This window comes from Carcharodon carcharias, chromosome 4 (genome assembly GCF_017639515.1).
Source record: "Carcharodon carcharias isolate sCarCar2 chromosome 4, sCarCar2.pri, whole genome shotgun sequence".
In the NCBI taxonomy this organism is placed as follows: domain Eukaryota; kingdom Metazoa; phylum Chordata; class Chondrichthyes; order Lamniformes; family Lamnidae; genus Carcharodon; species Carcharodon carcharias.
The window spans coordinates 198,231,796-198,290,161 of NC_054470.1; the positions used below are offsets into that span (position 1 = coordinate 198,231,796).

Below are 58,366 nucleotides of genomic sequence, written 5' to 3' on the forward strand. Positions count from 1 at the left end.
CCCAATGCCCATTCCTCAGACCGACTGCTCCCTTATCTCACTCTCCCTTTGTGGAGTCTTGCTGTGTGAAAAATGGCTGCTGTGTTTAGCCAGAAAACAATAGAGACTGCAAAAGTGCTTCACTGGCTGTTCTGAGGATGTGAAAGGTGCTATATAAATACAAGTCCTTTCCACAGTCCATTTTCATGTGGTCTGTACTCACTGATGCCCAAGAAAGAGGCTTTTGTAACATCAGGTCAGCCTAGCCCAGGGTCGGGTCAGTCTCAGGCCGGGGTCAGGGTCGGGTCAGTCTCAGGCCGGGGTCAGTCTCAGGCCAGGGTCAGGGTCGGGTCAGTCTCAGGCCGGGGTCAGGGTCGGGTCAGTCTCAGGCCGGGGTCGGGGTCAGGTCAGTCTCAGGCCGGGGTCGGGGTCGGGTCAGTCTCAGGCCGGGGTCGGGGTCGGGTCAGTCTCAGGCCGGGGTCGGGGTCAGGTCAGTCTCAGGCCGGGGTCGGGGTCGAGTCAGTCTCAGGCCGCGATCAGGGTCCGGTCAGTCTCGGGCCGGGGTCGGGGTCGGGTCAGTCTCAGGCCGGGATTGGGGTCAGGTCAGTCTCAGGCCAGGGTCAGGGTCAGGTCAGTCCCGGGTCAGGGTTGAGGGTCAGGTCACTGAGGCAACCCCTCTCCTCGCCCGCACAGGGAGTGCTCAGCGCTTCCGGGCGGGCGACACACTGGACGGGCCTTTATGGGCCCAGGGCCCACCCATCCAGCCAATCACGGGCACTGACCAGCAGCACACACACACACACACACACACACACACACACACAGACACACACACACACACAGACACTCATACAGACACACACACACACATACAGACACACACATAAAGACACACACATACAGACACAGGCACGCACAGACACAGACATAGACACATACAGACACAGACACATACAGAGACACACACAGATACACACACACATACAGACACACACACAAACACACATACAGACACACATACAGACACACACATAAAGACACACACATACAGACACAGGCACACACAGACATGCACACACAGACACAGACATAGACACATAAAGACACAGACACATACAGACACACACACAGATACACACACACATACAGACACAGACACAAACACACATACAGACACACATACAGACACACATAAAGACACACACATACAGACACAGGCACACACAGACATGCACACACAGACACAGACATAGACACATACAGACACAGACACATACAGAGACACACACAGATACACACACACATACAGACACAGACACAAACACACGTACAGACACAGACACACACACACAAGCACAGACACACACACATAGAGAAACACACACACACACACACACACACACACACATACAGACACATGCACACACAGACGCAGACACATACAGACACACACACACACACACACACACACATACAGACACACACAGGCACAGACACACACACATACAGAAACACATACAGACACACATACAGACACACACACAGACACATACAGACACACGCACACACAGACACAGATACACACACACATACAGACACACACACACAGACACAGATACACACACACACATACAGACACACACACAGATACACACACACACATACAGACACACACATACACATACAGACACACACACAGACATACACACACACATACAGATACACACACAGATACACACACACACATACAGACACACACACATACACACACACACACACATACAGACACACACACATACACACACACACACACATACAGACACACACATACAGATACACACACACAGATACACACACATATACAGACACACACACACACACATACAGACACACACACATACAGACACACACACAGACACACACACAGACACACACACATACAGACACACATACAGACACACACACATACAGATACACACACACAGACACATACAGACACACACAGATACACATATACAGACACACACACATACAGACACACACACTCATACAGACACACACACTCATACAGACACACATACAGACACTCATACAGACACTCACACAGACACACATACAGACACACACACATACAGATACACACACATACAGATACACACACATAGACACAGGCACATACAGACACACACACAGATACACACACACTCACACCTACAGACACACATACAGACACACACACATACAGATACACACACACAGATACACACACATATACAGACACACACACATACAGATACACACACATAGACACAGACACATACAGACACACACACACAGATACACACACACACACACCTACAGACACACACACACACATACAGACACACACACATACAGACACACACACACAGATACACACACACATGCAGACACACACACATAGATACATACAGACACACACACACAGATACACACACACAGACACAGACACACACACACACACATACAGATACACACACATACAGATACACACACATAGACACACACAGACACGCACATACAGACACACACATACAGACACAAACACACACACACATACAGACACACACACATACACATACACACAGACACACACACATACACACACATACAGACACAAACACACACACACAGACACACAAACACATACACATACATACAGACACATACATACAGACACACACATATACAGACACAAACACAAACATACAGACACAAACACACACATACACATACAGACACAAACACACACACACATACAGACACACACACACACATACACACACAGATACACACACACATAGATGCCACTATTTTACAATAAATTCTAATAACATTATGAGAATTGTTCAACCTTCCTGACAACACACCCACACAGACACAGACTCACACAGATGCACACTCACACAAACACATCTACTTTCACACACACAAACACACACATTCACACAGACACATACGCTCTTTCACACACACTCTCTTACATACACACACTCACACACAGACACATCACACACACAACACTGTCACATATACACACACTCACAGAGACGCATAGAACCACAGACACTTTCAAACACACACACATTCACACAGACACAGACACACACTTACACATACACACACACTCACAAACACACACAGTCACACACATTTACACATGCTCACACACACATGCATGCAACACACACACACAGGCTCACAGACACACACACATTCACACACACACACATACACACATACTCAGAGATGCATAGAAACACACACACACTTTCACACACATACATTCATACAAACACACACACTCACACATACACACACTCTCACATGCACACACACATACACACAGACACATGCACACAACACACACAGACATCCCCACGTACACTCTCACACACAAACACACACATAAACACATGCATGCAATGCACACACAATCACACACACACACACACACACAGACACACTCACACACACCCTCACATACACACACACTCACAGAGATGCATAGAAGCACGTACACTTTCAGACACACACACATTCTCACAGACACATACACATATCCACAAACACTCTCACAAACACACACACAAACATACACACACTCACACATACACATGCACTCACAAATGCACCCAATCACACACACACTTACACACGCACACACACATACATGCAACACACACGCACAAAACACACACACTCAGAGATACATAGAAACACACACACTTTCACATACACACAAACGCACATTCACACACTCTCACAAATGCACACACTCACAGACACATACTCTCACAAACAAACACACATACACACAAACACAGACACACAGACACACACACACACACGCACACACAAGCTCAAACACATATTCTGTTTGGGACAGGAATCGAGTGGTCGGGGGCAGGAACCAATCTTCACTGTTGTGTAATCTGGTGCTGGAATGTGTGAATTGTATCCAAGTATTGACCAACAACACAAACGCTGCAGCCAGTAAGTCTCTTGACACAGTTAGCATGAGATCAGCCGACTCTGCGCAGCGATGAAGGTACAACATTCACTCTTTATAAGAGCATGGTAGTTATTCAGTGAGGAGGGGGCGGTGAGTGTGGGGGGAGGGCGGAGGTGAGGGGGTGGGGGGTGAGCCCTCGGCTCCATGGTGGTAAACACACTGGCTAGAAACAACCTGACAGGTTCTGAGAGCTCCTTGTGGAGATGTTGACTTGCTGCAGTGATTGGGTAGGAGGAGATGGTAATTCATTGATGGGAAGGTGGATGATGCATCACAGGGAGTGAAGGATGCTTCTCCTAATCATCGGGAGAAACAGGCATTGGGAGGTGGGAGGCTGGAACCTGGCTGGTGAACCAGGGGAGGCAGGGACATTCTCACCGGCGTGACATCCATGTCCGTGTGAATGCAGCAAGGAATAGCAGAATCTATGACAAATATACCACCCCATTACACATCAAGGGTAGCAGGGTGATGGCAAGAGTGTGACAGGGGGAGAATGGCTAATGGTACCAATCAAGCGGGGCTGCTTTGTCCTGGATGGTGTCCAGCTTCTTGAGTGTTGTGGGAGCTGCACTCATCCATGCAAGTGGAGAGTATTCCATCACACTCCTGACTTGTGCCTTGTAGATGGTGGACAGGCTTTGGGGAGCCAGGAGGGGAGTCACTCTCCGCAGGATTCCCAGCCTCTGACCTGCTCTTGTAGCCACAGTATTTATATGGCTAGTCCAGTTCAGTTTCTGGTCACTCCCAGAGTGTTGATAGTGGGGAATTCAGTGATAGTAATGCCATTGAACATCAAGGGGTGATGGTTGGATTCTCTCTTGTTGGAGATGGTCATTGCCCGGCACTTGTGTGGTGCGAATGTTACTTGTCACTTGTCAGTCCAAGCCTGGATATTGTCCAGGTCTTGCTGCATTTTGACATGGGCTGCTTCAGTATCTGAGGAGTCGCGAATGGTGCTGAACATTGTGCAATCATCAGCGAACATCCCCACTTCTGACCTTATGATGGAAGGAAGGTCATTGATGAAGCAGCTGAAGATGGTTGGGCCGAGGACACTACCCTGAGGAACTCCTGCAGTGATGTACTGGAGCTGAGATGACTGACCTCCAACAACCACAACCATCCTCCTTTGCGCTAGGTATGATTCCAACCAGCGGAGAGTTTTCCCCCTGATTCCCATTGATTCCAGTTTTGCTGGGGCTCCTTGATGCCACACACGGTCAAATGCTGCCTTGATGTCAAGGGCAGTCACTCTCACCTCACATCTGGAGTTCAGCTCTTTTGTCCATGTTTGAACCAAGGCTGTAATGAGGTCAGGAGCTGAGTGACCCTGGCAGACTCCAACTGGGCATCAGTGAGCAGGTTATGGCTAAGCAAGTGCTGCTTGATAGCACTGTTGATGACCCCTTCCATTACTTTACTGATGATGGAGAGTAGACTGATGGGGCGGTAATTGGCCAGGTTGAGTTTGTCCTGCTTTGTGTGCACAAGAAACACCTGGGCAATTTTCCACATAGCCGAGTAGATGCCAGCGTTGCAGCTGTGGGTTTGTGGGCAGGGAATGGGCTGAATAGTCTCCTTCAGTGGGCCAGGACAGAGAAATCAAGGTGTGAAATTCCAGAGAGCTGGAGAGGGTAAAGAAGCTGCGACTGTTTGATGCTCACTTTCTGCTCCTTTAGCTCCTGCTCCTGGTTTCCATGGTGATGGCCAAGGCCCATGGACAATATTCGTAAGTGAACAACTTCCTGTCCTGCCCTGTGAAGCACTCGGACTTCAGCAGGTCCAGCGAGGGGATTGAGGGATGAGGGAGAGGGAATGAGGGAGGAAGGGAGAGGGATGGAGGGATGAGGGAGGAGGGATGAGGGAGGAAGGGAGAGGGATGGATGGAGGAGGGGAGAAAATGGAGGGATGCTGGGAAAGGGATTGGGTGGGAAGGGGAGACAGATGGAGGGATGAGGGAAGAGGGATGAGGGGAGAGGGGTTGAGGGACAAAGATAGAGGGAAGGAGGTTTGCAGGGACTGGGCTGGAGGGACGACAGAAAAAGGATGGAGGTATGAGGGGAGAGGAATGGAGGGATGAGGGGAGGAGACAGAAAGATGATGGAGGAGGGATGGAGGGAGGGGATGGATGCTGAGGGAGGACAGATGGACTGCTGAGGGAAGATGAATGGAGGAATGAGGGAGAAGGGTGGGAAGGATGAGTGGAGGGGGATGGATGAATGAAGGAGGAAAATTGGAGGAATGAGTGGAGGGAGATGAAGGCCTTGTGGAGAGAGGAATGGAGGAATGAGAGAGGAGGGATTGAGGGAGGAAGGGAGAGGGGTGGAGGGATGAGGGAGAAGTGATGGAGGGGAGAGGGGAGAGGGGCTGAGGAACAAGGGGAAATGGATGGAGGGATGAGTGAGGAGGAAGAATGGATGGATGAGGGAGGGGGGATGGAGGGCCATGGAGAGAGGGGTGGAGAGAGGAGGGGACAGGGATTGAGGGAGGAGGGAAGAAGGCTGGAGGGGTAAGGGGACAGTGATGGAGGGACGAGGGAAAAGGGATGGGAGCCCAAGGAGAGAGGAATGGGGTGTTGAGGGTGAGTGATGGAGGGATAAGGGGGGAGCAATTCAGGGACAAGGGGAGTGAGATGCAGGTAGAAGTAGAGGGGGATGGAGGGAGGAGAGAGGGATTGAGGGATATTGAGGTTGTGGGATATGGGGAGAAAGGCTGAGAGGCTCAAACACCCCCCTACCCCCACCCCCACCCTACCCCCCCATCCCCACCGCCCCCCCCTACCCCCACACCCACCTCCTACCCCCACCAGCCCCACCCACCTACCCCCACCCCCCCCTACCACTACCCCCTCACCCCCCATACCCCTAACCCCCCACCCCCCACCCCCTGTCACCCCCACCCCCACCCCCTGTGAGAGGGAGGGGTTAAAGAGATCAGGGGAATCATCCAATGGTTAGCACCAAATGATCTAATGAGTTAAATTGGCCGGTGTAATAAGATCTCTGAATGAACTGTTAGAACCTCCACAAGTATCAGGATGTGTTTAAAAGCAAAAAAACTGCGGATGCTGGAAATCCAAAACAAATACAAAAATACCTGGAAAAACTCAGCAGATCTGACAGCATCTGCGGAGAGGAACACAGTTAACGTTTCGAGTCCGAATGACCCTTCAACAGAACTAAGGAAAAATAGAAGAGAGGTGAAATATAAGCTGGTTTAAAGGGGGGTGAGACAAGTAGAGCTGGATAGAGGGCCAGTGATAGGTGGAGATAACCAAAAGATGTCACAGACAAAAGGACAAAGAGCTGTTGAAGGTGGTGATATTATCTAAGGAATGTGCTAATTAAGGGTAGAAAGCAGGACAAGCAAGGGACAGATAGCCCTAGTGGGGGTGGGGTGGGGGGAAGGGATTGAAAAAGGCTAAAAGTTAGAGATAAAACAATGGATGGAAATACATTTAAAAATAATGGAAATAGGTGGGAAAAGAAAAATCTATTTAAATTATTGGAAAAAAAAGGGGATCGGAAAGGGGGTGGGGATGGAGGAGAGAGTCATGATCTAAAATTGTTGAACTCAATACTCAGTCCGGAAGGCTGTAAAATGCCTAGTCGGAAGATGAGGTGCTGTTCCTCCAGTTTGCGTTGAGATTCACTGGAACAATGCAGCAAGCCAAGGACGGACATGTGGGCATGAGAGCAGGGTGGAGTGTTGAAATGGCAAGCGACAAGGAGGTCTGGGTCATGCTTGCGGACAGACTGAAGGTGTTCTGCAAAGCGGTCGCCCAGTCTGCGTTTGGTCTCTCCAATGTAGAGGAGACCACATTGGGAGCAACAAATGCAGTAGGATGTGTTTGAAAGCCTTGTTCTGTATTTTGTTTGAAGTGAATACATTGGTGGGATGATCATAGTCAGAGTGGGACTGCGCTAACTACATTTTGCACCTGGTCTAACTCCTGCCTTCTCTGCCAACAGTGCGGTCAACTGCCAGTGGGGACAGTTCAGCCCCTGGAGTGAGTGTGAGGGCTGTAACAACACTCAGGTTAGTTAACAATTACTATTGGCCACGTAGCTCGAGGTCCCGAGGGGGTGAGCAGACGACCAAACAGCCACAGTGCAAGAGCCAAAAGGAACATTTGTTAAAGTTTCTGAATAGTGGTGGTCGATACAGTTAGACCCGACAGGTAAACGGAAAGTGTCAGAGTCCCTCAGCATTGATGCCGAACATTTCCTCAGACTTGAAGTTTGGTCATGGCATTGCTCATGAGGTGACATCAAGCTACAAGCTCTCTGTCGCTGTTTACCTGTAAACCCTGTGTCGCTGTTTACCTGTTAACCCCGAGTCGCTGTTTACCTGTAAACGCTGTGTCGCTGTTTACCTGTAAACCCTGTGTCGCTGTTTACCTGTAAACCCTGTGTCGCTGTTTACTTGTTAACCCCGAGTCGCTGTTTACCTGTAAACCCTGTGTCGCTGTTTACCTGTTAACCCCGAGTCGCTGTTTACCTGTAAACCCTGTGTCGCTGTTTACCTGTAAACCCTGAGTCGCTGTTTACCTGTAAACCCTGAGTCGCTGTTTACCTGTAAACCCTGAGTCGCTGTTTACCTGTAAACCCTGTGTCGCTGTTTACCTGTAAACCCCGAGTCGCTGTTTACCTGTAAACCCCGTGTCGCTGTTTACCTGTTAACCCTGTGTCGCTGTTTACCTGTAAACCCTGTGTCGCTGTTTACCTGTAAACCCTGTGTCACTGTTTACCTGTAAACCCCAAGTCGCTGTTTACCTGTTAACCCTGTGTCGCTGTTTACCTGTAAACCCTGTGTCGCTGTTTACCTGTAAACCCTCTGTCGCTGTTTACCTGTAAACCCTGTGTCGCTGTTTACCTGTAAACCCTGTGTCGCTGTTTACCTGTAAACCCTCTGTCGCTGTTTACCTGTAAACCCTGTGTCGCTGTTTACCTGTTAACCCTGAGTCGCTGTTTACCTGTAAACCCTGTGTCGCTGTTTACCTGTAAACCCTCTGTCGCTGTTTACCTGTTAACCCCGTGTCGCTGTTTACCTGTAAACCCTGTGTCGCTGTTTACCTGTTAACCCCGAGTCGCTGTTTAACTGTAAACCCTGTGTTGCTGTTTATCTGTAAACCGTGTCGCTGTTTACCTGTTAACCCCGTGACGCTGTTTACCTGTTAACCCCGAGTCGCTGTTTACCTGTTAACCCCGTGTCCCTGTTTACCTGTTAACCCCGAGTCGCTGTTTACCTGTAAGCCCTGTGTCGCTGTTTATCTGTAAACCTTGTCGCTGTTTACCTGTAAACCCTGTGTCGCTATTTACCTGTAAACCCTGTGTCGCTGTTTACCTGTTAACCCCGAGTCGCTGTTTGCCTGTAAACCTTGTGTCGCTGTTTACCTGTTAACCCCGAGTCCCTGTTTGCCTGTAAACCGTGTCGCTGTTTATCTGTAAACCTTGTCGCTGTTTACCTGTTAACCCCATGTCACTGCTTACCTGTTAAACCCGAGTCGCTGTTTACCTGTTAACCCCGAGTCGCTGTTTACCTGTAAACCCTGTGTCGCTGTTTACCTGTTAACCCCGAGTCGCTGTTTACCTGTTAACCCTGTGTCGCTGTTTACCTGTTAACCCCGAGTCGCTGTTTGCCTGTAAACCCTGTGTCGCTGTTTATCTGTAAACTTTGTCGCTGTTTACCTGTTAACCCTGTGTCGCTGTTTACCTGTTAACCCCGAGTCGCTGTTTACCTGTTAACCCTGTGTCGCTGTTTACCTGTAAACCCTGTGTCGCTGTTTACCTGTTAACCCCTGTCGCTGTTTATCTGTAAACCCTGTGTCGCTGTTTACCTGTTAACCCCGTGTCGCTGTTTATTGTAAACCCTGTGTCGCTGTTTACCTGTTAACCCCGAGTCGCTGTTTACCTGTAAACCGTGTCGCTGTTTACCTGTTAACCCCGTGTCGCTGTTTACCTGTAAACCCTGTGTCGCTGTTTACCTGTTAACACCGTGTCGCTGTTTACCTGTAAACCCTGTGTCGCTGTTTACCTGTTAACCCCGTGTTGCTGTTTATCTGTAAACCCTGTGTCGCTGTTTACCTGTTAACCCCGTGTCGCTGTTTATCTGTAAACCCTGTGTCGCTGTTTACCTGTTAACCCCGAGTCGCTGTTTACCTGTAAACCGTGTCGCTGTTTACCTGTTAACCCCGAGTCGCTGTTTAACTGTAAACCATGTGTCGCTGTTTAACTGTAAAATCTGTGTCGCTGTTTAACTGTAAAATCTGTGTCGCTGTTTAACTGTAAAACCTGTGTCGCTGTTTAACTGTAAAATCAGTGTCGCTGTTTACCTGAAAACCCTGTGTCATGATTTATCTGTAAACCCTGTGTCGCTGTTTAACTGCAGCCACCCTTATGTAGCAGCAACCACGATATGATTGAATATTATATTATGTTTGAGGGAAAGAATGCTGTGTCCGAGACTATGTTTTAAAACGTAAATAAGGGCACTTATGAGGACAAGAAAGCTGAACTGACTAAGGTGAACTGGCAAATTAGGTTAAGGGATAGGTCAATAAAGATGCAGTGGCAAATATTTAAGGGGATATAGGGTAGATGCAGAGTAAAGCTCCATCTACACTGTCCCCATCAAACACTCCCAGGACAGGGACAGCACGGGGTTAGATACAGAGTAAAGCTCCCTCTACACTGTCCCCATCAAACACTCCCAGGACAGGTACAGCACGGGGTTAGATACAGAGTAATGCTCCCTCTACACTGTCCCCATCAAACACTCCCAGGACAAGTACAGCACGGGGTTAGATACAGAGTAAATCTCCCTCTACACTGTCCCCATCAAACACTCCCAGGACAAGTACAGCACGGGGTTAGATACAGAGTAAATCTCCCTCTACACTGTCCCCATCAAACACTCCCAGGACAGGTACAGCACGGGGTTAGATACAGAGTAAATCTCCCTCTACACTGTCCCCATCAAACACTCCCAGGACAAGTACAGCACGGGGTTAGATACAGAGTAAATCTCCCTCTACACTGTCCCCATCAAACACTCCCAGCATAGATACAGCTCAGGGATAGATACAGAGTAAAGCTCCCTCTACACTGTCTCCATTAAATACTCCCAGGACAGGTACAGCACAGAGTTAGATACAGAATAAATCTACACTGATGCATGTGGTTAGATACAGTCGAAATCTCCCCCTACACTGTCCCCATCAAACACTCCCAGGACAGGTACAGCACGGGGTTAGATACAGAGTAAATCTCCCTCTACACTGTCCCCATCAAACACTCCCAGGACAGGTACAACACAGGTTTAGATACAGAGTAAAGCTCCCTCTACACTGTCCCCATCAAACACTCCCAGGACAGGTACAGCTCGGGGTTAGATACAGAGTAAACCTCCCTCTACACTGTCCCCATCAGACACTCCCAGGACAGGTACAGCACGGGGTTACATACAGAGTAAAGCTCCCTCTACACTGTCCCCATCAAACACTCCCAGGACAGGTACAACACAGGTTTAGATACAGAGTAAAGCTCCCTCTACACTGTCCCCATCAAACACTCCCAGGACAGGTACAGCTCGGGGTTAGATACAGAGTAAACCTCCCTCTACACTGTCCCCATCAAACACTCCCAGGACAGGTACAACACAGGTTTAGATAGAGAATAAAGTTCCCTCTACACTGTCCCCATCAGACACTCCCAGGACAGGTACAGCACAGGGTTAGTTACAGAGTAAATCTCCCTCTACACTGACCGCATCAAACACACCCAGGACAGGTACAGCACAGGGTTAGTTACAGAGTAAATCTCCCTCTACACTGACCGCATCAAACACACCCAGGACAGGTACAGCACAGGGTTAGTTACAGAGTAAATCTCCCTCTACACTGACCGCATCAAACACACCCAGGACAGGTACATCGACGGGTTAAGTGCAGTCTCAGGATAAGGTTCTTGGCACAATTGCAAAATGAGATGAGAATCAATTTCTTCACTCAGTGAATTGTGAATCATTAAAATTCTCTAATGCCGAGACTATTGAATGCACAGTCATGGACTGTATTCTGTACAGATGTTAGTAGACTTTTGGATTCTAAGGGAATCAAGGTTACGGGGAAAGTGCAGGGAGGTTTGATTGGGGTAGAAGATCAACTGTGATCTTACTGAATGGTGGAGCAGCTCAAGAGGCAGAATGACCTGCTCCTGCTCCTATTTCTCATTTTGTTTTTTACCTGTAACACCAACACCCATGGCATATTCACCTGGAGGTTCAAGCTCTTAAATCGGCATCATTGGCCCTGGATTGAGGAGGATTGGAAGAGCTGCTGGGGTTCCCACTTTGGGTTATTCTGGAAGGGGATTTGAGGGTGTGAGTGGACATCAGGATTGCTCAGTTGATAATTATTATTGACACTCCCAGTTCTGAGGGCCGCATTCACAGAATCAGCCTCTGGAGTGTTTGGTGAGCTCAGGAGCTGTTGTGTTTAATTGTTCTGAGTTTGATTATGTGAATCTGTTTACAATTGATTCTCACTGTGCTTGATTTGTTAAGCTTGAATATGCATGAAAAGAAACATAAACAAATTGTCCAAGTTGCAGGAAGCTAGAGTAGTAAGCATGGAGCAGACATTTTAAAACACTGTGATTAAAACCCATTACACAGATAGAATCTAGTATCATCTCTACATAGATCTGAGATATGACAGAGACAAAGTTAACAGTTGGTTGTGAGATAATCTCTCTCAGAGTAATGCCTCTGTGTGAGAGATGGGGGTGTGTGAGATCAGTATAGATTGGAGCTGGCTTGTTCTCTTACACTATCCCTCTGTTTTATTACAGACTCGCTGGAGATCAGTGGTGGAATACGCTCAGTTCGGAGGTCGCCAGTGCAGTGGTTCCAGATTTGAAATTCGAGCGTGTGCCTCTGCCAGAGGTTGCCCTGTGGATGAGGGCTGTGCAGATCGCTTTCGATGTGCTTCAGGTTGTGAATCATTCTCCTACCAGGTTTTTGATGGCTCAGTGGGTCAGTAGGTACAGCTCTCATTCCAGTACCAAGAGAAGGAGTGGAAATGCCATTAAGTGGTTAAAGCATCAGCATGCAAATATATAGGGGTGTCCTCATTAGTGGGTCCTGCTGGATAGGGTCCTGGAACACGGAGCGATCTCATTCTGAGAGGTCACAGGGTGAGCAGTAGGAGAAAACAGAAGATAAAATCGAGTGCAAAGGAGATGCTCCTGGGTTTGAAGTAAACCACACAGCTAGGACAGTGGGAGCTTTACTCTGTATCTAACCCCGTGCTGTTCCTGTCCTGGGAGTGTTTGATGGGGACAGTGTAGAGGGAGCATTACTCTGTATCTAACCCCGTGCTGTACCTGTCCTGGGAGTGTTTGATGGGGACAGTGTAGAGGGAGCATTACACTGTATCTAACCCCATGCTGTACCTGTCCTGGGAGTGTTTGATGGGGACAGTGTAGAGGGAGATTTACTCTGTATCTAACCCCGTGCTGTACCTGTCCTGGGAGTGTTTGATGGGGACAGTGTAGAGGGAGATTTACTCTGTATCTAACCCCGTGCTGTACCTGTCCTGGGAGTGTTTGATGGGGACAGTGTAGAGGGAGATTTACTCTGTATCTAACCCCGTGCTGTACCTGTCCTGGGAGTGTTTGATGGGGACAGTGTAGAGGGAGATTTACTCTGTATCTAACCCCGTGCTGTACCTGTCCTGGGAGTGTTTGATGGGGACAGTGTACAGGGAGGTTTACTCAATATCTAACACCGTTGTGTGCCTGTCGTGGGAGTGTTAGAAAGGGATGGTATAGAGGCAGCATTTTTCTGAATCTAACCCCGACCTGTACCTGTCCTGGGAGTGTTTGATGGGGATAGTGTGGAGGGAGATTTACTCAGTATCTAACATGGTGCTGTACCTGTCCTGAAAATGTTTGATGGGGACAGTGTAGAGGGAGCTTTACTCTGTATCTAACCCCGTACTGTACCTGTCCTGGGAGTGTTTGATGGGGACAGTGTAGAGGGAGATTTACTCTGTATCTAACCCCGTGCTGTACCTGTCCTGGGAGTGTTTGATGGGTCAGTGTAGAGGGAGATTTACTCTGTATCTAACCCCGTGCTGTACCTGTCCTGGGAGTGTTTGATGGGTCAGTGTAGAGGGAGGTTTACTCTGTATCTAACCCCGTGCAGTACCTGTCCTGGGAGGGTTTGATGGGGACAGTGTAGAGGGATCTTTACTCTGTATCTAACCCCGTGCTGTACCTGTCCTGGGAGTGTTTGATGGGGACAGTGTAGAGGGAGGTTTACTCTGTATCTAACCCCATACTGTACCTGTCCTGGGAGTGTTTGATGGGGACAGTGTAGAGGGAGCTTTACTCTGTATCTAACCCCGTGCAGTACCTGTCCTGAGAGTGTTTGATGGGGACAGTGTAGAGGGAGGTTTACTCTGTATCTAACCCCGTGCAGTACCTGACCTGGGAGTGTTTGATGGGGACAGTGTAGAGTGAGCTTTACTCTGTATCTAACCCCGTGCAGTACCTGTCCTGGGAGTGTTTGATGGGGACAGTGTACAGGGAGGTTTACTCAATATCTAACACCGTTGTGTGCCTGTCGTGGGAGTGTTAGAAAGGGATGGTATAGAGGCAGCATTTTTCTGAATCTAACCCCGACCTGTACCTGTCCTGGGAGTGTTTGATGGGGATAGTGTGGAGGGAGATTTACTCAGTATCTAACATGGTGCTGTACCTGTCCTGGGAGTGTTTGATGGGGATAGTGTAGAGGGAGGTTTACTCTGTATCTAACCCCGTGCTGTACCTGTCCTGGGAGTGTTTGATGGGGACAGTATAGAGGGAGTTTTACTCTGTATCTAACCCCGTGCTGTACCTGTCCTGGGAGTGTTTGATGGGGACAGTGTAGAGGGAGCTTTACTCTGTATCTAACCCCGTGCTGTACCTGTCCTGGGAGTGTTTGATGGGGACAGTATAGAGGGAGTTTTACTCTGTATCTAACCCCGTGCTGTACCTGTCCTGGGAGTGTTTGATCGGGACAGTGTGGAGGGAGCTTTACTTTGTATCTAACCCCGTGCTGTACCTGTCCTGGGAGTGTTTGATGGAGACAGTGTAGAGGGATATTTACTCTGTATCTAACCCCGTGCTGTACCTGTCCTGGGAGTGTTTGATGGGGACACTGTAGAGGGAGGTTTACTCTGTATCTAACCCCGTGCTGTACCTGTCCTGGGAGTGTTTGATGGGGACAGTGTAGAGGGAGGTTTACTCTGTATCTAACCCCGTGCTGTACCTGTCCTGGGAGTGTTTGATGGGGACAGTGTAGAGGGAGCTTTACTCTGTATCTAACCCCGTGCTGTACCTGTCCTGGGAGTGTTTGATGGGGACAGTGTAGAGGGAGCTTTACTCTGTATCTAACCCCGTGCTGTACCTGTCCTGGGAGTGTTTGATGGGGACAGTGTAGAGGGAGCTTTACTCTGTATCTAACCCCGTGCTGTACCTGTCCTGGGAGTGTTTGATGGGGACAGTGTAGACAGAGATTTACTCTGTATCTAACCCCGTGCTGTACCTGTCCTGGGAGTGTTTGATGGGGACAGTGTAGACAGAGATTTACTCTGTATCTAACCCCGTACTGTCCTGCCCTGGGAGTGTTTGATGGGGACAGTGTAGATGGAGATTTACTCTGTATCTAACACCGTGCTGTCCTATCCTGGGAGTGTTTGATGGGGACAGTGTAGAGGGAACTTTACTCTGTATCTAACCCCGTGCTGTACCTGTCCTGGGAGTGTTTGATGGGGACGGTGTAGAGGGAGTTTTACTCTGTATCTAACCCCGTGCTGTACCTGTCCTGGGAGTGTTTGATGGGGACGGTGTAGAGGGAGATTTACTCTGTATCTAACCCCGTGCTGTACCTGTCCTGGGTGTGTTTGATGGGGACAGTGTAGAGGGAGATTTACTCTGTATCTAACCCCGTGCTGTACCTGTCCTGGGAGTGTTTGATGGGGACAGTGTAGAGGGAGTTTTACTCTGTATCTAACCCCGTGCTGTACCTGTCCTGGGAGTGTTTGATGGGGACAGTGTAGAGGGAGCTTTACTCTGTATCAAACCCCGTGCTGTACCTGTCCTGGGAGTGTTTGATGGGGACAGAGTAGAGGGAGATTTACTCTGTATCTAACCCCATACTGTACCTGTCCTGGGAGTGTTTGATGGGGACAGTGTAGAGGGAGATTTACTCTGTATCTAACCCCGTGCTGTACCTGTCCTGGGAGTGTTTGATGGGGACAGTGTAGAGGGATATTTACTCTGTATCTAACCCCGTGCTGTACCTGTCCTGGGAGTGTTTGATGGGGACGGTGTAGAGGGAGATTTACTCTGTATCTAACCCCGTGCTGTACCTGTCCTGGGAGTGTTTGATGGGGACAGTGTAGAGGGAGATTTACTCTGTATCAAACCCCGTGCTGTACCTGTCCTGGGAGTGTTTGATGGGGACAGAGTAGAGGGAGATTTACTCTGTATCTAACCCCATACTGTACCTGTCCTGGGAGTGTTTGATGGGGACAGTGTAGAGGGAGATTTACTCTGTATCTAACCCCGTGCTGTACCTGTCCTGGGAGTGTTTGATGGGGACAGTGTACAAGGAGCTTTACTCTGTATGTAACCCTGTGCTGTACCTGTCCTGGGAGTGTTTGATGGGGACAGTGTAGAGGGAGCTTTACTCTGTATGTAACCCCGTGCTGTACCTGTCCTGGGAGTGTTTGATGGGGACAGTGTAGAGGGAGATTTACTCTGTATCTAACCCCGTGCTGTACCTGTCCTGGGAGTGTTTGATGGGGACAGTGTAGAGGGACCTTTACTCTGTATCTAACCCCGTGCTGTACCTGTCCTGGGAGTGTTTGATGGGGACGGTGTAGAGCGAGCTTTACTCTGTATCTAACCCCGTGCTGTACCTGTCCTGGGAGTGTTTGATGGGGACAGTGTAGAGGGAGCTTTACTCTGTATCTGACCCTGTGCTGTACCTGTCCTGGGAGTGTTTGATGGGGACAGCGTAGAGGGAGATTTACTCTGTATCTAACCCCGTGCTCTACCTGTCCTGGGAGTGTTTGATGGGGACGGTGTAGAGGGAGCATTACTCTGTATCTAACCCCGTGCTGTACCTGTCCTGGGAGTGTTTGATGGGGACAGTGTAGAGGGAGATTTACTCTGTATCTAACCCCGTGCTGTACCTGTCCTGGGAGTGTTTGATGGGGACAGTGTAGAGGGAGCCTAACTCTGCATCTAACACCGTGCTATACATGTCCTGGGAGTGTTTGATGGGGACAGTGTAGAGGGAGCTTTACTCTGTATCTAACCCCGTGCTGTACCTGTCCTGGGAGGGTCTGATCGGGACGGTGTAGAGGGAGATTTACTCTGTATCTAACCCCGTGCTGTACCTGTCCTGGGAGTGTTTGATGGGGACAGTGTAGAGGGAGATTTACTCTGTATCTAACCCCGTGCTGTACCTGTCCTGGGAGTGTTTGATGGGGACGGTGTAGAGGGAGATTTACTCTGTATCTAACCCCGTGCTGTACCTGTCCTGGGAGTGTTTGATGGGGACGGTGTAGAGGGAGATTTACTCTGTATCTAACCCCGTGCTGTACCTGTCCTGGGAGTGTTTGATGGGGACGGTGTAGAGAGAGCTTTACTCTGTATCTAACACCGTGCTGTCCTATCCTGGGAGTGTTTGATGGGGACAGTGTAGAGGGAGATTTACTCTGTATCTAACCCCGTGCTGTACCTGTCCTGGGAGTGTTTGATGGGGACAGTGTAGAGGGAGATTTACTCTGTATCTAACCCCGTGCTGTACCTGTAGCGGGAGGATTATTTGGTGTAGTCGTGTATATCTCCTGAGTACCAATATCTCTCACTGTCATGAGCATCTCTCTCGTGAACATGTCTTACCCTGGAATCTGACCTTTGCTGACCTTTGAAGCTCGATATCAGCTACATGGTTTCCTGGCGTCTCTGGTTCTGAGTTTCACTATGGGATAAGTGTTATGGTTGCCTGTAATGTGTGGCTTCTATCTTTTCACAGGGCAGTGTGTCAGTGAGGCCCTGGTGTGTAATGGAGATGAGGACTGTGAGGGAGATGGAGCTGATGAAGCAAACTGTGGGGATCGCAAGATGGCGTGTGACATCGATAAAATCCCACCCCAGGCAGAACTAACGGGGAATGGGTAAGGCGGTCAGACACTGCGGGTTGGTCTGAACAATGAGAAGGTGCTGAGGCCCGCTGTTCCATGGCACTGGAATAGGATCAGAGTGTAGGAAAGCATGAGGCTGTGTTTCTTAGTGTCTGGGTCTACGTATGTGGGAGTGTCTGTGAGTGAATGACGATTGCTCTGAGTGTGGATGTGTGTTTGTGAGAGTTCAGTTATCTGTCTGTGTTTTTTAATTCATTCATGGGATGTGGGCGTCGCTGGCTGGGCCAGCATTTATTGCCCATCCCTAATTGCCCTTGAGAAGGTGGTGGTGAGCTGCCTTGAACCACTGCAGTCCATGTGGTGTAGGTACACCCACAGCGCTGTTAGGGAGGGAGTTCCAGGATTTTGACCCAGCAACAGTGAAGGAACGGAAATATATTTCCAAGTCAGGATGGTGAGTGGTTTGGAGGGGAACTTCCAGGTGGTGGTTTTCCCATCTATCTGCTGCCCTTGTCCTTCTAGATTGTGATGGTTGTGGGTTTGGAAGGTGCTGTCGAAGGAGCTGTGGTGAATTCCTGCAGTGCATCTTGTAGATAGTACACACTGCTGCTACTGTGTGTCGGTGGTGGAGGAAGTGAATGTTTATGGATGTGGTGCCAATCAATTGAGCTGCTTTGTCCTGAATGGTGTCAAGCTTCTTGAGTGTTGTGGGAGCTGCACTCATCCAGGCAAGTGGGGAGTATTCCATCACACTCCTGACTTGAGCCTTGTAGATGGTGGACAGGCTTTGGGGAGTCAGGAGGTGAGTTACTCGTTACACAATTCCTAGCCTCTGAACTGTTCTTGTAGCCACAGTATTTTATGGCTAGTCCAGTTCAGTTTCTGGTCAATGGTATCCTCGAAGATGTTGATACTGAGGGATTCAGTGATGGTAATGCCATCGAATATGATGGGGCAATGGTTGGATTCTCTCTTGTTGGAGATGGTCATTGCCTGACACTTGTGTGGCGTGAATGTTACTTGCCACTTGTCAGCCCAAGCCTGGATATTGTCCAGGTCTTGCTGCATTTGGACATGGACTGATTCAGTATCTGAGGAGTCGTGAATGGTGCTGAACATTGTGCAATCATCAGCGATCATCCCCACTTCTGACCTTATGATGGAAGGAAGGTCATTGATGAAGCAGCTGAAGATGGTTGGGCCGAGGACATTACCCTGAGGAACTCCTGCAGTGATGTCCTGGAACTGAGATGACTGACAACCAACAACCACAACCATCTTCCTTTGTGCTAGGTATGACTCCAACCAGCGGAGAGTTTTCCCCCAATTCGCATTGACTCCAGTTTTGCTGGGGCTCCTTGATGCCACACTCAGTCAAATGCTCCTTTGATGTCAAGGGCAGTCACTCACATCTCATCTTGGGAGTTCAGCTCTTTTGTCCATGTTTGAACCAAGGCTGTAATGAGGTCAGGAGCTGAGTGACCCTGGCGGAACCCAAACTGGGCATCAGTGAGCAGGTTATTGCTAAGCAAGTGCTGCTTGATAAGCACTGTTGATGACCCCTTCCATCACTTTACTGATGATCGAGAGTAGACTGATGGGGCAGTAATTGTCCAGGTTGGATTTGTGCTGCTTTTTGTGTACAGGACATACCTTGGTTATTTTCCACATAGCTGGGTAGATGCCAGTGTTGTAGCTGTACTGGAACAGCTTGGCTAGGGGTGCAGCAAGTTCTGGAGCACAAATCTTCAGTACTATTGCTGGAATATTGTCAGCGCCCATTGCAGTATTCAGTGCCTTCAGATGTTTCTTGATATCATGTAGAGTGAATCGAATTGGCTGAAGGCTGGCATCTGTGATGCTGGGGACCTCTAGAGGAGGCCGAGATGGATCATCCATTCGGCACTTCTGGCTGAAGATTGTAGCAAATGCTTCAGCCTTATCTTTTGCACTGATGTGCTGGGCTCTCCCATCATTGAGGATGGGGAGATTTGTGGAACCTCCTCCTCCAGTGCTATGTCTTTTAGGACTTGGCCAGCTCGGTCAGTAGTGGTGCCACCAAGCCATTCTTAGTAATGGAGATTAAAGTCCCCCACCCAGAGTACATTCTGCACCCTCGCCACCCTCAGTGCTTCCTCCAAGTTGTGTTCAATATGGAAGTGCACTGATTCATCAGCTGAGGGAGGGCGGTACGTGGTAATCAGCAGGAGGTTTCCTTGTCCATGTTTGACCTGATGCCATGAGACTTCATGGGGTCTGGAGTTGATATTGAGGACTCCCAGGGCAACTCCCTCCTGACTGTATACCACTGTGCCACCACCTCTGCTGGGCCTGCCCTGCCGGTGGGATAGGACATACCCAGGGATGGTGATGGTGGTGTCTGGGACATTATCTGTAAGGTATGATTCTGAGGGGATGACTCCGTCAGGCTGTTGCTTGACTAGTCTGTGAGACAGCTCTCCCAATTTTGGCACTAGCTCCCAGATGTTAGTAAGGAGGACTTTGCGGGGTCGAGTTTGATGTTGTTTACGGAACCTCGGTCAAAGCCGGGTGGTCCGTTCTCATAGACCTTGTAGCTGTTTTATAGGGCTGAGTGGCTTGCTAGGTCATTTAAGAGTCAACCACATTGCTGTGGGTCTGGAGTCACATGTAGGCCAGACCAGGTAAGGACAGCAGATTTCCTTCCATAAAGGGTATTAGTGACCCAGATGGGGTTTTTCCAGACAACAATGGCTTCATGGTGATCAATAGGTTTTAATTTCAGATTTTTACTGAATTCAAATTCTACCACCTGCCAAGGTGGGATTCGAACTCAGGTCCCCAGTACATTATCCGGGGATCTCTGGATTACAAGCCCAGTGACAATAGCACTACGCCATCACCTCCCATGGAAGGAGAAACTGGTGGGGAAAGGCATTGGGGGCTGGGGGAGGGGGAGCACACCTCCAAGTGGTGAGAAAATGGGTCAATCAGCTGCCTAATGGGAGGCCAAGGAAAGGCCACTTCGTGACTCCGAGGTCCATTTATTTGGCATCGAGAACCCTCAGCTGAGTGGAGAGGCCATGAGTAAAAAGCTATGGTGGCTTTGTTATGGTCACTCCATCATGTACGATAGGGTCTCCTGGCAGGGATGACCGCCATTGTGGCAAGAGCACAGATCGATCACAGGGAATTCCGCCCTACCACCTGACCTCACCTCAACACATTCACCTGTCTTTGAGTGTGCCTGACCATTGAGGGTGCTCTCACCCCAGAGCTGCAATATCAATAATGGCCACTGCTAGTGGTGGGGCTACTGAGCTAGTGAGTGTGCATGGGGCTGTGGGAGGGGATTAAATGGGTGGGTAGAGTCAGTGATAGGGGAGAGTGTACGTGGGGATGTGGGAGGGGATTAAATGGGTGGGTAGAGTCAGTGATAGGGGAGAGTGTACATGGGGACGTGGGAGGGGATTAAATGGGTGGGTAGAGTCAGTGATAGGGGAGAGTGTACATGGGGATGTGGGAGGGGATTAAATGGGTGAGTAGAGTCAGTGATAGGGGAGAGTGTACATGGGGCTGTGGGAGGGGATTAAATGGGTGAGTAGAGTCAGTGATAGGGGCGAGTGTACATGGGGCTGTGGGAGGGGATTAAATGGGTGGGTAGAGTCAGTGATAGGGGCGAGTGTACGTGGGGCTGTGGGAGGGGATTAAATGGGTGGGTAGAGTCAGTGATAGGGGAGAGTGTACATGGGGCTGTGGGAGGGGATTAAATGGGTGGGTAGAGTCAGTGATAGGGGAGAGTGTACATGGGGATGTGGGAGGGGATTAAATGGGTGGGTAGAGTCAGTGATAGGGGAGAGTGTACATGGGGATGTGGGAGGGGATTAAATGGGTGGGTAGAGTCAGTGATAGGGGAGAGTGTACATGGGGCTGTGGGAGGGGATTAAATGGGTGGGTAGAGTCAGTGATAGGGAGAGTGTGTTTAGTGAGCTGAGTGATCTGTTTTCAATCCCTGGTCTCTCATCAATGTGTTTTTTTCTTTAAGCTTTGATATTATTAGGGGAGAATTTCGGGGACCTGTAATCAATACCAAATTTTTTGGTGGAACTTGCCGGAAGATTTTCAGTGGAGATAACCGGGAATACTACCGTCTCCCAGAGAGTATTCTACAGTACACCTTCCAGGTAATGTGTGAGGCCCCGGGATTGAGTCCTGATGGACAATGCTTTGAATGATGAACGCTCTGGTTGTGAATGTCACGACTGAAATTACCTCAGGCTGTTGGGGCTGCATTTTCCTGTGAGCACTGGGACCCAGGCCTTGGGGGCAAGTTAAGTCCCTGACCTGTGCTTCCTTGCATTGAGCGCCTCCCCCTCCTCTTCACCTAACTCACAGCAATTCTACTCTGTAATCGTGCACTCCATAACACGGCACTTCACCCTCTCTTACTTACACTGCAGAGTTTGAAGTGAGTTTCCTGCCTGGCAGATACAGAACCAAATTAGGCCCGCTCCTTAATCTTCCGGGAGGAGCTTCCTCACTGGAGCCTTTGCGGTCCTGTTACTGATGGTATCCCGGCTCCCAGTGATGCTAGTCCAGGCCGGAGAGGCGGGTTGGAGACTGTGAGGGCTCCCCAACACGGAGAGGCCCCGGAACTGCAGCAGAGATTGAAACCAGGCCGAGGCCAGCAAGCCCACCGGGACTGAGGGGGAACAACTCTACTGGATCAGCTTCAGCTGAGAGTGTGGGCTTTGCTGCTTGTAGCCCCTTTACTGGGTCATGGGCCCTCCACTGGCCCTCTGGTCTGGCACAGGGAGGCTGCCGACCTCCGCATTCACTGGGGGTGAGCGGCACTCTCGCTGTCTGTGACATGTCGGAGATGCGGCTGGATTGCCAGCCCCTTTACTCAGTGTGATTATATATGCGCAGCCCCATCCAGGGGAGGTTCCTGGGCCCCTCTGATTTTCCCACCCTCCACCTCCAAACCCATCGCCACAGGGCTGGAGAATTTCCAATAATGTGAGGGGAGGCCAGGCAGTATAACTGCTGTCCTGTGCTGAGTCCAATCGGTAAACCACCCCAGTGCCTTTCGCCATTCACACCAGACAATATAGTTCCCCAGCAAATCCACCACATCACCCTCTCTCTCCCTCTCCCTCTACCTTTAGATTATTGCTGCCAATATCAGCGTTCCTCTGAAAGTTCCTCTCTCCCTACCCTCTAACACACTCCATCCCCTCCCCTCACCCCTCCTGTGAAGTCCAGAATCATCAGGCTGGGCTCGGCCATTTCCAATGGTCAGTCTAACTGTTTCCGGTCTGAGAGGCAGATGCTGACTGACCACCAGGTGGGGAGGGCATTGCCCCTCCAGCCACTCCTGTGCCCCCTTGTTGCCCATGGTCTGCCTGGGAAAATGGTCAAGATGCTGTGGGCCAATCAGGCTGAAGAAGCTGCTTTGGAAACTGGGGTTTAACAAAGTGATCCCACAAATCCTGGAGCGTCTCTCCAAATACTGTGGATTCAGGGAATGGATGGGCAGTGTGGGTGGACAGTGTGGGTGGACAGTGTGGGTGGACAGTGTGGGTGGACAGTGTGGGTGGACAGTGTGGATGGACAGTGTGGGTGGGCAGTGTGAGTGGGCAGTGTGGGTGGACAGTGTGGGTGGGCAGTGTGAGTGGGCAGTGTGGGTGGACAGTGTGGGTGGACAGTGTGGGTGGACAGTGTGGATGGACAGTGTGGGTGGACAGTGTGGGTGGACAGTGTGGGTGGACAGTGGGAATAGACAGTGTGAGTGGACAGTGTGAGTGGACAGTGGGAATAGACAGTGTGAGTGGACAGTGTGACTGGACAGTGGGAATAGACAGTGTGAGTGGACAGTGTGAATGGACAGTGTGGATGGACAGTGTGGGTGGGCAGTGTGAGTGGGCAGTGTGGGTGGACAGTGTGGGTGGGCAGTGTGAGTGGGCAGTGTGGGTGGACAGTGTGGGTGGACAGTGTGGGTGGACAGTGTGGATGGACAGTGTGGGTGGACAGTGTGGGTGGACAGTGTGGGTGGACAGTGGGAATAGACAGTGTGAGTGGACAGTGTGAGTGGACAGTGGGAATAGACAGTGTGAGTGGACAGTGTGACTGGACAGTGGGAATAGACAGTGTGAGTGGACAGTGTGAATGGACAGTGTGGGTGGACAGTGTGAATGGACAGTGTGAGTGGACAGTGTGGGTGGACAGTGTGAATGGACAGTGTGAGTGGACAGTGTGAGTGGACAGTGTGAGTGGACAGTGTGGGTGGACAGTGTGGGTGGACAGTGTGGGTGGACAGTGTGGGTGGACAGTGTGGATGGACAGTGTGGGTGGACAGTGTGGGTGGACAGTGTGGGTGGACAGTGGGAATAGACAGTGTGAGTGGACAGTGTGAGTGGACAGTGGGAATAGACAGTGTGAGTGGACAGTGTGACTGGACAGTGGGAATAGACAGTGTGAGTGGACAGTGTGAATGGACAGTGTGGGTGGACAGTGTGAATGGACAGTGTGAGTGGACAGTGTGGGTGGACAGTGTGAATGGACAGTGTGAGTGGACAGTGTGAGTGGACAGTGTGAGTGGACAGTGTGAATGGACAGTGTGAGTGGACAGTGTGAGTGGACAGTGTGAATGGACAGTGTGAGTGGACAGTGTGAGTGGACAGTGTGAATGGACAGTGTGAGTGGACAGTGTGAATGGACAGTGTGGGTGGACAGTGTGAATGGACAGTGTGGGTGGACAGTGTGAATGGACAGTGTGAGTGGACAGTGTGAGTGGACAGTTTGTTGGAGAGTGTGAGTGGAGAGTGTGGGTGGAGGGCGTGGGTGGGGGGCATAGGTGGTGGGTGGGGGGTCTTGGGTGGTGGGTGGGGGGCGTGGTTGGAGGGGCATGGGTGGAGGGGTCGTGGGTGAGGGGGCGTGAGTGGGGGATGTGGGTAGGGGGTCGTGGGGTAAGGGTCGTGGGTGGGGGGGCGTGAGTGGGGGGCGTGGGTAGGGGGTCGTGGGTAAGGGTTGTGGGTGGGGGGGTATGAGTGGGGGGGCGTGGGTAGGGGGTTTTGGGGGGGTGTGGCTAGGGGGTCATGGGGGGAGCGTGGGTAGGGGGTTTTGGGGGGGGTGTGGGTAGGGGGTCGTGGGGGGGGCGTGGGTAGGGGGTCGTCGGTAAGGGTCGTGGGAGGGGGGGCATGAGTGGGGGCGTGGGTAGGGGGTTTTGGGGGGGGTGTGGGTAGGGGGTCGTGGGGGGACATGGGTAGGGGGTCGTGGGGGGGGCGTGGGTAGGGGGTCGTGGGGGGGGCGTGGGTAGGGGGTCGTGGGGGGGGCGTAGGTAGGGGTTCGTGAGTGGGCAGTGCAATTCTCAAGAGCTTTGACCCTTCTCATTGGGTAGAATTTTCTGCCTGTCGGGTGGGTGGTCCTGACCTAATCTCTGGTGGGTGGGGAGCTGATCCCCGCCAGAGAAGGGGCACCAGCCGCCATTTTATGTGGGCGGGTTAATTAAGACACGCCCAGCGTGATGTCCAGCGGGAAGCGCTATGCACTCTGTGTGCGGGCAGAGGGGACGGTCTCCCTGTAACTCCCTCCCAATCCCTGTTACTCTCCCTGTAACTCCCTCCTAGTCCCTGTTACTCTCCCTGTAACTCCATCCCAATCCCTGTCATTCTCCCTGTAACTCCCTCACAATCCCTGTTACTCTCCCTGTAATTCGCTCTGAATCCCTGTTACTCCCTATGTAACTCCCCCCCAATCCATGTTTCTCTCCCTGTAACTCCCTCCAGTTCCTGTTAATCTCCCTGTAACTCCCTCACAATTCCTGTTTCTCTTCCTGTAACTCCCTCTCAATTCCTGTTACTCTCCCTGTAACTCCCTCACAATTCCTGTTTCTCTCCCTGTAACTCCCTCACAATTCCTGTTTCTCTCCCTGTAACTCCCTCTCAATTCCTGTTACTCTCCCTGTAACTCCCTCCAGTCCCTGTTAATCTCCCTGTAACTCCCTCGCAATTCCTGTTTCTCTCCCTGTAATTCCCTCCCAATTCCTGTTACTCTCCCTCCCAATCCATGTTTCTCTCCCTGTAACTCCCTGAAAATTCCTGTTACTCTCCCTGTAACTCTCTCCCAATCCATGTTTTTCTCCCTGTAACTCCCTCACAACTCCTGTTTCTCTCCCTGTAACTCCCTCACAATTCCTGTTTCTCTCCCTGTAACTCCCTCACAATTCCTGTTTCTCTCCCTGTAACTCCCACCCAATCCATGTTTCTCTCCATGTAACTCCCTCCAGTCCCTGTTACTCTCCCTGTAACTCCCTCACAATCCGTGTTTCTCTCCCTCAAAATACCTCTTTCTCTCTCTGTAACTCCCTCCCAATTCCTGTTTCTCTCCCTGTAATTCCCTCTGAATCCCTGTTACTCCTCATGTAACTCCCTCCCAATTCCTGTTACTCTCCTTGTAACTCCCTCCCAATCTATGTTTCTCTCCCTGTAACTCCCTCAAAATTCCTGTTACTCTCCCTGTAACTCCCTCCCAATCCATGTTTCTCTCCCTGTAACTCCCTCACAATTCCTGTTTCTCTCCTTATAACTCCCTCACAATTCCTGTTTCTCTCCCTGTAACTCCCTTCCAATTCCTGTTTCTCTCCCTGTAACTCCCTCCCAATCCCTGTGACTCTCCCTGTAACTCCCTGCCAATCCCTGTCACTCTCCCTGTAACTCCCTCCCAATCATTGTCACTCTCCCTGTAACTCCCTCCCAATTCCTGTCACTCTCCCTGTAACTCCATCCCAATCCCCTTCACTCTCCCTGCAATTCCCTCTCAATCTCTGTTACTCCCCATGTAACTCCCTCCCAATCCATGTTTCTCTCCCTGTAATTCCCACCCAATTCCTGTTACTCTTCCTCTAACTCGCTCCCAATCCCTGTTGCTCTCCCTGTAACTCCCTCCCAATCCCTGTTGCTCTCCCTGTAACTCCCTCCCAGTCCCTGTTACTCTCCCTGTAACTCCCTCCCAATCCCTGTTGCTATCTCTGTAACTCCCTCCCAATCCATGTTTTTCTCCCTATAACTCCCTCCCAGTCCTTGTTGCTCTCCCTGTAACTTCCTTGCAATCCCTGTTACTCTGCCTGTAACTCCCTCACAATTCCTGTTACTCTCCCTGTAACTCCCTCCCAGTCCCTGTTACTCTCCGTGTTACTCCCCACCAGTCCCTGTTTCTCTCCGTGTAACTCCCTCCCAATCCCTCTTTCTCTCCCTGTAACTCCCTCCCAGTCCCTGTTACTCTCCCTGTAACTCCCTCCCAGTCCTTGTTGCTCTCCCTGTAACTCCCTCGCAATCTCTGTTACTCTGCCTGTAACTCCCTCCCAATCCCTGTTACTCTCCCTGTAACTCCCTCCTAGTCCTTGTTGCTCTCCCTGTAACTCCCTCGCAATCCCTGTAAACTCTCCCTGTAACTCCCTCCCAGTCCTTGTTGCTCTCCTTGTAACTCCCTCCCAGTCCTTGTTGCTCTCCCTGTAACTCCCTCCCAGCCCTTGTTGCTCTCCCTGTAACTCCCTCGCAATCCCTGTAAACTCTCCCTGTAACTCCCTCCCAGTCGAAATTCCTCTGCCTGTAAATCCCTCCTAGTCACTGTTCCTCTCCCTGTAACTCCCTCCACATTCCTGTTACTCTCCCTGTAACTCCCCATTCCTGTTACTCTCCCTGTAACTCCCCATTCCTGTTACTCTCCCTGTAACTCCCCATTCCTGTTACTCTCCCTGTAACTCCCCATTCCTGTTACTCTCCCTGTAACTCCCCATTCCTGTTACACAGGGTAAAGCTGGTCTTTGATTTGGGTTTAATTTTCATTCTTCATGTTTCAGGTCAAGGCCCAGAATGATTTCAAGTTTCAGATGTACGAGAGCAGCTGGTCATTTCTGAAAACGACATCAGGGAAATACGATGAGTCGGGCAAGGGATGGTTCTCCAGTTATTCCCAGAGACACGATGAATTTTTCAGCAAAAACAACCAGAAATCAAAGGTAAGTGACGGAGACCTCGTTAACCCAGCTCTTGGTGATTGTCAGAGTGACGAGCGCGAACCTGTGACTCACAATGATCGAGGAAGAAATATTGTGAAGAATATCCAGGGAAAGGATTGTCTTTCTAGCAGCAAGATCCTGCCTTTAATTACTGATTTCCTCACTTTACAGATATTGTTCTCCCTTCACCCAGACAAACTCTCCCACCCAGTCTAATCCCACTCTCCCCCTCACTCCCCGCACCCTTTAATATCCCACCCAGTCTAATCCTACTCTCCCCCTCACTCCCCGCACCCTATAATATCCCACCCAGTCTAATCCCACTCTCCCACTCACTCCCCACACCCTTTAATATCCCACCCAGTCTAATCCCACTCTCCCCCTCACTCCCCACACCCTTTAATATCCCACCCAGTCTAATCCCACTCTCCCCCTCACTCCTCAAACCCTTTAATATCCCACCCAGTCTAATCCCACTCTCCCCCTCACTCCCCGCACCCTTTAATATCCCACCCAGTCTAATCATACTCTCCCCCTCACTCCTCAAACCCTTTAATATCCCACCCAGTCTAATCCCACTCTCCCCCTCACTACCCGCACCCTTTAATATCCCACCCAGTCTAATCCCACTCTCCCCCTCACTCCACACCCTTTAATATCACACCCAGTCTAATCCCACTCTCCCCCTCACTCCCCACACCATTAATATCCCACCCAGTCTAATCCCACTCTCCCCCTCACTCCCCGCACCCTTTAATATCCCACCCAGTCTAATCCCACTCTCCCCCTCACTCCCCACACCCTTTAATATCCCACACAGTCTAATCCCACTCTCCCCTCACTCCCCACACCCTTTAATATCCCACCCAGTCTAATCCCACATCCCCTCACTCCCCACACCCTTTAATATCCCACCCAGTCTAATCCCACTCTCCCCCTCACTACCCGCACCCTTTAATACCCCACCCAGTCTAATCCCACTCTCCCCCTCACTCCCCACACCCTTTAATATCCCACCCAGTCTAATCCCACTCTCCCCCTCACTCCCCACACCCTTTAATATCCCACCCAGTCTAATCCCACATCCCCTCACTCCCCGCACCCTTTAATATCCCACCCAGTCTAATCCCACTCTCCCCCTCACTCCCCGCACCCTTTAATATCCCACCCAGTCTAATCCCACTCTCCCCTCACTCCCCGCACCCTTTAATATCCCACCCAGTCTAATCCCACTCTCCCCCTCACTCCCCACTCCCTTTAATATCCCACCCAGTCTAATCCCACTCTCCCCTCACTCCCCGCACCCTTTAATATCCCACCCAGTCTAATCCCACTCTCCCCCTCACTCCCCGCACCCTTTAATATCCCACCCAGTCTAATCCCACTCTCCCCTCACTCCCCGCACCCTTTAATATCCCACCCAGTCTAATCCCACTCTCCCCCTCACTCCCCGCACCCTTTAATATCCCACCCAGTCTAATCCCACTCTCCCCCACACTCCCCACACCCTTTAATATCCCACCCAGTCTAATCCCACTCTCCCCCACACTCCCCGCACCCTTTAATATCCCACCCAGTCTAATCCCACTCTCCCCCACACTCCCCACACCCTTTAATATCCCACCCAGTCTAATCCCACTCTCCCCCTCACTCCCCGCACCCTTTAATATCACACCCAGTCTAATCCCACTCTCCCCCTCACTCCCCGCACCCTTTAATATCCCACCCAGTCTAATCCCACTCTCCCCCTCACTCCTCACACCCTTTAATATCCCACCCGGTCTAATCCCACTCTCCCCCACACTCCCCACACCCTTTAATATCCCACCCAGTCTAATCCCACTCTCCCCCACACTCCCCGCACCCTTTAATATCCCACCCAGTCTAATCCCACTCTCCCCCTCACTCACCGCACCCTTTAATAACCCACCCAGTCTAATCCCACTCTCCCCCTGACTCCTCACACCCTTTAATATCCCACCCAGTCTAATCCCACTCTCCTCCTCACTCCCCACACCCTTTAATATCCCACCCAGTCTAATCCCACTCTCCCCCTGACTCCCCACACACTTTAATATCCCACCCAGTCTAATCCCACTCTCCCCCACACTCCCCACACCCTTTAATATCCCACCCAGTCTAATCCCACTCTCCCCTCACTCTCCACACCCTTTAATATCCCACCCAGTCTAATCCCACTTTCCCCCTCACTCCCCGCACCCTTTAATATCCCACCCAGTCTAATCCCACTCTCCCGCTCACTCCCCACACCCTTTAATATCCCACCGAGTCTAATTCCACTCTCCCCCTCACTACCCGCACCCTTTAATATCCCACCCAGTCTAATCCCACTCTCCCCCTCACTCCCCGCACCCTTTAATATCACACCCAGTCTAATCCCACTCTCCCCGTCACTCCCCGCACCCTTTAATATCCCACCCAGTCTGATCCCACTCTCCCGCTCACTCCCCACACCCTTTAATATCCCATCTGGTCTAATCCCACTCTCCCCCTCACTCCCCGCACCCTTTAATATCCCACCCAGTCTGATCCCACTCTCCCCCTCACTCCCCACACCCTTTAATATCCCACCCAGTCTAATCCCACTCTCCCCCTCACTCCCCGCACCCTGTAATATCCCACCCAGTCTAATCCCACTCTCCCCCTCACTCCACACACCCTTTAATATCCCACCCAGTCTAATCCCACTCTTCCCCTCACTCCCCGCACCCTTTAATATCCCACCCAGTCTAATCCCACTCTCCCCCTCACTCCTCAAACCCTTTAATATCCCACCCGGTCTAATCCCACTCTCCCCCTCACTCCCCACACCCTTTAATATCCCACCCAGTCTAATCCCACTCTCCCCCTCACTCCCCGCACCCTTTAATATCCCACCCAGTCTAATCCCCCTCACTCCCCGCACCCTTTAATATCCCACCCAGTCTAATCCCACTCTCCACCTCACTCCCCGCACCCTTTAATATCCCACCCAGTCTAATCCCACTCTCCCCCTCACTCCCCGCACCCTGTAATATCCCACCCAGTCTAATCCCACTCTCCCCCTCACTCCACACACCCTTTAATATCCCACCCAGTCTAATCCCACTCTTCCCCTCACTCCCCGCACCCTTTAATATCCCACCCAGTCTAATCCCACTCTCCCCCTCACTCCTCAAACCCTTTAATATCCCACCCGGTCTAATCCCACTCTCCCCCTCACTCCCCACACCCTTTAATATCCCACCCAGTCTAATCCCACTCTCCCCCTCACTCCCCGCACCCTTTAATATCCCACCCAGTCTAATCCCACTCTCCCCCTCACTCCCCGCACCCTTAATATCCCACCCAGTCTAATCCCCCTCACTCCCCGCACCCTTTAATATCCCACCCAGTCTAATCCCACTCTCCCCCTCACTCCCCACACCCTTTAATATCCCACCCAGTCTAATCCCACTCTCCACCTCACTCCCCGCACCCTTTAATATCCCACCCAGTCTAATCCCACATCCCCTCACTCCCCGCACCCTTTAATATCCCACCCAGTCTAATCCCACTCTCCCCCTCACTCTCCGCACCCTTTAATATCACACCCGGTCTAATCCCACTCTCCCCCTCACTCCCCACACCCTTTAATATCCCACCCAGTCTAATCCCACTCTCCCCCTCACTCCCCGCACCCTTTAATATCCCACCCAGTCTACTCCCACTCTCCCCCTCACTCCCCGCACCCTTTAATATCCCACCCAGTCTAATCCCCCTCACTCCCCGCACCCTTTAATATCCCACCCAGTCTAATCCCACTCTCCCCCTCACTCCCCGCACCCTTTAATATCCCACCCAGTCTAATCCCACTCTCCCCCTCACTCCCCACACCCTTTAATATCCCACCCAGTCTAATCCCACTCTCCCCCTCACTCCCCACACCCTTTAATATCCCACCCAGTCTAATCCCACTCTCCACCTCACTCCCCGCACCCTTTAATATCCCACCCAGTCTAATCCCACATCCCCTCACTCCCCGCACCCTTTAATATCCCACCCAGTCTAATCCCACTCTCCCCCTCACTCCCCACACCCTTTAATATCCCACCCGGTCTAATCCCACTCTCCCCCTCACTCCCCGCACCCTTTAATATCCCACCCGGTCTAATCCCACTCTCCCCTCACTCCCCGCACCCTTTAATATCCCACCCAGTCTAATCCCACTCTCCCCCTCACTCCCCGCACCCTTTAATATCCCACCCAGTCTAATCCCACTCTCCCCCACACTCCCCACACCCTTTAATATCCCACCCAGTCTAATCCCACTCTCCCCCACACTCCCCGCACCCTTTAATATCCCACCCAGTCTAATCCCACTCTCCCCCTCACTCCCCGCACCCTTTAATATCCCACCCAGTCTAATCCCACTCTCCCCCACACTCCCCACACCCTTTAATATCCCACCCAGTCTAATCCCACTCTCCCCCTCACTCCCCGCACCCTTTAATATCACACCCAGTCTAATCCCACTCTCCCCCTCACTCCCCGCACCCTTTAATATCCCACCCAGTCTAATCCCACTCTCCCCTCACTCCCCGCACCCTTTAATATCCCACCCAGTCTAATCCCACTCTCCCCCTCACTCCCCGCACCCTTTAATATCCCACCCAGTCTAATCCCACTCTCCCCCTCACTCCCCGCACCCTTTAATATCCCACCCAGTCTAATCCCACTCTCCCCCTCACTCCTCACACCCTTTAATATCCCACCCGGTCTAATCCCACTCTCCCCCACACTCCCCACACCCTTTAATATCCCACCCAGTCTAATCCCACTCTCCCCCACACTCCCCGCACCCTTTAATATCCCACCCAGTCTAATCCCACTCTCCCCCTCACTCCTCAAACCCTTTAATATCCCACCCAGTCTAATCCCACTCTCCCCCTCACTCCTCAAACCCTTTAATATCCCACCCAGTCTAATCCCACTCTCCCCCTCACTCCCCACACCCTTTAATATCCCACCCAGTCTAATCCCACTCTCCCCCTCACTCACCGCACCCTTTAATAACCCACCCAGTCTAATCCCACTCTCCCCCTGACTCCTCACACCCTTTAATATCCCACCCAGTCTAATCCCACTCTCCTCCTCACTCCCCACACCCTTTAATATCCCACCCAGTCTAATCCCACTCTCCCCCTGACTCCCCACACACTTTAATATCCCACCCAGTCTAATCCCACTCTCCCCCACACTCCCCACACCCTTTAATATCCCACCCAGTCTAATCCCACTCTCCCCTCACTCTCCACACCCTTTAATATCCCACCCAGTCTAATCCCACTTTCCCCCTCACTCCCCGCACCCTTTAATATCCCACCCAGTCTAATCCCACTCTCCCGCTCACTCCCCACACCCTTTAATATCCCACCGAGTCTAATTCCACTCTCCCCCTCACTACCCGCACCCTTTAATATCCCACCCAGTCTAATCCCACTCTCCCCCTCACTCCCCGCACCCTTTAATATCACACCCAGTCTAATCCCACTCTCCCCGTCACTCCCCGCACCCTTTAATATCCCACCCAGTCTGATCCCACTCTCCCGCTCACTCCCCACACCCTTTAATATCCCATCTGGTCTAATCCCACTCTCCCCCTCACTCCCCGCACCCTTTAATATCCCACCCAGTCTGATCCCACTCTCCCCCTCACTCCCCACACCCTTTAATATCCCACCCAGTCTAATCCCACTCTCCCCCTCACTCCCCGCACCCTGTAATATCCCACCCAGTCTAATCCCACTCTCCCCCTCACTCCACACACCCTTTAATATCCCACCCAGTCTAATCCCACTCTTCCCCTCACTCCCCGCACCCTTTAATATCCCACCCAGTCTAATCCCACTCTCCCCCTCACTCCTCAAACCCTTTAATATCCCACCCGGTCTAATCCCACTCTCCCCCTCACTCCCCACACCCTTTAATATCCCACCCAGTCTAATCCCACTCTCCCCCTCACTCCCCGCACCCTTTAATATCCCACCCAGTCTAATCCCACTCTCCCCCTCACTCCCCGCACCCTTTAATATCCCACCCAGTCTAATCCCCCTCACTCCCCGCACCCTTTAATATCCCACCCAGTCTAATCCCACTCTCCCCCTCACTCCCCACACCCTTTAATATCCCACCCAGTCTAATCCCACTCTCCACCTCACTCCCCGCACCCTTTAATATCCCACCCAGTCTAATCCCACATCCCCTCACTCCCCGCACCCTTTAATATCCCACCCAGTCTAATCCCACTCTCCCCCTCACTCTCCGCACCCTTTAATATCACACCCGGTCTAATCCCACTCTCCCCCTCACTCCCCACACCCTTTAATATCCCACCCAGTCTAATCCCACTCTCCCCCTCACTCCCCGCACCCTTTAATATCCCACCCAGTCTAATCCCACTCTCCCCCTCACTCCCCGCACCCTTTAATATCCCACCCAGTCTAATCCCCCTCACTCCCCGCACCCTTTAATATCCCACCCAGTCTAATCCCACTCTCCCCCTCACTCCCCGCACCCTTTAATATCCCACCCAGTCTAATCCCACTCTCCCCCTCACTCCCCACACCCTTTAATATCCCACCCAGTCTAATCCCACTCTCCCCCTCACTCCCCGCACCCTTTAATATCCCACCCAGTCTAATCCCACTCTCCCCCACACTCCCCACACCCTTTAATATCCCACCCAGTCTAATCCCACTCTCCACCTCACTCCCCGCACCCTTTAATATCCCACCCAGTCTAATCCCACATCCCCTCACTCCCCGCACCCTTTAATATCCCACCCAGTCTAATCCCACTCTCCCCCTCACTCCCCGCACCCTTTAATATCCCACCCAGTCTAATCCCACTCTCCCCCTCACTCCCTGCACCCTTTAATATCCCACCCAGTCTAATCCCACTCTCCCCCTCACTCCCCGCACCCTTTAATATCCCACCCAGTCTAATCCCATTCTACCCCCTCACTCCACACACCCTTTAATATCCCACCCAGTCTAATCCCATTCTACCCCCTCACTCCACACACCCTTTAATATCCCACCCAGTCTAATCCCATTCTACCCCCTCACTCCCCGCACCCTTTAATATCCCACCCAGTCTAATCCCACTCTCCCCCTCACTCCCCACACCCTTTAATATCCCACCCGGTCTAATCCCACTCTCCCCCTCACTCCCCGCACCCTTTAATATCCCACCCGGTCTAATCCCACTCTCCCCCTCACTCCCCACACCCTTTAATATCCCACCCAGTCTAATCCCACTCTCCCCCTCACTCCCCGCACCCTTTAATATCCCACCCAGTCTAATCCCACTCTCCCAATCACTCCCCACACCCTTTAATATCCCACCCAGTCTAATCTCACTCTCCCCCTCACTCCCCACACCCTGTAACATCCAACCTAGTCTAATCCCACTATCTCCTTGACTCCCCGCACCCTTTAATATCCCACCCAGTCTAATCCCACATCCCCTCACTCCCCGCACCCTTTAATATCCCACCCAGTCTAATCCCACTCTCCCCCTCACTCCCCGCACCCTTTAATATCCCACCCAGTCTAATCCCACTCTCCCCCTCACTCCCCACACCATTTAATATCCCACCCAGTCTGATCCCACTCTCCCCCTCACTCCCCGCACCCTTTAATATCCCACCCAGTCTAATCCCACTCTCCCCCTCACTCCCCACACCCTTTAATATCCCACCCAGTCTAATCCCACTCTCCCCCTCACTCCCCGCACCCTTTAATATCCCACCCAGTCTAATCCCACATCCCCTCACTCCCCGCACCCTTTAATATCCCACCCAGTCTAATCCCACTCTCCCCCTCACTCCCCGCACCCTTTAATATCCCACCCAGTCTAATCCCACTCTCCCCCTCACTCCCCGCACCCTTTAATATCCCACCCAGTCTAATCCCACTCTCCCCGTCACTCCCCGCACCCTTTAATATCCCACCCAGTCTAATCCCACTCTACCCCAACACTCCCCACACCCTTTAATATCCCACCCAGTCTAATCTCACTCTCCCCCTCACTCCCCGCACCCTTTAATATCCCACCCAGTCTAATCCCACTCTCCCCCTCACTCCACACACCCTTTAATATCCCACCCGGTCTAATCCCACTCTCCCCCTCACTCCCCACACCCTTTAATATCCCACCCAGTCTAATCCCACTCTCCCCCTCACTACCCGCACCCTTTAATATCCCACCCGGTCTGATCCCACTCGCCCCCTCAGTCTCCAGGCCTGTTCATTGGGAAGGAGTTACATGGAGTAACAGAGGCCATGAAGGAGAGTGGACGTGACTATTCTGGATCTTTCCGCGTCTCCCACCCCGTTCTCCACCTTGGCTCCGGATCACACTCTCGGCTTCAACCTGTACTGGCTGAGCGGCCACCTGGTGGGGTCAGGGGTCGGGGGTCAGGGGCCGCGCACCGAGCTCAGAGGAGATGGCCTTTCGGCTGAGTGGGTGATGGTGATGGGCACCTCTGATTAAACCCAATGGCCAGATGACCTGCCTCGGTTGGGGGGGGGTGGGGGGGTGCAGAGGAGATGAATGGGCCAGAGGGGCTGTGAGAAGCACACTCTGCCCTCTCGCCCTAACAGCACCCCCACCCCGGTCCACAGTGGTTCCTGCAGCATCAAGGGAGGAGTGGAGAAGCTTCTTCGCTCTGGGTTGGGAGGGAGAGAGGGTGTGGAGAGGATTTGCTCACCGTCAGTTTGAACGTGTTTTCTCCCACAGGTGCAGATCTACCTGAACGTGGAGAACGAGGTGGAGGTGGTCCAGTTCATCAACAGTCGCCCGGATAAGCTGCAGATTCCCAGCTCCTTCCATCGGGAGCTGCTCCTGCTTCCCCCCGTCTACAATCATGGAGCCTACCGCAGAATCATCGAGCTCTACGGGACCCATTACCTACGGCAGGGCTCGCTGGGGGGCAAGTACAACATGCTGTTCCTGGTGGACAAAGACAGGATGAGCAGATCAGGTAAAGAAAGGCTTGCGTTTAGCTAGCGCCCGTAACCATCCCAGGACACCCCAAAGTGCTTTACAGACAATGAAGTGGAGTCACTGCTGCCGGGTGGGAAAAGCGCACAGCAAGACCCCACCGTGGGGGAGTGGCCAGGTGACGTGGGAGGTATTTGCAGGGCCTTGGTGGAAGGGAGATGGGCTGAATGGCCTTCTCCAGGACGGCATCGTTCTGGCCTGAGGATTAAATATTGGCCAAAGACCAAGGTCAACACTCCCAGGCTGGAAAATCCCAGCCCCATTGGCATCGGGTGTCATGTGGGGGCCGGGGGGCGGGGGTGGGGGAGTGGGGTGGGGGGGTGGGGAAGGGGTGGGGAAGCGGGGGTGGGGGAGCGGGGGGTTGGGGGAGTGGGGTGGGTGGGGGTGGGGGAGCGGGGGAGGGGTGGGGAAGCGGGGCTGGGGGTGGGGAAGCGGGGGTGGGGAAGCGGGGGTGGGGGTGGGGGTGGGGGTGGGGGAGCGGGGCATTGGGGGGTGGGGGTGGGGAAGCGGGGGAGTGGGGGTGGGGGTGGGGGTGGGGAAGCGGGGGTGGGGGTGGGGGTGGGGTAGCGGGGGTGGGGGTGGGGGTGGGGTAGCGGGGGTGGGGGTGGGGGTGGGGGTGGGGTAGCGGGGGGTGGGGGTGGGGAAGCGGGGGTGGGGGTGGGGGTGGGGAAGCGGGGCATTGGGGGGTGGGGGTGGGGGTGGGGAAGCGGGGGTGGGGTTGGAGGAGTGGGGGTGGGGAAGCGGGGGTGGGGGTGGGGGAGCGGGGCATTGGGGGGTGGGGGTGGGGAAGTGGGGGAGTGGGGGTGGGGGTGGGGTAGCGGGGGTGGGGGTGGGGAAGCGGGGGTGGGGGTGGGGGTGGGGGTGGGGAAGCGGGGGTGGGGTTGGAGGAGTGGGGGTGGGGAAGCGGGGGTGGGGGTGGGGGGAGCGGGGGTGGGGGTGGGGAAGCGGGGGAGTGGGGGTGGGGGTGGGGTAGCGGGGGTGGGGGTGGGGAAGCGGGGGTGGGGGTGGGGTAGCGGGGGTGGGGGTGGGGTAGCGGGGGTGGGGGTGGGGAAGCGGGGGTGGGGGTGGGGTAGCGGGGGTGGGGGTGGGGTAGCGGGGGTGGGGGTGGGGTAGCGGGGGTGGGGGTGGGGAAGCGGGGGTGGGGGTGGGGAAGCGGGGCTGGGGGTGGGGAAGCGGGGGTGGGGGTGGGGGTGGGGAAGCGGGGGTGGGGGTGGGGAAGCGGGGGTGGGGGTGGGGGTGGGGAAGCGGGGGTGGGGGTGGGGAAGCGGGGGTGGGGGTGGGGGGTGGGGAAGCGGGGGTGGGGGTGGGGGAGCGGGGGTGGGGGAGCGGGGCATTGGGGGGTGGGGGTGGGGAAGCGGGGGTGGGGGGTGGGGAAGCGGGGGTGGGGGTGGGGTAGCGGGGGTGGGGGTGGGGGTGGGGGTGGGGAAGCGGGGGGTTGGGGGAGGTGGGGTTGGAGGAGTGGGGGTGGGGTTGGAGGAGTGGGGGTGGGGGTGGGGGTGGGGAAGCGGGGGGTTGGGGGAGGTGGGGTTGGAGGAGTGGGGGTGGGGGTGGGGGTGGGGAAGCGGGGGTGGGGGTGGGGAAGCGGGGGGGTGGGGGAGGTGGGGTTGGAGGAGTGGGGGTGGGGGTGGGGGTGGGGAAGCGGGGGGGTGGGGGAGGTGGGGTTGGAGGAGTGGGGGTGGGGAAGCGGGGGTGGGGGTGGGGAAGCGGGGGTGGGGGTGGGGAAGCGGGGGGTTGGGGGAGGTGGGGTTGGAGGAGTGGGGGTGGGGAAGCGGGGGTGGGGGTGGGGAAGCGGGGGTGGGGGTGGGGAAGCGGGGGGTTGGGGGAGGTGGGGTTGGAGGAGTGGGGGTGGGGAAGCGGGGCTGGGGGTGGGGAAGCGGGGGTGGGGGTGGGGAAGCGGGGGGGTTGGGGGAGGTGGGGTTGGAGGAGTGGGGGTGGGGGTGGGGGTGGGGAAGCGGGGGGTTGGGGGAGGTGGGGTTGGAGGAGTGGGGGTGGGGGTGGGGGTGGGGAAGCGGGGGGTTGGGGGAGGTGGGGTTGGGGGAGGTGGGGTTGGAGGAGTGGGGGTGGAGAAGCGGGGGTGGGGGTGGGGAAGCGTGGGGTTGGGGGAGGTGGGGTTGGAGGAGTGGGGGTGGGGGTGGGGGTGGGGAAGCGGGGGGTTGGGGGAGGTGGGGTTGGAGGAGTGGGGGTGGGGGTGGGGGGTGGGGAAGCGGGGGGTTGGGGGAGGTGGGGTTGGGGGAGGTGGGGTTGGAGGAGTGGGGGTGGAGAAGCGGGGGTGGGGGTGGGGAAGCGTGGGGTTGGGGGAGGTGGGGTTGGAGGAGTGGGGGTGGGGAAGCGGGGCTGGGGGTGGGGAAGCGGGGGTGGGGGTGGGGAAGCGGGGGGTTGGGGGAGGTGGGGTTGGAGGAGTGGGGGTGGGGGTGGGGGTGGGGAAGCGGGGGGTTGGGGAGGTGGGGTTGGAGGAGTGGGGGTGGGGGTGGGGGTGGAGAAGCGGGGGTGGGGGTGGGGAAGCGGGGGGTTGGGGGAGGTGGGGTTGGAGGAGTGGGGGTGGGGGTGGGGGTGGGGAAGCGGGGGGTTGGGGGAGGTGGGGTTGGAGGAGTGGGGGTGGGGGTGGGGGTGGGGAAGCGGGGGGTGGGGGTGGGGAAGCGGGGGGGTGGGGGAGGTGGGGTTGGAGGAGTGGGGGTGGGGGGTGGGGGTGGAGAAGCGTGGGGTTGGGGGAGGTGGGGTTGGAGGAGTGGGGGTGGGGAAGCGGGGCTGGGGGTGGGGAAGCGGGGGTGGGGGTGGGGAAGCGGGGCTGGGGGTGGGGAAGCGGGGGTGGGGGTGGGGAAGCGGGGGTGGGGGTGGGGAAGCGGGGGTGGGGGTGGGGAAGCGGGGCTGGGGGTGGGGAAGCGGGGGTGGGGGTGGGGAAGCGGGGGTGGGGGTGGGGTAGCGGGGGGTTGGGGGAGGTGGGGTTGGAGGAGTGGGGCTGGGGGTGGGGAAGCGGGGCTGGGGGTGGGGAAGCGGGGGTGGGGGTGGGGAAGCGGGGGTGGGGGTGGGGAAGCGGGGGGTTGGGGGAGGTGGGGTTGGAGGAGGGGGGGTGGGGAAGCGGGGGTGGGGGTGGGGTAGCGGGGGTGGGGGTGGGGAAGCGGGGGTGGGGGTGGGGAAGCGGGGGGGTTTGGGGGAGCAGGGGGGAGAACAATATACCGAGAAGGCCAGAGCTCAGCCTTTGCCGCTGGGAAACAAGTTTGTGATGACCTGTGTTTGTCAGAGCCACACGTGGGGAGCATCATTTTACTACAACCGCTTCTGATTATCAGCCCTGCTCACCCCAGAATCACCCCCCCCATCCCCCAACGTCAGATTTACCACCAGCATCGGTGCAACTTGAGAAGGGCCTGCTGCATGGCTGCCTTTAATTGGTGCCTGTACCCAGCGAGCTGAACCTCGAGGAGAACTCGGAGGTGAGTGCACACAACCTCGCGCAGCACTCGCGAGTATCGCCTGTGGGACATTGAGGAAGAGGCTCCGCACATTCTGGTGTGGGGGGTGGGGCTCCCGTGTGGGGGTGAGGCCGAGGAGGGGGAAGGCAGCACAGACTGAGGGAAGTACACAAGCACCTGCCGGGACGGGGGGTGGGTGGAGGGGGGTTGGCGGGGGGTGGGGTGGGGGGTAGGTGGTGAGGGAAGCGGCCACACGTTTGGAAAACCTAGTTAAAAGTGAGCATTCCCCCTCAGCAGCAGCTCCATTGACAGGCCTGGAGTCAGAGCCTCTGAAGCTTTTCTGTCCACTCGAGCAACGTAAAAACACGAAAGAGCCACCAAACACTCCGGAACTTTCACCCCCTCAGGCTCAGACTGCAAATTAACGTGTGTTTTAGGGACCAGCAGAGCAATTGGCTGACTGGACGCGTTGTAGCATCCCCCTGGTGAAAGCTGGTCCATAAGACCATAAGACACAGCAGCAGAAATTAGGCCATTCGGCCCATCGAGTCTGCTCTGCCATTCAATCATGGCTGATACGTTTCTCAACCCCATTCTCCTGCCTTCTCCCCATAACCTTTGATCCCCTTACCAATCAAGAACCTATCTATCTGGGTCTTAAATACACTCAATGACCTGGCCTCCACAGCCCTCTGTGGAAATGAATTCCATAGATTCACCACTCTCTGGCTAAAGAAGTTTCTTCTCATCTCTGTTCTAAAAGGTCTTCCCTTTACTCTGAGGCTGTGCCCTCGGGTTTTAGTCTCTCCTACTAATGGAAACATCTTCCCCATGTCCACTCTATCCAGGCCTTTCAGTATTCTGTAAGTTTCAATCAGATCTCCCCTCATCCTTCTAAACTCCATCGAATATAGACCCAGAGTCCTCAAACGTTTCTCATATGTTAAGCCTTTCATTCCTGGGATCATTCTTGTGAACCTCCTCTGGACCCTCTCCGGGGCCAGAACATCCTTCCTGAGATACGGGGTCCAAAATTGCTCACAATATTCTAAATGTGGTCTGACCAGAGCCTTATAAAGCCTCAGCAGCACATCTCTGCTTTTATATTCTAGTCCTCTCGAAATAAATGCCAACATTGCATTTGCCTTCCTAACTACCGACTCAACCTGCAAGTTAACCTTAAGAGAATCCTGGACTAGGACTCCCAAGTCCCTTTGCACTCCAGATTTCTGAATTCTCTCCCCATTTAGAAAACAGTCTATGCCTCTATTCTTCCTACCAAAGTGCATGACCTCACACTTCCCCACGTTGTATTCCATCTGCCACTTCTTTGCCCATTCTCCTAACCTGTCCAAATCCTTCTGCAGCCTCCCCTCCTCCTCAATACTACCTGTCCCTCCACCTATCTTTGTATCATCTGCTAACTTAGCCAGAATGCCCTCAGTTCCTTCATCTAGATCATTAATGTATAAAGTGAAAAGTTGTGGTCGCAACACTGACCCCTGCGGAACTTCACTAGCCACCGGCCGCCATCCTGAGAAGGACCCCCTTATCCCCACTCTCTGCCTCCTGCCAGACAGCCAATCTTCTATCCATGCCAGTACCTTGCCTCTAACACCATGGGCTCCTATCTTACTGAGCAGCCTCCTGTGCGGCACCTTGTCAAAGGCCTTCTGGAAGTCCAAGTAGATAACATCCATTGGCTCTCCTTTGTCTAACCTACTTGTTACCTCCTCAAAGAATTCTAACAGATTTGTCAGGCATGACCTCCCCTTGATGAAACCATGCTGACTTTGCCCTATTTTACCAGGCACTTCCAAGTATTCTGAAATCTCATACTTAATAACGGACTCTAAAATCTTACCAACAACCGAGGTCAGGCTAATCGGCCTGTAATTTCCTGTCTTTTGCCTCACTCCCTTCTTAAACGGGGGGGTTACATTAGCGATTTTCCAGTCCTCTGGGACCCTCCCTGACTCCAGTGATTCCTGAAAGATCACCACTAATGCTTCCACTATCTCTTCAGCTATCTCCTTCAGAACTCTGGGGTGTAATCCATCTGGTCCAGGTGATTTATCCACCTTCAGACCTTTCAGTTTTCCTAGCAGCTTCTCCTTGGTAATGACCACCATACTCACCTCTGCCCCCCGACTCTCTTGAACTTTGGGGATGTCACTCATGTCTTCCACTGTGAAGACTGATGCAAAGTACCTATTCAGTTCCTCCGCCATTTCTTTGTTCCCCACTACTACTTGTCCAGCATCATTTTCCAGCGGCCCAATATCCACTTTTGCCTGTCTCACACTTTATATCTCTAAAATGCTCTTGCAATCTTCTTATATATTACTGGCTAGGTTACCCTCATATTTAATCTTCTCCCTCCTTATTTCTTTTTTAGTTGTCCCCTGTTGGTCTTTGTAGGCTTCCCAATCCCTTGGTTTCCCACTGCTCTTCGCCGCATTGTATGCTTTCTCATTAGCTATTATGCTGTCCGTAACTTCCCTTGTCAGCCATGGTTGCCTCGTCTTCCCTTTAGTATGCTTCTTCTTCCTAGGGATGAATTTTTGCTGTGTCTCCCAAATTACTCCCAGAAACTCCTGCCATTGTTGTTCCACTGTCTTTCCTGCTAGGCTCATCTCCCAGTCAATTCTGGCCAGCTCCTCCCTCATGCCACTGTAGTTGCCTTTATTCAACTGTAATACCGTTACATCTGATTCCAGCTTTTTCCTCTCAAATTGCAGGGTAAATTCTATCATATTATGGTCACTTCCTCCTAAGGGTTCCTTCACCTTAAGCTCCCTTATCAAATCTGCCTCATTACACATCACTAAATCTAGAATTGCCTGTTCCCTAGTGGCTCCACCACAAGCTGCTCCTAAAAGCCATCTCGTAGACATTCCACAAATTCCTTTTGTTGGGATCCACTACCAACCTGATTTTCCCAGTCTACCTGCATATTGAAATCCCCCATGATCTCTGTAACCTTGCCTTTCTTACATGCCTTTTCTATCTCCTGGTGTATCTTGTGCCCCACATTCTGACTACTGTTCGGAGGCCTGTACATAACACCCATTATGGTTTTTTTACCTTTGTGGTTCCTCAACTCTACCCACACAGATTCTACATCATCTGACCCTACATCATTTCTTGCTATCGATTTAATTTCATTTCTTACTAACAAAGCAACACCAGCTCTTCTGCCAACCTGCCTATCTTTTCGATAGGATGTATATCCTTGGATATTTAGCTCCCAGTCCTGATCCCCTGGTCATGGAGCAGTCCCTGGCGGACACGCTCAGAGCTCCTTGCAATGTCTTTATTAATGTTTGGACTGGTGCCCATCATGGTCCAAGCTAACAGGGCAGCCTTGCAGTGTGGGTTAGGGGAATGTCTGGGCCTGAGCTGAGGGCACAGCCTGCAGTCCAATGGGCAAAGCTGCTGCCAATCGGTCAGGTGGAGAGGGGCGGAGGTGGGCGGGGTTTCAGACAGCCAATGAGCACACGGCACACTGGCCATCCAAGTGGTGACCAGCACTCTCTGGGATGCATGAAGGGGCCTTGAGACTTGACCAAGAGAGGTCCTTAGGACGCCTATTCTAACCCACGTTAACTCTCTCTTTGATCCTGCAGGAGGAGGACATCAGGATCATGGAGCTTGGTGATTTATCAGGATGCCTCATGGTTTACAGGGAGCAGAGAAGAAGAGAGTGACAGAGGCTCCTGACTCAGCAAAGGGAGGAGCACCTCCCTCAAGGTGAAGGGGTGACAGGGCCTGCTGTACACGCAGCTGAAGATCCACAGTGAGCCCTCACTCATAGTCTCCTCGCTAGGCCCAGAGTCTACAGACGGTGCCTGTCATTCCTGCAGATGACTGAGAACCAGTGTCTCTGAAGACAGCGCATGTCCAGGGAACTGGTTAGTCACATCTGCCACCTGCTGCAGGATTTGGCACCACGGGGACATGGAGGGCATCCACTGCCAGTGGCTGTGAGAGTGACAGCGGTGCTCAGTTTTTACGCCAGTGGCTCCACAGGTGACCCGTGCAGGATCTCCCAAGCCTCCGCCCACAAGCATATCCTGGAGATCACAGATGCCATCTTTGTGAGGGCCACACAACTTTGTACATTTTGCCTGGGACCGGGACAGCCAGGATACAAGAGCGATTGGATTTGCCCAGATCTCGGGTTCCCCACAGGTGCAGGGGGCCATCGACTGCCCTCATGTGGCTCTCCGATCTCCGTGGCAACACACGGTCGACTACATCAACCACAAGGGCTTCCATTCGTTGAATGTGCAGTTGGTGTGTGAGCACCACAAACACATCCTGTAGGTCTGTGCACGGTTCCCAGGGAGTGTCCACGACTCCTACATTCTCAGTCAGTCTCAGATCCCTGGAGTCTTCCAGGGTCCACAGAGGCTGCAGGGTGGGCTCCTCGGGGACAAGGGCCACCCACAGAGGCCGTGGCTGATGACACCCGTGTGGGGGCCTCAGACTGCAGCAGAGCGACACTATAATGAGGGCTGTGCTGCGGCCCAGAGTTTGGTTCAGCAAGCGGTAGGCATATTGAAAATCAGGATCTGGTTTCTCGATAAGTCCAGTGGAACGCTGCAATACAATCCACCGAGGGTCATCATCGCTCGCTGCATGCTCCACAAGCTGGCGCTGCAGCACGGAGAGGAGCTGGCTGGGGAGGAGGTGGAGGAGCTGGAGGTCTCCTCCGATGAGGAGGATGTTGAAGGGCATGAGGGTGGTGAGGTCCTCAAAAGCGAGGATGCTGGCGATGAGGACAGTGCACTGGCCAGATAAGGCAGGCACACTTGGGAGGCCCTGATAGCCACCAGATTGGTGCAGGATGGCGATGAGATACAGAAAGGACAGTCCTGACATCCTCACCTTGCATTTGACAACATTTAACTCCTGTGTGGCTGATGACAGCGCACATACTCTCAGTTCTCTGGCTCCTGTCATGGAGACGCAGGGAAGGCCTTAATAGTCGCTCGATTGCAGGAGGATGATGATGACATGCATTGAGAACACTCCATAGATCTTCACACAGTCTCTGAGAATGTCTGACCCCTGTCTGTCCAAGGGCAGCTCGCTTGTGCTCAGTGATCAGGGTCATATTGTAGAGATGCAACCGTGAGACTTTAAAAGCTTCTGACCCTTTGTCAGCCTTCAGCACCTGAGCCCTTCAGGAGCTGGTGCACAGCATCACTGGTCACAGATGCTGGTGAGATGGGGGCCAGCCCCACCTTAAAGGTGCTGAGAGCACACAGAGAGAATGAGGGAACTCTGTGACACCTGCCCACTACATTCTGGCAGCAATGACCAGCACCGCCGAGGTGCAGGCATCAGTAAAGTGTCCAGGGAGTGTGAGGCTGGACCATCACTGTGGTCTGAAGGCTGCACAATGAGGCCCTGGACTGAGACACCTGCCTTTATCTTGTGCAGGAAGATTTTACATCTGAGTGTCACAAACACTGCTCATCAGAACAAGGAGCCACAGGCAGGGAGATATTGTTGAGAGTTTATTGATAATAGCGAACATTATGTACAAGTGATTAACACCCAGGCCCAGGCTGTGCTTCCTGATTGGTCTCAGCTGCAGCTTGTTGCTGCTGAGCTGTGTGCTGTTGCTAGGGTTGTGTTTGGTGCTGGTTGTGGCTGGTTCCTGTTGCTGTGGGATTTCCTGTGGCTGTTCCTGCTGCTGTGGGATTTCCTGTGGCTGTTCCTGTTGCTGTGGGATTTCCTGTGGCTGTTCCTGCTGCTGTGGGATTTCCTGTGGCTGTTCCTGCTGCTGTGGGATTTCCTGTAGCTGTTCCTGTTGCTGTGGGATTTCCTGTAGCTGTTCCTGTTGCTGTGGGATTTCCTGTGGCTGTTCCTGTTGCTGTGGGATTTCCTGTGGCTGTTCCTGTTGCTGTGGGATTTCCTGTGGCTGTTCCTGCTGCTGTGGGATTTCACAGAATCACACAGTAAAGAAGAGGCCCTTCAGCCCATTGAGTCTGCACTGACACATGAGAAACACCTGACTTACCTACCTAATCCCATTTACCAGCACTTGGCCCATAGCCTTGAATGTTATGATGTGCCAAGTGCTCATCCAGGTACTTTTTAAAGGATGTGAGGCAACTCGCCTCCACCACCCTCCCAGGCAGCGCATTCCAGACCATCACCACCCTCTGGGTAAAAAGTTTTTCCTCACATCCCTCCTAAACCTCCTGCCCCTCACGTTGAACTTATGTCCCCTTGTGACTGACCCTTCAACTAAGGGGAACAGCTGCTCCCTATCCACCCTGTCCATGACCCTCATAATCTTGTAAACCTCGATCAGGTCGCCCCTCAGTCTTCTCTGCTCCAATGAAAACAACACAAATCATTTCCTGTGACTGTTCCTGCTGTTGTGGGATTTCCTGTGGCTGTTCCTGCTGCTGTGGGATTTCCTGTGGCTGTTCTTGTTGCTGTGGGATTTCCTGTGGCTGTTCCCACTGCTGTGGGATTTCCTGTGGCTGTTGCTGCTGCTGTGGGATTTCCTGTGCCTGTTGCTGCTGCTGTGGGATTTCCTGTGGCTGTTCCTGCTGCTGTGGGATTTCCTGTGGCTGTTCTTGCTGCTGTGGAATTTCCTGTAGCTGTTCCCATTGCTGTGGGATTTCCTGTGGCTGTTCCTCCTGCTGTGGGATTTCCAGTGGCCGTTCATGCTGCTGTGGGATTTCCAGTGGCTGTTTGTGCTGCTGTGGGATTTCCAGCGGCTGTTCCTGCCGCTGTGGAATTTCCTGTGGTTGTTCCTGTTGCTGTGGGATGTCCTGTGGCTGTTCCTGTTGCTGTGGGATTTCCTGTGCTTGGTGCTGCTGCTGTGGGCTTTTCTGTGGCTGTTCTTGCTGCTGTGGGCTTTTCTGTGTCTGTCGCTGCTGCTGTGGGATTTCCTGTGGCTGGTTCACCTGCTGTGGGGGTTTCTGTGGCTGTTCCTGCTACTGTGGGATTTCCTGTGGCTGTTCCTGCTGCTGTGGGATTTCCTGTGGATGTTCCTGCTGCTGTGGGATTTCCTGTGGCTGTTCCTGTTGCTGTGGGATCACCTGTGGCTGTTCCTGCTGCTGTGGGATTTCCTGTGGCTGTTCTTGCTGCTGTGGAATTTCCTGTGGTTTTTCCTGCTGCTGTAGGAGTTCCTGTGGCTGTTCCTGTCACTGTGGGATGTCCTGTGGCCATTCCTGCAGCCCTGGGATTTCCTGTGGCTGTTTCTGTTGCCGTGGGATTTCCTGTGGCTGTTTCTGTTACCGTGGGATTTCCTGTGGCTGTTCCTGTTGCTGTGGGATTTCCTGTGGTTTTCCTGCAGCTGTGGGATTTCCTGTAGCTGTTCCGCTGTTGTGGGATTTCCTATGGCTGTTCCTGCTGCTGTGGGCTTTTCTGTGCCTGTTGCTGCTGCTTTGGGATTTCCTGCGGCTGTTCCTGTTGCTGTGGGATTTCCTGTGGCTGTTCTTGCTGCTGTGGGATGTCCTGTGGCCGTTCCTGCTGCCGTGGGATTTCCTGAGGCTGTTCCTGCTGCCGTGCAATTTCCTGTGGCTGTTCCTGTTGCCGTGGGATTTCCTGTGGCTGTTCCTGTTGCCATGGGATTTCCTGTGGCTGTTCCTGTTGCTGTGGGATTTCCTGTGGCTTTTCCTGCTGCTGAGGAATTTCCTGTAGCTGTTCCGCTGCTGAGGGATTTCCTGTGCCTGTTCCTGCTGCTGTGGGATTTCCTGTGGCCATTCCTGTTGCTATGGGATTTCCTATGGCTTTTCCTGCAGCTGTAGGCTTTTCTGTGCCTGTTGCTGCTGCTGTGGCTTTTCCTCTGGCTGTTCCTGCTGCTGTGGGCTTTTCTGTGGCTGTTCCTGCTGCTGTGGGCTTTTCTGTGGCTGTTCCTGCTGCTGTGGGATTACCTGTGGCTGTTCCTGCTACTGTTGAATTTCCTATGGCTTTTCCTGCTGCTGTTGGATTTCCTGTGACTGTTCCTGCTGCTGTGGGCATTTCTGTCGCTGTTGCTGCTGCTGTGGGATTTCCTGTGGCTGTTCTTGTTGCTGTGGGATTACCTGTAGCTGTTCCTGCTGCTGTGGGCTTTTCTGTGGCTGTTACTTCTGCTGTGACATTTCCTGTGGCTGTTCTTGCTGCTGTGGAATTTCCTTTGGTTGTTCCTGTTGCTGTGGGATTTCCTGTGGCTGTTCCTGTTGCTGTGCGATTTTGTGTAGCTGTTTCTGTTGCTGTGGGATTTTCTGTGGCTGTTCCTGCTGCTGTGGGCTTTCCTGTGGCTTTTCCTGCTGCTGTGGACTTTTATGTGGCTCTTGCTGCTGCTGTGGGATTTCCTGTGGCTGTTCCTGCTGCTGCGGGCTTTCCGGTGGCTGTTCCTGCTGCTGTGGGCTTTTCTGTGGCTGTTCCTGCTGCTGTGGGCTTTTATGTGGCTGTTCCTGCTGCTGTGGGATTTCCTGTGGCCGTTATGTTGCTGTGGGATTTCCTGTGGCTTTTCCTGCGGCTTTTCCTGCTGCTGTGGGATTTCCTGTAGCTGTTCCGCTGCTGAGGGATTTCCTGTAGCTGTTCTTGCTGCTGTTGGATTTCCTGTGGCTGTTCCTGCTGCTGTGGGATTTCCTGTGCCTGTTGCTGCTGCTGTGGGATTTCCTGTGGCCATTCCTGTTGCTATGGGATTTCCTATGGCTTTTCCTGCTGCTGTAGGCTTTTCTTTGCCTGTTGCTGCTGCTGTGGCTTTTCCTCTGGCTGTTCCTGCTGCTGTGGGCTTTTCTGTGGCTGTTCCTGCTGCTGTGGGCTTTTCTGTGGCTGTTCCTGCTGCTGTGGGATTACCTGTGGCTGTTCTTATTGCTGTGGGATTACCTGTAGCTGTTCCTGCTGCTGTGGTCTTTTCTATGGCTGTTACTTTTGCTGTGACATTTCCTGTGGCTGTTCTTGCTGCTGTGGAATTTCCTTTGGTTGTTCCTGTTGCTGTGGGATTACCTGTAGCTGTTCCTGCTGCTGTGGGCTTTTCTGTGGCTGTTCCTGCTGCTGTGGGATTTCCTGTGGCCATTATGTTGCTGTGGGATTTCCTGTGGCTTTTCCTGCTGCTGTGGGATTTCCTGTGGCTGTTCCTGCTGCTGTGGGATTTCCTGTGGCCATTATGTTGCTGTGGGATTTCCTGTGGCTTTTCCTGCTGCTGTGGGATTTCCTGTGGCGGTTCCTGTTGCTGTGGGCATTTATATGGCTGTTCCTGCTGCTGTGGGCTTTTCTGTGGCTGTTCCTGCCACTGTGGGATTTCCTGTGGCTCTCCAAGACCAGTGTGCCCTTCTGGAGATCCGCTACCCTCAGCTCAACACAATTATCCCACCTGGACTTTCAGAATAGCTACAGACAACTGGAGCGTTACCACCTCCACATATACACCAGCTGCCTGATCAGAGGAGAGAGATTTCAGAATCTGAAGACTCTGTCCACGCTTTCCCAAGGGCAGTCAAACTACCCTGAGAGCAGTCACCATGAAAGCCCACATGCTCACAGTCAGTCATGGTTCCTGTACAGTAAGGAGTGGAGAGGTGCCACCCTGCCAGTCTCTCACTGACAGTCACATACAAACACAGCTATGAGGAGGACATGTCCAACCACCATTTGGATTTTACCTGTGCCCTGAAGTGCTTGGTAACTCAGAGGTGAGAGTTCGACCAGTAGAGTCAGAGCTGTGCTGAGAATTTCCTGCTTGTTTTGCAGGGATAACGAATGAAGACATGGAAAAATGCTCACAAACATCCATCAAATTGTTCATTATAAAATACGACAAGGCCAAGTGCAAGCGTTACCAGGATGCCCTCAAGACGGCCATGGGTAAGAGGATCTCACTTATTTCACCTTCAGATCAGCTTAGCAACCAGATGCTGGAGGTTTTTAACCACAGCAGCGGAATAGGCCTTCCTTAAGCAGACTCTAAAGTGCAGCACTCCCTCAGTACTGACCCTCTGACAGTGCAGCACTCCCTCAGTACTGACCCTCTGACAAGGCAGCACTCCCTCAGTACTGAGCCCCCGACAGTGCAGCACTCCCTCAGTACAGACACTCTGACAGTGTAGCACTCCCTCAGAACTGACCCTCTGAGAGTGCAGCACTCCCTCAGTACTGACCCTCCAACAATTCAGCACCACCTCAACACTGATCCTCTGACAGTGCAGCACTCCCTCAGCACTGACCCTTTAACAGTGCAGCACTCCCTCAGTACTGATCCTCTGACAGTGCAATACTCCCTCAGTACTGACCCTCTGACAGTGCAGCACTCCCTCAGTACTGACCCTCTGACAGTGCAGAACTCCCTCAGTACTGATCCTCTGACAGTGCAGCACTCCCTCAGTACTGACCCTCTGACAGTGCAATACTCCCTCAGTACTGACCCTCTGACAGTGCAGCATTCCCTCAGTACTGACCCTCTGACAGTGCAGCACTCCCTCAGTACTGACCCTCTGACAGTGCAGCACTCCCTCAGTACTGACTCTCTGACAGTGCAGCAATCTCTCAGTGCTGACCCTCTGACAGTGCAGCACTCCCTCAGTGCTGACCCTCTGACAATGCAGCACTCCCTCAGTACTGACTCTCGGACAGTGCAGCACACCCTCAGCACTGACCCTCTGACACTGCAGCACTCCCTCAGTACTGCCCCTCTGACAGTGCAGCACTCCCTCAGTACTGCCCCTCTGACAGAGCAGCACTCCCTCAGTACTGCCCCTCTGACACTGCAGCACTTCCTCAGTACTGACCCTCTGACTGTGCAGCACTCCCTCAGTACTGACGCTACAACAGAGCAGCACTCCCTCAGTACTGACCCTCTAACCCTGCTGCACTCCCTCAGTACTGACCCTCTGACACTGCTGCACTCCCTCAGTACTGAACCTCTGACGCTACAGCACCCCCTCAGTAATGCCCCGCTGACACTGCAGCACTGCCTCAGCACTGACACTCTGAAAGCGCTGCACTCCCTCAGTACTGACCCTCTGGCAGTGCAGCACTCCCTCAGTACTGACCCTCTGACAGTGCAGCACTCCCTCAGTACTGACCCTCTGACAGGGCTGCACTCCCTCAGTACTGACCCTGTGACAGTGCAGCACTCCCTCAGTACTGACCCTCTGACAGTGCTGCACTCCCTTAGAACTGACCCTCTGACAATGCAGCACTCCCTCAGTACTGACCCCCCGACAATGCAGCACTCCCTCAGTACTGATCCTCTGACTGTGCAGCACACCCTCAGTACTGAACCTCTGACAATGCAGCACTCCCTCAGTCCTGACCCTCCAACAATGCAGCACTCCCTCAGTACTGACCCTCTGACAGTGCAGCACTACCTCAGTACTGATCCTTTGACTGTGCAGCATTCCGTCAGTACTGATTGTCTGAGTGAGCAGCACTCCCTCAGTACTGATCCTCTGACAGTGCAATACTGCCTCAGTACTGACCCTCTGACAGTGCAGCAGTCCCTCAGTACTGACCCTCTGACAGTGCAGCACTCCCTCAGTCCTGACCCTCTGACAGTGCAGCACTCCCTCAGTACTGATCCTCTGAAAGTGCAATACTCCCTCAGTACTGACCCTCTGACAGTGCAGCAGTCCCTCAGTACTGACCCTCTGACAGTGCAGCACTCCCTCAGTCCTGACCCTCTGACAGTGCAGCACTCCCTCAGTACTGACTCTCTGACAGTGTAGCACTCCCTCAGTACTGACCCTCTGACAGTGCAGCACTCCCTCAGTACTGAAACTCTGACAATGCAGCACTCCCTCAGTACTGACTCTCTGAGAGTGCTGCACTCCCTCAGTACTGACCCTCTGACTGTGCAGCAATCCCTCAGTGCTGACCATCTGACAGTGCAGCAATCCCTCAGTGCTGACACTCTGACAGTGCAGCACTCCCTCAGTACTGAATCTCTGAGAGTGCTGCACTCCCTCAGTACTGACCCTCTGACTGTGCAGCACTCCCTCAGTACTGACCCTCTGACAGTGCAGCACTCCCTCAGTACTGACCATCTGACAATGCAGCAATCCCTCAGTACTGACCCTCTGACAATGCAGCACTCCCTCAGTACTGACCCTCCGACAATGCATTACTCCCTCAGTACTGACCCTCTGACAATGCAGCACTCCCACGGTACTGACACTCTGACAGTGCAGCACTCCCTCAGTACTGAGCCTCTGACAGTGCAGCACTCCCTCAGTACTGACCCTCCAACAATTCAGCACCACCTCAACACTGATCCTCTGACAGTGCAGCACTCCCTCAGCACTGACCCTTTAACAGTGCAGCACTCCCTCAGTACTGACCCTCTGACAGTGCAATACTCCCTCAGTACTGACCCTCTGACAGTGCAGCACTCCCTCAGTACTGACCCTCTGACAGTGCAGCACTCCCTCAGTACTGATCCTCTGACAGTGCAGCACTCCCTCAGTACCGACCCTCTGACAGTGCAATACTCCCTCAGTACTGACCCTCTGACAGTGCAGCAGTCCCTCAGTACTGACCCTCTGACAGTGCAGCACTCCCTCAGTACAGACCCTCTGACAGGGCAGCACTCCCTCAGTACTGACTCTCTGACAGTGCAGCACAGTCTCAGTGCTGACCCTCTGACAGTGCAGCACCCCCTCAGTGCTGACCCTCTGACAATGCAGCACTCCCTCAGTACTGACTCTCGGACAGTGCAGCACTCCCTCAGCACTGACCATCTGACACTGCAGCACTCCCTCAGTACTGCCCCTCTGACAGTGCAGCACTCCCTCAGTACTGCCCCTCTGACAGAGCAGCACTCCCTCAGTACTGCCCCTCTGACACTGCAGCAGTCCCTCAGTAATGACCCTCTGACTGTGCAGCACTCCCTCAGTACTGACCCTACAACAGAGCAGCACTCCCTCAGTACTGACCCTCTAACCCTGCTGCACTCCCTCAGTACTGACCCTCTGACAGTGCAGCACTCCCTCAGTACTGACCCTCTGACACTGCTGCACTCCCTCAGTACTGAACCTCTGACGCTACAGCACCCCCTCAGTAATGCCCCGCTCAGACTGCAGCACTGCCTCAGCACTGACACTCTGAAAGCGCTGCACTCCCTCAGTACTGAACCTCTGACAGTGCAGCACACCCTCAGTACTGACCCTCTGACAGGACTGCACTCCCTCAGTACTGACCCTGTGGCAGTGCAGCACTCCCTCAGTACTGACCCTCTGACAGTGCTGCACTCCCTCAGTACTGACCCTCTGACAGTGCTGCATTCCCTCAGTACTGACCCTCTACAGTGCAGCACTCCCTCAGTACTGACCCTCTGACAGTGCTGCACTCCCTCAGTACTGACCCTCTGACAATGCAGCACTCCCTCAGTACTGACCCCCCGACAATGCAGCACTCCCTCAGTACTGATCCTCTGACTGTGCAGCACACCCTCAGTACTGACCCTCTGACAATGCAGCACTCCCTCAGTACTGCCCCTCTGACAGAGCAGCACTCCCTCAATACTGCCCCTCTGACAATGCAGCACTCCCTCAGTACTGACCCTCTGACTGTGCAGCACTCCCTCAGTACTGACCCTACAACAGAGCAGCACTCCCTCAGTACGGACCCTCTAACCCTGCTGCACACCCACAGTACTGACCCTCTGACAGTGCAGCACTCCCTCAGTACTGACCCTCTGACACTGCTGCACTCCCTCAGTACTGAACCTCTGACGCTACAGCACCCCCTCAGTAATTCCCCGCTGACACTGCAGCACTGCCTCAGCACTGACACTCTGAAAGCGCAGCACTCCCTCAGTACTGACCCTCTGGCAGTGCAGCACTCCCTCAGTACTGACCCTCTGACAGTGCAGCACTCCCTCAGTACTGACCCTCTGACAGGGCTGCACTCCCTCAGTCCTGACCCTGTGACAGTGCAGCACTCCCTCAGTACTGACCCTCTACAGTGCAGCACTCCCTCAGTACTGACCCTCTGACAGTGCTGCACTCCCTTAGAACTGTCCCTCTGACAATGCAGCACTCCCTCAGTACTGACCCCCCGACAATGCAGCACTCCCTCAGTACTGATCGTCTGACTGTGCAGCACACCCTCAGTACTGACCCTCTGACAATGCAGCACTCCCTCAGTCCTGACCCTCCAACAATGCAGCACTCCCTCAGTACTGACCCTCTGACAGTGCAGCACTACCTCAGTACTGATCCTTTGACTGTGCAGCATTCCGTCAGTACTGATTGTCTGAGTGAGCAGCACTCCCTCGGTACTGATCCTCTGACAGTGCAATACTGCCTCAGTACTGACCCTCTGACAGTGCAGCAGTCCCTCAGTACTGACCCTCTGACAGTGCAGCACTCCCTCAGTACTGATCCTCTGACAGTGCAATACTCCCTCAGTACTGACCCTCTGACAGTGCAGCAGTCCCTCAGTACTGACCCTCTGACAGTGCAGCACTCCCTCAGTCCTGACCCTCTGACATTGCAGCACTCCCTCAGTACTGACTCTCTGACAGTGTAGCACTCCCTCAGTACTGACCCTCTGACAGTGCAGCACTCCCTCAGTAATGAAACTCTGACCAATGCAGCACTCCCTCAGTACTGACTCTCTGACAATGCAGCACTCCCTCAGTACTGACCCCCCGACAATGCAGCACTCCCTCAGTACTGATCCTCTGACTGTGCAGCACACCCTCAGTACTGACCCTCTGACAATGCAGCACTCCCTCAGTTCTGACCCTCCAACAATGCAGCACTCACTCAGTACTGACCCTCTGACAGTGCAGCGCTACCTCAGTACTGATCCTTTGACTGTGCAGCATTCCGTCAGTACTGATCGTCTGAGTGAGCAGCACTCCCTCAGTACTGATCCTCTGACAGTGCAATACTGCCTCAGTACTGACCCTCTGAAAGTGCAGCAGTCCCTCAGTACTGACCCTCTGACAGTGCAGCACTCCCTCAGTACTGATCCTCTGACAGTGCAATACTCCCTCAGTACTGACCCTCTGACAGTGCAGCAGTCCCTCAGTACTGACCCTCTGACAGTGCAGCACTCCCTCAGTACTGACTCTCTGACAGTGTAGCACTACCTCAGTACTGACCCTCTGACAGTGCAGCACTCCCTCAGTACTGACCCTCTGACAGTGTAGCACTCCCTCAGTACTGACTCTCTGACAGTGCAGCACTCCCTCAGTACTGACCCTCTGAAAGTGCAGCACTCCCTCAGTGCTGACCCTCTGACAGTGCAGCACTCCCTCAGTGCTGAAACTCTGACAATGCAGCACTCCCTCAGTACTGACTCTCTGAGAGTGCTGCACTCCCTCAGTACTGACCCTCTGACTGTGCAGCACTCCCTCAGTGCTGACCCTCTGACAGTGCAGCAATCCCTCAGTGCTGAAACTCTGACAGTGCAGCACTCCCTCAGTACTGACCCTCTGACAGTGCAGCACTCCCTCAGTACTGACTCTCTGACAGTGCAGCACTCCCTCAGTACTGACCCTCTGACAGTGTAGCACTCCCTCAGTGCTGACACTCTGACAGTGCAGCACTCCCTCAGTACTGAATCTCTGAGAGTGCTGCACTCCCTCAGTACTGACCCTCTGCACTCCCTCAGTACTGACCCTCTGACAGTGCAGCACTCCCTCAGTACTGACCATCTGACAATGCAGCACTCCCTCAGTACTGACCCTCTGACAATGCAGCACTCCCTCAGTAATCACCCTCCGACAATGCAGCAGTCCCTCAGTACTGATCATCTGACTGTGCAGCACTCCCTCAGTACTGACCCTCTGACAATGCAGCACTCCCTCAGTACTGACCCTCCGACAATGCAGCACTCCCTCAGTACTGACCCTCTGACAATGCAGCACTCCCACAGTAATGACCCTCCGACAATGCAGCAGTCCCTCAGTACTGATCCTCTGACAGTGCAGCACTCCCTCATTACTGACCCTACAACAGAGCAGCACTCCCTCAGTACTGACCCTCTAACCCTGCTGCACTCCCTCAGTACTGACCCTCTGACAGTGCAGCACTCCCTCAGTACTGACCCTCTGACACTGCTGCACTCCCTCAGTACTGAACCTCTGACGCTACAGCAGCCCCTCAGTAATGCCCCGCTGACACTGCAGCACTGACACTCTGACAGCGCAGCACTCCCTCAGTACTGACCCTCTGGCAGTGCAGCACTCCCTCACTACTGACCCTCTGACAGTGCAGCACTCCCTCAGTACTGACCCTCTGACAGTGCAGCACTCCCTCAGTACTGACCCTCAGACAGGGCTGCACTTCATCAGTACTGACCCTCTGGCAGTGCAGCACTCCCTCAGTACTGACCTTTTGACAGTGCTGCACTCCCTCAGTACTGACCCTCTGACAATGCAGCACTCCCTCAGTACTGACCCCCCGACAATGCAGCACTCCCTCAGTACTGATCCTCTGACTGTGCAGCACTCCCTCAGTCCTGACCCTCCAACAATGCAGCACTCCCTCAGTACTGACCATCTGACAGTGCAGCACTACCTCAGTACTGATCCTTTGACTGTGCAGCATTCCGTCAGTACTGATCGTCTGCGTGAGCAGCACGCCCTCAGTACTGATCCTCTGACTGTGCAGCACTCCCTCAGTAATGACCCTCTGACAATGCAGCACTCCCTCAGTACTGACCCTCTGACTGTGCTGCACTCCCTCAGTACTGACCCTCCGGCAATGCAGCACTCCCTCAGTACTGATCCTCTGACTGTGCAGCACTCCCTCAGTACTGACCATCTGATAATGCAGCACTCCCTCAGTACTGACCCACCGACAATGCAGCACTCCCTCAGTACTGATCCTCTGACAATGCAGCCCTCGCTCAGTACTGACCCTCTCACAATGCAGCACTCCCTCAGTGCTGACCCTCTGACAGTGCAGCACTCCCTCAGTACTGACTCTCTGAGAGTGCTGCACTCCCTCAGTACTGACCCTCTGACTGTGCAGCTCTCCGTCAGTACTGAACCTCTGACTGTGCAGCACTCCCTCAGTACTGATCCTCTGACTGTGCAGCACTCCCTCAGTACTGAACCTCTGACAATGCAGCACTCCCTCAGTACTGTCCCTCTGACTGTGCTGCACTCCCTCAGTACTGACCCTCCGGCAATGCAGCACTCCCTCAGTACTGATCCTCTGACTGTGCAGCACTCCCTCAGTACTGACCATCTGATAATGCAGCACTCCCTCAGTACTGACCCACCGACAATGCAGCACTCCCTCAGTACTGATCCTCTGACAATGCAGCCCTCGCTCAGTACTGACCCTCTGACAATGCAGCACTCCCTCAGTGCTGACCCTCTGACAGTGCAGCACTCCCTCAGTACTGACTCTCTGAGAGTGCTGCACTCCCTCAGTACTGACCCTCTGACTGTGCAGCTCTCCCTCAGTACTGACCCTCTGACCGTGCAGCACTCCCTCAGTATTGATCCTCTGACAGTGCAGCACTCCCTCAGTACTGACCCTCTGACAGTGCAGCCCTCCCTCAGTACTGATCCTCTGACAGTGCATCACTCCCTCAGAACTTACCATCTGACAGTGCAGCACTCCCTCAGTACTGACCCTCTGACAGTGCAGCACTCCCTCAGTACTGACTCTCTGATAGTGTAGCACTCCCTCAGTGCTGACTCTCTGACAGTTTAGAACTCCCTCAGTACTGACCCTCTGACCGTGCAGCAC

The 58,366-nt window shown here is 53.4% G+C and overlaps 1 protein-coding gene across 1 annotated transcript; it reads left to right on the forward strand.

Annotated features, from left to right (window-relative positions):
- Positions 1–3,991: 3,991 nt before the first annotated feature.
- On the forward strand, positions 3,992–50,611 carry LOC121276829 (complement component C7-like). The gene is made up of 9 exons (XM_041185373.1): positions 3,992–4,069; positions 5,716–5,765; positions 8,008–8,074; positions 12,889–13,030; positions 18,131–18,272; positions 22,264–22,402; positions 28,078–28,236; positions 37,021–37,264; positions 50,406–50,611. The coding sequence occupies exons 1-9, from the start codon at positions 4,064–4,066 to the stop codon at positions 50,609–50,611; spliced, it is 1,155 nt and encodes a 384-aa protein (XP_041041307.1). The 5' UTR covers positions 3,992–4,063.
- Positions 50,612–58,366: the final 7,755 nt, after the last annotated feature.

Excerpts from the sequence above, each read along its gene's own strand:
- LOC121276829 (XM_041185373.1), top strand. Across the intron at positions 22,403-28,077 it reads TTCTACAGTACACCTTCCAG|GTCAAGGCCCAGAATGATTT; the intron begins GTAATGTGTGAG and ends TTCATGTTTCAG. Across the intron at positions 37,265-50,405 it reads AGACAGGATGAGCAGATCAG|GGATAACGAATGAAGACATG; the intron begins GTAAAGAAAGGC and ends CTTGTTTTGCAG.